This window comes from Battus philenor, unplaced genomic scaffold, assembly GCF_028537555.1.
Source record: "Battus philenor isolate CCGP_79_NKW_IND1 unplaced genomic scaffold, ilBatPhil1.0.hap1 SCAF_19, whole genome shotgun sequence".
NCBI lineage: Eukaryota > Metazoa > Arthropoda > Insecta > Lepidoptera > Papilionidae > Battus > Battus philenor.
The window spans coordinates 4607533-4679621 of NW_027181681.1; the positions used below are offsets into that span (position 1 = coordinate 4607533).

Below are 72089 nucleotides of genomic sequence, written 5' to 3' on the forward strand. Positions count from 1 at the left end.
TGCTCACACGGCCATAGGTTCGATTTGCTTCGGGAAGCTCTCCTGGTCAGTCGCTCTGGGGATATCCCGTGGCCACCGAGGTCATCTGACTTAACTTCGATGATTTTAAAGGGCTACTTGAAAAACAAAGTTTATTATAACAATCCCCAAATTCTAGTGTATTTAAACTTTTTGTTGCTATGTTTACTACAGCGTGTTGCGCAGAACAATGTTTAAAATTTTACATTTTTTATTAAGTTTGAAAATTTAAATCTGCTAGCAGACAATTGTTACATTGGATATATATTTGTTAAAATAAAACAAAGAAAATGTCATATTTTCGTTTAATCGTAATTTTCAACATGGTTAATTTATATTTTGTACCTTAGAAGAAAATCATATTCCGCGGGTCGCACTTCATGTTTTTATTTACATAATTTACAATTCTCTTTCTTAAAGTTATTAAATCTATGCATGTACCATGCTCGAGACGAAACTGTCTAGCTACGAATACGCCGAATGTACACTTCAAGTTTCGAAATTGTACTAACAACTTCAATTCTACGTTAAATTATTAAAAGTTATTGCGTTCTCTTTCGTCTATGTACAAAGTCGTATAGTTTTGAAAAAGTTTTCTATATGTAACTTAATAAATATTTCCTGTGGTTTAAAGTGTGAATTAAATTGAACTGGTGTTTAAGTGATTTTAATGTTACATGCCAAATGTGAAGTTTCACAATAAATATGACAAAAAAATTAAATTGCGTATCGATACATCAGTTTCGAAAGTGTTTGTTTGGTCGAGCTTACAACAATATTGGTCCTTATAAAGATAGAACTACCATCTACGAAGCAACAACTCTCAATCAAATACAGTATTTGTAAACATCATCAGTTGACTCGTTTATCTGTAAACCGTTTTAATATGTACAAATATTTGGGCAGACAAGACATACAATCTTGTCTCAAAGTGAAAAGTGAAACATGATGCTGCTGATATTATTTTTAATTTTTAAATCGTATAACTTGGTGAACATCTTTTCGGCTAATCACTTCGTGCTTTCAGCTATTTTAATTCAATTACAATACTCACAGAGTGTGTTAGGCTGTTTTGTATACCATAAAGTGATAAGATGAAAGATGTGGTCAGATGATCATTATGTTTAATGCTAAAGTTTTCACTCACCACCTAGAGACTAGACTTGATGATGTCAATAATTTTTTTTTGTAAACGTGTTAATCGAATCTAAAGAGATAATTTTAACTTACGACTGTTTGTAATCTAGCTTCCTACCGTAAATTAGCCCGCACTAACAACCTTACTAACTCCTCATTACGTAATAAATATAAATTTACGAAAAACTTTGTTATAATAGATGGTAGCTCGGTTGTTACAAAGAAATTAATCTATTCATTTATTACATTTAACATCATCAAATAAATTATAATATTTCTCTGATTAATATTTTGTAACTAATAATTTAATAAAACAAGTATATGTAAGTAACAACATAAAACTAGATTCGTGCTTTTTAAGCGTGTAATTTTGTTAGGTAAAAGCAAATCGAAGGATTTTATAGTAAAGCAGAGCATGAAAGGTGTAAAGAATGTTCATCTTTTTAAATATTTTTTTAAACTTTAATAGATTAAATATTATAATAACGCCTTTTTAATTTTTGAATTATTTTAGCTTGTATTATTAATTTCATAAAAACGAGAACATCTTATTCCTTTATTTCTTTTGTTTTTGTTATATTAATTTAATTATTGTAATATACTTTAATAGAGGATTTTAGTTTAAAATAAGGTACCGAATTTCAAAGTTTTTTTTAAATTAACGATCATTATTTTGACACAAAGTTTTGAACTTGTTTGATTTCATGCATGCTAGAAGATATGGGATAATTTTTGTCTGTTCAACTTTCGTTACGGTTGGGTTACAATACAATATTCTTGGAATATTGTCACAGTTTTTGCCTGAACACTATAAATATTAATGTTTATTACTTTATTTAGTAATATTACTATGTTATTTATTCTCTAAACCTATCTTGGCTCGTCAATGTCGGCTTGCAGATTCAAATACTCGCCGTTTTATATAAACTAAATCTTTGATAAGATTACTTAATGTTTTAAGTATGACTTGATTCAAAACTGTTTTCGATTAAAAATATTAACATTTACCAAATTTAACTTTAGAATATGTCGGTTTAAAACCATAACCGCCAATTTTAACAGTAATTAGAAAACTGAATATCTTATTGTTTCAGGTTTTATACGAAAATTTTGGTACTCATTCATGTTTTCTATTCATTCATCTTTTGAATGTAGAATAAAAACTTTTTAATCAAATAACAATAATTACGTATTTATTTATTGAATGAATCCTGGTTCTGTGATAATTAAGAGTAATTAAATCAAGATAAGTATAATTTTTACATTATTAGCATTTAAATTTATATTGACATGGTAGTAAAGGTTGATTTAATAACATACAATTATAAACTACAAACTAAGTTATAAATTATAACTTTTGATACTCTTAACTGAGGACTCTTGTTTCCTAAGCTAGCTCTTAAACATAGTTTATTATTAGATAAGAAATTCATGTATTCGGAGCGGGAACCTTATTATTCTTCGTAATTATCTACCAACCTATTTCCCGAATTAAAAGTAAGCTCCTTGGCAATTAAAAATAAAGGAACGTTGGCGATACTAAATTTATCTAGCGGAATACTAGCCCTATAATCGACATAATGAAAATGCTTCACAAAACCTATTAATTATATAACAATATTTACACGTCAAAGTAATTAACAAATATTATCATATACAGATAAAAACCTTTAATTATCGTATTTAAGTACAAGCTGATATTTTAAAACGAATAACAATCACTAATTAAGTTTTAAACTTGGAAAGAAATCTATCACGTTACTCAAAAGCGTGTCTCAATAATGGCATAGTATTAAGTTAAACATTATTTTTATTACATAGTTATTAAAATGCTTTTTTATTTCAATTAATATCAAACTCGATGAAAGGTTAAAAAAACATTAACGTGATAATTTAGAAGTTCTCAACAACTGTTAATTTCACATATATTTTCACTATACGCTTACGGGCTTACACAAATTCGCTATTTAACTTTATTATATCACGTACTCGAATATGTGTGAACACAATTATCGACTTTATAAACTTTTTCACTCACTATGTCTAAAGCTAATTATATTGAAGTGGTTTCGGGAGCCTCGTCATCAGGCCCGTCGGTCGTGGATCAGCTGGGCTGTTCGTCACTTTCGCGATGGACTAACACTCTGACTACAGTAGGGGGCGCTGCAGGTGGTGGGGCAGCGTCAGGGGAGGCTTCGGTCACCAGGATACTCACGGAGCTTGTGGCGTGTGGAGAAGGGGTTCGAGCGCGTACGGGTGTTGTCGCCCTTCTCGCAGAATTCCGCCGCGACATTAACCGAAGTGAACCTACGACATGTCATATGTTATCGATTTGACTTTCGAACACTTATTATAAGTAACACCAATAAGAGCAAATCAAAAATAATTATGTATCGTATAATAGTGATCAATATTATATTTATATAGATTACAAATATGTCTTTCAGAGTTATAAAAAGTATGAGCGATTTTAAAAAGTGAATATTAATTTAAAAGTCACTTCCAAGGTTGAACTCACTACGTTTTTAATACCTATTTTTACTTGTTTAAGTTAAAATTAATAGGGAAGACGTTTTTATAAAACGTCAACTAGATCAATTAGTATAGTAAAATTATTTAATTTAATTATTTACTTATTATTAAGTTAAACTTTGTAAAATACTGTTGACAATTATTCATATTATTAATTTCACTTAAAAAAAAACAATTCTTGAGTTTCTGGCCGACACTTCTCAGTAGATCAGCATTCTGTTGTAACTTCCTACTTATAATGTTAAATTAATTGACGATTCAAATGTGGTAAAAAAGCATATCTGTATAAAGATATTTTGAGTTGTATTTGTTGTATTTAAAGTTTGTTATTTGTGATTTAGTTGTATTTAAAAATAATGGAGAATATATTTTTAATTTAAAATTTTAAAATTACAGCAGTTTTTTTCACCGTGATAAATGCGGCATATAAATATCGACATTTGAGAGAAAAATCGCTAACATATTGTTATCCTAAAGATTTATTTCCAAGTCTCGTTTAATGTATGTGATGAGTCTGTGATCACTTTACCCACGTTGGCCATTTTACCAAATAATTATACAATAAACGATTATTTCTACCGCTATTTTATTTCGTGGATAATTTAACTTTAAATATATACATTTTCTCTCATCACCGAACACAAAACATTAAAATTAACGTATCATACAAGAATAACACTGCATTTACCATATTATTTTGCATTTACACACGTTGGTATTCTTATAAGAATCCAAAATTTATCTAGTATCTAGATTAGGCATAGAAAGTTCTAAAACAATTATTGGAAAAGAAAATTACTATTTTAAACATCAAAAATATTTTGCTTAGTTATTTAATTATTAAGTTTATTTCTGTTATCAATATAAACAATATGAATTTGTATTACAGACGCTTTAATAATTACATACATATATAAATAAATCTAATAATTGTAACGTTGAATAAGGAAGCTACACTATATAATTAAAGAAATAAACAGCTTATATAAGAAGCAATGAGAGAAGTAAAGATAGAGAAAAAAAACGAGGACCACTCACTAAGAAACAGAGCCGGCTGTTGGCGGTCCTCCTTTACTCTGCTCTCAATTTGCTTTTCTGGGATGTGGCAGATTAGATCACAGTCAGAAAAATCACTTACCAAAAAATATCTCAACGAAAAAGAAAAGATCTAAGAAATAATTCTAGAATTCAAATTCTTATTTTTTAACACAAATCATGCAGCACACACTCATTGATTACGGCTGTTTTTTTTTAAACTTTGACATGCCGGATTTCAGAACTAACAAATCATCAACATAGCACGTTTAAGACAGATAACAATCATGCAAAGCACTAAACACACAACCCTGGAAATTTCAGACATTAATATTAGAACGAGCCAACGGGACAGTCTCAATGTTACAAGATTTTAATATTATTTCCAGGAGCAAAATACTCCTGATAAGTTTATAAATTCATTTGAACAACATCCAAGTACAATGCAATTTATTTTCGTAGACGGATCAAATGAATTTATTCAAGAGAAGCTTTTCACTAAGTGGCCTGTAATGTACAAGATATACCTGAAGTTATTCATATTGTGATTAAAGAATAAGGCTTTATTTCGTCTGAATTTGTTTCTATTAAATTGTAATTTATTTCACATACGAAGATCTGTAAATACTTTTATTTTTGCTCGAGAGTTTACTCAAAAACATTAAAAATTTATACAATAAATCTGGCAAACTTAATACAGAATAGATAGGTTTTAATTATGATTATCAGGGAGATCGCTAAAAATCGGTATTAAGTTAGTAATATAAATTTTAATTACAAAAATTTTAATGCCAACTGGATAGGAGTAATTTACATTTATTGTAAGTGAAGCTTTTGCTTGGTTGATACATGTATCTTTCTCAAAAATGATTATCAGAATGAATATTTTATCGAGTAATAATTGGTTAAGAATAAGTTTTATCTAATAGCCAACAAGTCTGTGTTGGCATGCCAAAAATTACCAGTAATAAACGGTCGAGCGACGCTAATCTGGCAAGATACAGCTAGTTTTGCTGACATATCAATATAAATTTTAGACTTATCTGCTCAAGTTGATATTCAATTAAAATATGAATAATTTATATGATATTATTATGACAAAATACTGCAACTTAATGCAAAGCTTCAATTCGTACACAAACATATCTAACTACTATAGAAAAAGACACGAAAAGCAAAACATTACATATGAACCTGCTCGTTTAGGCCCGGCATCTTCATCAACTGCATCCTGATGACGGAGAAATAGGGGCAAACCATAAGCAGATCTTCGACGTGGAGGTGCTCCGTCTGAACCACTTGCCTGAAATCGATAAACGGTGTACTAAACCAATGTATGTTTTATAGTTTTTGTTTGTTACTTTAGCAAACCTGTTATAACTAAAGGCAAAGTAAAACATCTATGAACTATACGTCACAGACAAAAAAAATTTAACTATCTTATCTCTATCATCATCATTTCAGCCAGAAGACGTCTGTTGCGGTATCCCCCATAAATTTACAATAGGACTGGTTGTAAGCGGCCTGCATCTAGCATCTTCATTCGACTTTAACGAAGTCGTCTGTCCACTTTGTGAGTGGACATTCTGTGCTACGCTTCCTTGATCGAGGCTTTTCATCCCAGAACCTTAAGCCCCCATCGGTCAGTTACGTGCCATCAGCCATATCTCTAAATTTTGTACAATAATTGTAATATAAAGTTTACCTGTTCGCCAGGTGCCGCGCTTGGTAATAATAGAAGTGGCAAATTGAGCCAAGCTCCCCCTAATTCGCTTAAATCTGAAGCATCAGATGCTCTAGAAGACTTTCTGCTTGAAGCATGAGACCCACGGCGAACATGTAATAAGGCGCTCAATCGGCCACCCCAACCTCCCCCTGGAGACCACTTTGTGCTTTCCTCCTCATTCGAAGGACTGCGATTTTTACGTCTGCAAATAAATAAATTAATGAAATTTTGAATGAAAATAAAAAACAAGTCATTAGCAAAAATTTTTTTCTTGGTATAAAATTACGAATAGTAGAATTAAAATTAAAACAACTTACTTTACATATTCCCTCCACGTCCGTTGTATAGTTCTCGCTGCTTTGTCTTCTCTTTTCCATATCCTAGTGGAAGACACAATCTCTAACTCTTTTCTTGTTGGAAACTGCTTCTTAAACTTTATATCCATTTGCTCTTGAAGCTGTCTAAACGTTTCCGTTTCCTCGACATGACCTAACACGTGTTTAACCAAAGCATGAAGAATGTCTAGACAGTGTATTTTGTTACCTCTTGCAATAGGAAGATTAAAACTAACTAATGCCACCGTATTTGGCTTAGATATACCTAACGGCGGATCTAGAGATGCTATAAAATCTGACAATTGAGCAAAACTTATAAACTGTGTTGCATGAGGGTCGTATCTGAAATTAATATAAAAATGATATGTAATGAAAGTTTAAAATATTCATTAAAAAAAAGAAAACTATTTTTTATTAATAATTTTGGTAAATACTCACTTAGACCATCGAATATAAAACATTTCAAGATCGTCTTCAACAATACCAATCTCCTCTTCCTGATGTGCTTGATTGAAATTCTCAAGAATAATGGCAATGTACATGTTTATCACAATCATATAACTTATGATAATGAAAGATGTAAAATACGTTATTGCTAAAAGGGGGCTTCCGCAGTTACCATTGCTGTGGCCAATATCTCCCAATTCACAGTCAGGGGGCTGAATCATGAGCGATTCAAGGACATCATTCCAACCGGCTGACGTCATAAGACTAAAAAATTGGTGCTTATAAATATATACTGTTACAATTATGCAAAGCACAAGAATAGTATAAATCCTTACCGAAAAAGTAACTGCATACTTCTACCGAAAGTTTGAAAATTGACAATATCGTCTAGAGCACCCTGCTCTTTTACGTGGCCAAAAACTGACATACCGATGATAGCATATATGAATGTAATTAAAGCGAGCAAGGCACCTATGTTAAACAGAGCTGGGAGAGATACTACTAGAGCGAATAAAAGTTTCCTAATACCCTTAGCGGCCTGAAAATTTAAAAAAACATCGTTCACTATTTAAATTTGTCACATGTTGATTTGTGAATCATAGTTGTATTACATCCTCGTGAATATAACAGAGATAAAATATATAAATTAATTTGAAAGTAAAAATAAGCATAACTTACTTTAATCAGTCTTAAGATTCTCCCAATTCGAAACACGCGAACTACTCGCAATAATGTAGGAGATATGGGGAGATCAATCATAATGTCCTCCATAACAATGCCTAAGATAGAAGCTAAAACTAGAAGAAAATCGAAAACGTTCCACGGTACCGTGAAGTAATGGTAACGCAAACCGATGATTTTAACTATAGCTTCTGAAATAATTAAAAAGGTTACATTTGTAGAATAACAAAAAAAAATCTAAAATATTATCATTCAATTTCGTGGTAATGGTAATAAAACTTACCTAAACCAAAAACGGTTGTAAAAAATGCATTACTAACTTCTAAAACAAAAAACACAGAATGCGGTTGATCGTAATGCTCTATACCCATTGTAAGCATGTTAAGAAATATGAGCACAAATATTGCTATTTCGAAACGACGGGAGTTCGAAAGGTCGTAGAACATTGCCAGAAATTGGTTTCGTGGTCTCTTTATTACTTTTTGCGGTTTTTTCCTTCCTAATTTCTTCATAGCAGTGTAATAATGTTTTTGGCTTTCTGTTAGAAACATTTCTAATACACCCCCTTCATACTAAAAGAATAACAAAAAAAAATATATAAATTGGAATTGTCTGACGTCTCTTATCTGATGCAATTTGAAAAATAAATGCTTTTACCTTTTTTTTGAGCATGTTAAAATTGTCAATGATTACTCCTATGAATAAATTTAAAGTAAAAAAAGAACCACATACAATAAAAATTACAAAATAAATATAAGCATATATATTAGCTTCTCTTGCTGGCTGCAAGTCAACTCCCCGAGCGTCAACAGCGTCAGCCATTACTTCCATCCAACCTTCAAACGTTGCCACTTGAAACAGTGCTAAATAAGCTATGCCAACATGGTCGAAAGATATCTTGGAATTTATCCAAGAGAAGTTGTTATAATAACATTCCCATTTATCATTAACAACCTGGAAACAGTACATAATTCGTTAAATGAAATGAAATATTGACTAATTATTTATTGAACAATCATTACCTCTAAAGGCAGTAATTCTCCCTCGTCATCAACGCATTTAAAGAACTTTCCTCCAAAAAACTGCACACCCATTATAGAAAAAATTAACCAAAACACTAAACACACTAGTAACACATTGAAAATGCTTGGAATAGCGTACATTAAAGCATTTACTACTATTCGCATTCCTTGCCACCGAGAAATCGCTCGAAGGGGCCTAAGTGCCCGTAAAGTTCTTAATGATCTTAAAACTTTTAGGTTTTCATTTTCTTCTATCAATAAACTGAACACTGAAACCTAAAAAGAAAGTTAATTGTTTTATTCGTGAATTTATATTTAATACAGTAAGATAAGAGCATACTTACAAAAACTATTGTAAAATCCAATAAAGTCCAAAAACTTGTGAAATATCTAAAAAACCCCAGAGCTATCCATTTCAGAAACATTTCAATGACGAAAATCATGCAGAATCCTAAATTTGTCCAGTAAAGTATTTTCTTTAACGGTATATTTTTTTCTAAGTGAATGTCTTCAAAACACAATGTTATACTGGATGCAAAAATCAGTACTAGCACGAACCATTCAAATGCCGGAGTATCAACGTATCGCAAAATGAAAGTACGGATAAACATCCATCTTTGGCCCAAATTCGTTTGTATACACGCGTCCCAACAAGAACACCTAGTAGAAAAAATTTAGTAAATTACTTTCTTTGATACAAAATCATAAACAATTATTACAGAGAATAGAAATAAAGGATATGTTTGTAAAAGTTACACTATCCATACATACGCGGTGTAGCAATGTCGCGGAAAACAATCTTGGGGAACTTTTGGTTCTTTCCTTTTTCCGAATCCTGGAAATTTTCCCATTGCATCAATATATTGTCCTTTGGAGTTTTTTCTTCCACCGATTGTTAGTTCATCTACATATGACACTAGTGTTTGCCAAGGATGTTTCATATCTTCTTCATCGGGTCTCTTGATTGTTTCCTTACTTAAAATATTTGGCAAATCTCTCCCTTGTCGTTTAGACTTTTCTGGTGTAGTTCGACTTGAAAATTGAGCCATTTCATACTGTTCATTTTCATCTATAACCAAACAGTTTTATAGAATAAAGAAGTTACTTAAACATATGATTTATAATTCTAGTCATTTTGTTATATACCTTTTGAATCTGAAGGTTGGGTATGATAACCTGACGAAGATTGATTAAGCAAACGTTGGGCCACAACTTGTTCTTTTAATGAAGTAGTTTCATCTAAATTTTCTTTTGAATCCTCTCTTATACTTGTAATTTTATGTTCCGCTGCTAAATCACGAACATCTTTTAAAGTTTCTTGACTGCCATGATTCAAATTATTTCCCGCCTGATACAAATGTGGATATGCAAAATCCGATCCTACTGAAATTGGCCTGTGAAAACAAATCTAATTATGTTGTGATATTTCTTTGACGAAATATTTAGTATTTTACATAACCAATAAATACCTATTTAAAGCTTCTTGATAACTATGACTATATATGTTATCATGAGGAAAAAGAATGGTTTCTTGCATTGAGGATGAATACCTTTGTTCGCTGGGAATAGAGGCTTTTTTTTCTTTCATAGCGCGTTGTTGCAACATAAATTCATTAACCAGCTCTTCCAATTTAGTTTTCTTTTCTGTCTCTTTACTTCTCGATACGAGGAAACCTTTTTTTCGCACAATAGAACGTATTCTATCAAAACTTTTAGCTAGCTTGGAATCCTCGCCAACTTCCTGTTTAGGTAAAATTTATTTAATTTTTTTATAGCTAACTCGCTAAGGACTCTCCTTTGGAGATTCGTATAAAAGTCCAAAGATACCAAATCGATACTAACAACTTACCTCTTTTCTGTTTTTCAGTTCCTCGCTATTAAAGCTATTGAGAAGTAAGGCAAGAAAGAGATTGAGCACCATAAAGTTTCCCATGACAAGGGCGGGTAGAAAAATGAAAAAACAACTTTCTGCACCACTTGCTTTTTCAGCGCGCATGCAATCCCATAATGGTTCAATCCATTCACCACACAGAATCCGAAATATCATCATGAAGGAATGAAAGAAATCATTGAAGTTCCACCTTGAGTAAAAAGATATTAAAGAGAAGATTTATTTTTATATTTCAAAAGCTAATTCAAATCAATCAAAAACAAAAATCCAAAAATAATTAGTTGTAACACAGTACTTTATTTAAATAATTTATGTTTATTTACATTAATTTAAATTTAATTGTTCAAATTACACTTAAACTTAAAAAAATATTTAAATTAAAACTAAAAACAGGTGAGAATTTTATTTGTTACATACCTAGGCACGGGGTCTGGATCAAATTTTTCAGGTGTGTACGACTTTGAAAATAACTGCATACCAATTACAGCGAAAATGTATATAACAATAACCAAAACGAATGTTAAGTTACCAAGAGCACCTATTGTGGATATAATAATACTCAACAAGACTTTCATGGTAGTCCAAGACTGAGCTAATTTTAACACACGTAACTGAAAACAAGAGACGATTTTGTTTAAGAAACGACAAAAACCATCAAAAAACTAAAATAGAGTAATCGTCTCACCAAACGAAGGCCTCTTAATACAGATAATCCATCAACGAGTTCAAATATGAGATCAAGAAGACTGGCAGAGACAATAATCAAGTCGAAAATATTCCATCCGCAAGAGAAGAAATCTTTACTCATTGCCATAACTTTCATTATACATTCCAGGGTGAAAATTGAAGTGAAAACCTAAAAAAACTCAATTCACTGTTATCGGATCTTTACCAACATTTTTACAATATATTTATTTCTATTTTTATACCTTGTTTCCAATATCTAGAGCTTGTCGAACATTTTCACTCATTCCATGGTGTTCAAGCGCAAGAAAAAGTGTGTTTAGTACAATACATGTTGTTATAAATAATTCAAACAATGGATCTTTTACGATTCCATATAAGCAGTTCTGGAATTGTAGCCAAGTTTCGTAGTCTATGCAACAAGTAACACAGCACTCGCAGTTTCTATCCAAAAGCTCATCTGTGAGAAAATATTTATTATAACTAACAATATGTAAAAGTTTTTATTAAACCACAATGACAACACGTAGAAGTGTAAAACGAAGTCAATAATAAAATAAAAAATGGCGTAAGCGTCATGAAGCATACTTGTATGTATAGTTCATTATATAAATTCGTTCAATAGCAAGCTTTATTATATTGCAACCAATCTATTGTAAAAGATTATAATAACAGTTAAAATCTGACATGCATACGTAAGCAGACATTAGGAGCTAAAAGGAAAGACGCAGGACTTTGTCCACAAATTAATAGTTCGATCGATTTAGAGCATTTTTAACTTTATAGTGTAATTATTTAGGTGATAATTATTGTATTAAACGAAAAGAATAAAAATATCTTTCCGTGCGTCGTTTAAGTTGCATTCTCTTTCAACATCTGTGTAATTTATATGCACCTAAATTAAAAAAAAAGGTTGTTAGATTTGATAGCAAACATCAATCGTTTGCAGTTTTACCCTGCAGTCTTCCCAAAAGGAACAGGGGTGGACTGGGGGGCGGAAGCTTTGGCATCTGTTGTGTTTTACTAACCTGTGAAGTAAGTGCAATTTTGCTCGTAATTGCCCATATGAGATTTGTGCGTGGCTGCCAATAAACTGAGCTCATTAATTTTCGTCGTTTCCGCTTGGGGGAGGTCGGGCGCGTGCTTGTATGGCCAGTCCGCCCCTGACGATATTAATGAGGGTAGAAGCGAAATTGCAATAGTGTTATTTAAAAGTGATCTATGGTTTATTCCATAGAGTTGTGAAACTAGTTGTGTTCACAGCCACTATAACTTATTTATATTGTTTAACAATAGGGTGAATCAACTAGTAAATTAAAAACGTAGGTATCTGATATACTTAGATCGATACTAAAATGAATTTTTCGTACTGTAATGACTTCATTTTTATAGGCAGAATATTTTACGAAAGTATGATTTTCCAACTTTTCAAATACCTTTTTTAACCGCGTTTTAAATGTAATGTGTAAAATATTCCACCTTTAATGTGTAGTTTATTAAAAACATGTTTTATAAGTTCATATATATAAAATATTATATAAAGGCAAATAAATTTATTATATCTGAATTTCAATTAATTATGTATGATAATGTTCAAAAAGGAGAGAGTAAAAGAGTCGATGATTTTTTTTAATTTAAAAATGTATCGATAATATTAGAAAAATGCAAATTGAAATAGATCAGAAAATGTGACCTGTAAGCACTGTATTTGAACTACATATAAGTACGTATACAAGAAAAGACTGAAGAATAATTGAAATTTATGTATGGTTCATAATAGTCGCCAATGTGCAAAATATATAAGCACTGTCGATAAAAACAGAAGGAAATAATTAGAATTGTTTTAAAGTTGAATCTCTGAGGAAGTACGAAAGAGTAAATCATGCAAATTTATAATGTAGTACTTTTGTTTGTATAAGATTCTATTTCTACATTTGATACTCGGTGTTAAGGGGTTGTTGTGAATTTATAAAGAGCTCCGTGTTCGAAAAGCATTCATTAATTTAACTGTGGTACCTTTACAGTGCTTACTTATTCTAAAGCGTGCTAGACGTTAGATAGCAATGCAATCAAATATTCTTAGGATATTTTTAAAAGTTAAATATTATTAGTAAATTTGATGGCATTACGAATACGATATAATAGTGTGCATAAAATAAATGATCATTTATTTTACCTAGCACAACGATTTGATTAAGATAATCAGGATTTAATGGATATTTTTCCTGAACGCTGCCTTTTTCGTCCTTCTTTTTAGTTTTTTCAGATCGCTTCTCAGTTTTGGATGTGTTTTTTTTAGTTGTTTCTTGTATTTGACTTTCCTGTTGATTTATTAAATATTTATTTTTGCAGTTTATTTTAAACATAATTTAGTTCAGTTTTATTCGACAAACTTACTTGTTGGATTAGAGGTATTTGTGTAGGTGGTGGTATTGGTGTAGGCGGTTGCGGTAGAGGTGGTGGAAGAGGCAGCGTAAGCGCTCGTCTTGCATGTGGATGTGGAGCTTGGTCGTCCGAAGTATGTTCACCGTCGTCATGATCATCTACCACTCCAGAGTCATCAAGCGAGGATTCACGATTGTTGCTGTGATCACTTAATTGTCGACCTGCTACGCTTAAAGCACCTCGACCTATTAAATTAATTTAGAACTCATTACTACAAGTTCTATCGTTCACCCCACCTGTTTTAAACATTTTTTCATTAAATTTAAAATGGCATTATGAAGTTTTAAGTTACATTAATGGTTATCCATTCATAACAAATGTAAATACGTAATGAAATTTTCTAAAGAATTAGTTACTGTAATAGTAAAATTCATTATCATCAGTATCGTTTTAGTCTTAGGACGTCCACTGCTCGACATAGATCTATCCCGTAGATTTGCAAACAGACGGTCTGCATCTAACGTCGTCACAGGGCCTTAACTAAACTAGGTTTTCAGTCCTCCTTATGGGTGTACTTCACGCGCTGCCCTTATCGGTCTGTGGTCTTTACTCCAGAACGTTAAGGACCTATTTAAAATTACATCATTTAAACGATTTAATAAAAAATAACCTAATTTTAATGAGTTTAATAATTATTATTATATTTCATTTAAATAAGATTAGTAGGCGCTGCATAAACATTATTGCAATACGCAAAACTTTTTTCGTGTGAACTATAACTATTGCTAATGCTTCCAAAGAAAAGAAACACATATGTACATAGTTGTATCAGACATGCATAAAGGACTAACGCTTAAACCTTCTCTCTAAAACGTTTCTCCTGTTATCGGAAAGAAGTATTGCAAGAGGTTCTTCTACCACTTTCTTATACTAGGATTTTGTTCTATTGTGGCGACAGTCGAAGTATGACAGATGACTTTGAAAAGGTCGTCGGTAAATGCTGGACGCAGCTCATTTTTAACAGGTCTTACAGGAAATCTATAGGTGAAGTCATGTCCGGCTGTGGACGTCATACGGTTGAAATGATGATGAAATATATCTCAGTATATAGTAAGTACTAATTGCTAATCATGTTAAATACGTAGTGAAAAGTCAAGTAAATTATAATTTGAATTCGAATCTCGGTCAAAGTAAATGAAATTTTATTTTACCTAATGCGTTATCGGGATGCAAGGTATGTGGCGGCGGCGGAGGTGGTGGTTGTGGTGGCGGCGGTGGTGGGGAACCACTGGGAGTCACCGATCGTGATCGGGATCTCGATCTGTACAATAAGAACATTTTATTTTTAAAAAGAAACATATAGAACACTTATAGCGTAGTAAGTGTAAACAAAATATCTAAAAACCGTTAAGTTTTATGAGGAAAATTATATACATAAATAACTATACTTATATGTACAAGGCATACGTCAGTCACGACCCACATAATCTTTCTGAGACAATTAACATATTAACGATAAAAGCGTTGCAAGTTTCTTCTGAAACCTTTGTCGGCGCTAGCACTTTCCGAAGTGGTAATTAATGCTAGCTTAAGAATTTTTCCTGATTATATGATAATAGCAACCGGTCGAATTCAGATTAGACCAGTGAAAACCCAAGTCGAGGATTTTAACGCTCAGTCATTTTGTGGAGGGACCACCACAGTATTCCAATATTTATTAAAAGTAATGTAAAGTTCGGGACCGAGACTCCTGAGGGAGCAGTAGAGCATTGTTAGTGTAAAGAGGTTTAAACTAAGCGCTCTTAGGGCTTACCACCTAAAATCAGGTAAAATAAATGCTCTATAAGATGAGCCGTATGTACTAAATGTGAGAATTATTACAAAATATATTGATTGTACGACATCAGCAACAAAATAAACAATAACCATAATAATTAGATTAAACTTCTGAAAAAAGTTTGAGGTTCATTTATTTTTTATAAATGCTGTATATGTTATATTTTAGTAGTTTTGCGCTGGCCATTTTTGGAGTATAGAAATAACACTCCTTTTATGAGTTTATGCTATATCGCCCATAGATACCTATGGGGAAGGCCTATGACTTACAGTGGGCGTCTATGGGCTGAATCGAAGCCGCCGACTATTTATAATAAATGCCTGATAATATATTGATCAAAAAAATAACTTAAATGCATTGAAATATATCAATAATATTACAATTTTAACTAATAAATAAAATATGTAAAACCAGAAATAAAATGCCGTATCAACTATCATCAATTTCATACTTGAATTAAACAGAAGATTATAAAATCTCTTTATATAATATTGTCTTATTAGTTTTATTCGGTTGAAAAATCTATATATTTTTCTTTCATTGTATTATATTATATTTATTTAAAATAGAGACAAGAAGTGTATACTGCCATAAATCATAACTAATATACCGTGTAAAAAATACGGTGCGAGTTCTCTACTGAATAATATCGACTTTTCAATAAATAGCACGTAAGTATGCAGTAGACTCTATATTTATTTCCAGGTAGCCCACTTCATAACGTTGAGCATGTATAATGCGGTGTTCATAACCTTTCCACGGTTAAATGTTTCCATTGTAAACACCATTAATATGCAAATTTCTCTCCGCTCTGACGCGGGCTCATTTAAGAACGATACAGGTGAAGGTAAGTACTTTGCCTTTGAGCCATTTTCTTTTTACATCATTTTTTTAATTAATCCACTTTATAGGTTAACTTTTTAATACCGAGAATCTCAGAAAAATTATAATTAATGAGTTTTTACCTGATTATAGATTCTTTCGTAATTAAATTAAAAAGTTCCAGGTGGAGACGCTTTTTGGTACATTCAAATATATTTAAGTGTAAATTATTTAATGTTCAATGTTAAAAATACTTTAATAAGTAAACATTTTGAAATGAGTATTTCACAGAGATATTTTAGGATTACAATAATTTTTGCCTGGAACATTATTATTAATTATTGTGTTGCAAATCAAATCAGCATATCTTAACACAAAACATTTTCATCTTAACAGTTGTATTAAATCATTTCGAATAGGATCTATAACATTAGAAATGTAAAAGGGTGAATGTTTACTGTATGCTCAGTAGTCAGCAAAAAGCTTTAAAGCTTTTACATCTGTTTCAAATCACCCTGATTAAAGTGGTCACTCTGAAATATGTTACATTGTTCTTTTTAGTTGATAGATGCACACTGGTAGGAAAATCAATATTATAAAAAAAAATTACGTCTTCGGTCTACCTAATGGGCGCCTACCCACACCTCGTGTTCGGTCATCCGTTACACAAGCGATTTGCCTCGCCAACTGCCACTTCTTATTCACTTTTACTATCACAATCGGTGACGTTGGTACTTCTGCAGATATCCTCATTTTTGATTCGGTCTCACAGCGAAACTCCGAATATAGCTCTATGTATATATATTTTATATTATAAAAGCTTTATGTACTATGTATACATAATGTACTCCTAAATTGTAATAAATATGCAGTACTAGTAGCGCCAGCGAGTACTTGAGTATGGATATGGACATTAGACGTCAACTTTGTCCAATATGAAAAATATTACATTAATTTATTTATTCTATTGGAACAACAGGAAAATGATTTCTGGCAGTACAAAGTCTGCCGGGACAGATAATAAATGATTTAATTTCATATGTAGCAATCCAAATTTTGATAACGCTGTTTCTTGTAATGTTATAATTACGTTTTTTATTGTTTCTGCAACCATTGATCCTTATATATGGAGTATCACACATTACTTAATAGCAAATGAATTACTTCTATAAAACTTTTACATCTATAACCTTGTATAGAATATCAGGATAGAAACAGAACAATGTTTCACCTACTGGAAAGCAACTAAAACCTGCTCATTACAGTTGTGTTATAGCTAAGATGATCTCTTGTTCCCGGTATTTGATTCGAGATCATGTATTAATTCTTTTAACTAGTTTATGTTTACTTACTTCAATTTATTATCACATAACTTCGTATATAAACCAGATAATATATTTCTTGCGTTTATTGCTTTATTAAACATACTTTTAATTGCTTTACTTATCAACTAGATATGAAATAACTTGAAATTTCGCCGGAACCTCTTTCAAAGGCTATTAAAATCTTTATCAATAATTAAACTATAAAAATTACGAAAATAAACATAGCATGATTGACAATACATTAGTGTGAAAAATAGTGTACTGAGAGATAAAGGTCTCGTGTCACCTGTCCGCAACTGCCGCAACTGCAGCGACGTGATGTATTGCACTTTTCCCTCTCTTGCGTCTTCTAGTTCTTTTTCTGGAGTATGAAGCTAAAAGAAGACCTTTGCGAGCGTCAATGCGCTTCTTAGAATCCTTTGCTAAAGTCCGCACCGATAACGATGTGGGGTCAAAGCTGAACGTTGAATCGTCTCGGTGCTCATTTAGATCCTTTTTGCGTTCCTTAATAAGAAAACACAAATAAATTAATATTTATCAATATCATTATAAATTATCAATAAGATACCTAAATAAAACAGAAACTGTAAAATAACCAAAGTCATATAAATTAAAAAAAAAGATAAATCTAGAATCACATCTTAGATCTCCACGATCTCCACAAAACTTGAGATAAAAGAAATGCAGACTGTGGACTTTGTGAAGGTTCACATATAAGTAAGTACCTCTTGTGTAATTTGCGATTCTTCTTCGTAGCTCAGTGCCACGACAGCAAGCATCAAGTTGATAAGGTAGAACGAGCCGAAGAAGACGACTACAGTAAAGAATGATACCGACATTGGGCCACACGACGACAGTACCTGAACAGAAAGTTTCAACTTTTAATATAATATGTATTTGCTACTAGATAACCCACAGACTTCGTATTCTATCTGAAGCATCCGGCCTTCCGCATACCAATAGGAAAATAAATAAGAAAACTAAATAATAAATAATAGATTGGCAAGTTCTATATAGGTGAATGGTTTTATGTGTAAAAGTTCGAAAGAAGCGAATATATAGAAAAAATTGTCAGCAAAAAGCTTTACACCTATTTCCAATCATCTTGTATAAAAGGATAGATTATTTTTTTTCCTTTTGGAATACGAAAAGCCAATAACTTCTGGCAGCAAAAGGACTGCAGAGACCGATAGTAAAAGAATTTTAATTTTAATATGTAGTATTTTGTCTCACGAAATTCTAAAATATTATATTTTACTGTATTATTATTAGTTATTTATTATTTTGAAAACCACTTCTTTTAAACTCATGTCACAGTTTAATAACAAAGAATGTTTCTTTACAAAAATAGCCTTATGAGATATTTTTTGAATTTATTGGTTGGCATGTAATATTTTAAGACTAGGTACAGTTGTTTTAATTAACTCTGGAGTTTGTACGTGAAAAAAAAATGTTGTTTCTTTTACCCTTGTAAATATATATTTTTTTCTCCATATGAATACTAGTGACTTAACAAAAATATAAAAAAGCCGAAGTGGTCGAGCCGCTCCCGGAGATTACGTTTTTAAAACACGTTTGTATTTATTGAAATTAACTTTATATAGATATTTTACAATTGCGCTCTGAATTCAATCGGTAATAATAATTTAAAGACAAACATTCCAGAAATTTCCATGAACATCTGTCATAAGAAAATTTTGTGCGACCACTGCAATTGACAATCTAGTAAATACGATGTGACGATTTTAATACCGAGTAAAACAGACTTTCATGGGCCTGTTTATGGCACCGAGGTTAATATTTAACAAGGGCTTTTAAGTGAAACGCGGGTAAATTATTCGCTAACCAACACGTGTATAGTTTCACGGGACGTGCTCCGAGCCTACACGTTAACAATTAACTTTTATTAACGTAATTCTATTAAGGTCCTGCCAGGCGTGCGGTTTTTCTGACGCCTAACGTTAAGATTCTTTTCTGGTATCCTTCTTGCTCTATCTTGTAATTAATTAAATTCCAGCTGATAGTACGTTATATAAATGATCTTATGTTTTGCCTTCTTAACGTCAATTTAGAATAAGTGGAAAGATCGTTAATTTATTCAGAGTGTTTTTGTACAAATCATTTTTATGTTTTCAAATCAATCTTACATTGGATCATTGTACACAGGGTGATTGGTAAAGTTGTAAAAGCCTTAAATGGATGAATGTATAGTTTATTTGCTGTGAATTAATGTATGGTACACTCCATCCAATAGTCAATGGTTTTACAAATAATAAATAAGGTAATGATAATATAGCAACAAAAAAACGCTTGCAAAATTTGATTTACTATATATTAACATTAATTATTGTTTACTACTGTCTCTAAAAACCTTGTAGTAGATGAAGATAGCACCTATCGCATGACAATTATTTTTTTTAATTAAACATATATCAGAGTGGTTACTATGTTCAGTACAGGTTTGGAAATAAATGTTAAACATTTAAAGTTTTTAGCTGACCAATGAGCTGTATCTAAATATAACTCATTTATAACTATGACTAATCACTCTGTATATACATACTAAAGGTTAAAAGAACGGAAATAGAACAATGTTTCACCACATGAAAAACAAACATGGAGTCTTTGTATTGATCAAGATTTTGTTGTTTGATGTGTAAAAGATTCTACTTGGGCTTAAAACGATTCGACACAAAATCGTTTTAAATACGCTTATTTGTAAATGTCAATGATAGGTATTATTAGAATTTATTCTGAAGATTTTTTATATGTCAAATATTAAATGTTACATTTAAAACTAACAACGCGTTGTGTTCAGAATTGCATACATATAACATGAATTGTTTCCAGGAGAATCATTAGAATATGTTATATCTTGTCTAAAATCTATGCATATTTGAATTAACGCAAGAACAAATAAAGGATAGGACAGCTGTACCTATTTACTTTAGTAAGGTAACAAGAGGGGGCCTAAGTAAATATCGTGCTAATGTTTCGCGTATATAACCGTAATTGAGTTTCGTATTTCAAAGCGAATGTTTACATTTGTTACAATGACAGATAAATGACTAATTCAAGACTAGATATTTTATCTGAATAACTTAAAAGAATTATCTGAAGTCAATGTCACTGTTAAGACTCGATAAAGATTATTAATGGATATTTTTTTAATAAGAAAAAATGTGAACTTAAATAACTTTATGTTTTTCTCTAACAATGGCCTTATAATTAGATTCTGTCACGCCGTCCATTACTAAAGCTGAACAATAAATATTAGCGCGCAAGCCTGTTATAATTTAAATATTAATACAACTTATCAACATATCTCAGATAAGGTAGCACTTAAAATTTTTAAATACAAAATATTTTGCAACTTCGTATTGTCATGGGCAGAAAGAGTAACTACACATTTGCTCTAATAAAAACAAAAACTATCGGGCACTGTGCTCTTTGCAGATCAGGACGCGTTAAGACCCCTAATTATAAGTTGAAAGATGTCATCAGTTTCATCCTAGCTTCAATCGACTTCGACTGTTCTTGGCACAAGATTCTAAAAGGAAGAGTTCATGATAATATATGGTGTTATTTAATTAATTTGATTCATTCTGAAGCCCCTTACAGCTAACAATTCTTATATAAAAGAATATAAACATTAATAAATGCACTACGTTAATTACGAACACATTATTATATATTAATTACCAACTAAAATTAAATTACGGCAGTAGACTTGAAATAAAAACAATATAATTATAGTACAGTTACACTATAATATAATTATAATTTTTTTTTGAAAGCATTTTGTGCAATTTCTCATTACAATCTGCCTAAAACATTTTTTACACCTATTCATATATGGTAAAAGAGGATGTCAATGGGTTAGAAAGTGTATAGGACAAAACTTACCATATTGTAAACATTCTCCCAATAGTCCAAAGTGATGAGCTGGAAAGTGGTGAGCATAGACCAGAGGAAGTTGTCAAAGTTAGTGTACCCGTGGTTAGGATTGGGGCCAACGCACAAGCAGGTGTATTGCGGAGGACAGTGACGCGCGCCGGTAAGGTTGCCGCAGATTATTGGTATTTCCTCTTCATTCATCATCCAATGGGTTGGATCTCTAATCCACCTGTAAAATATATATTTTTAAGTGATATAAATTATTAGATGTATTTCTGTTGTTTTAAATAAACATCACGATTGAATTTCCGTTAAGGTAAAATTTTCGTTGGACAAAAATATTTGTCAAAATGTATTTTTTATTCTTTTGATATATTATAGAGATCAATTGTGCATGTCGTGAAAAGAATGCCATAACTATCCAATCGCGCCTTGAAGTCTTTAACGTGATGACATAAAAAAATTATATTAATACTTTAGTTAAAGCATATTCTCTTACTGTATTGTCCCTTGAAAATTCTTTTGCCTTTGTTTGAGAAAAAATTTTAATTAATCGCTTAGTGATTGAAACTCATTACATGGGAGTTTTTTTTTATAAAATCGTACACAGTTGTCTACAAACTACTTGCTAATCATAATTTACTGTAGTAGAAACGTGTTCTCCCCGAACGTATTTACCCCTTATTTTACTTTCAATGAACTCACTTATTATTTTTGTGAAACAACAATTGGTTAACAGAAACTGGCGTCAAAGTATATCTTATTGCTGAAGATGAATGGCCGAACATTGCTCGGACCTTCACCCCAACATTTGTTATTATACTATTCTATTGGATATGTGATGGCAAAACCTATGTCTAGCAGTGGACGTCTTAGGATGATGATAATTGAAATGATGATAGTACTTACTGTAACCACAACTCATCAGAAAAATTCTCCCCGGGCTTATAAACCAGGTTCATTACACATTTATTCCTCAGCTCTCCCATGTAAACTTGCAGCGCAAACAACGCGAACACCATCAGGCAGAAGATCGTCAAGGTCATGACTTCCGCCAGCTGTTTGAACGAGTGTAGCAGTGCGTTGATGATAGTTTTTAAGCCTAAAAAGTTGAAAGAGAGATCGTTTTTTATAGTGTGACAGAATTTAAATTTTTATAGCTATATTATCCAAGATCATTTATCTATTCGTTCCATTTACTTTTTATAAAATACAATACGAAAATACAAAAGTATAAACACTGCATAGGATGTTAGCCTTGTATTTATTAAATTGTACTGTGTAGTTAAATTTCATAAATGTTAAATAAATTAATCCAATTTTTTTCAATTAGTAATTCAAAAAGCATAATATTTTCTTATTTCATGTGCAACCATTTAGATAAAATAGATTATGTTCATTGAATGGGTTTTTTAAAAGGCTTAATTAATTATTACATAACTAATAATTTAAAGACAAGGAAAAACGAATAATCAGAATTTCTACTTAATTTTTATGAAATTTTAATCAAGAAATACTTTACCGGGCATTATAGAAACTGTCTTCAACGCTCTTAGTACCCTGAAAGTCCTCAATCCGGCCAAGTTTCCAACTTCCATTCCTATGGTTGCGTATCCTGATGTGATAACCACAAAGTCCAACCAATTCCAAGGATTTCGCAGATACGTATATTTATTGAGAATGAAACCCTTTGCTATGCACTTGATTATCATCTCCGCCGTGTATATCGCCAGAAAAATGTACCTGCAAAAGGTATTAAAGAAATTTTCATAAACGACCAATAAATAGATAAATAATTTGAATATGATTACTTTTAGTATGCCAGCCTTCATTCTAAGAATTCTGGATACCACGTCTGTATAATACATTGGTAACAGCTTAAGTTATTGCATACTAAATTATAGACTAAAATATGAAAATGTCAACATAAATAATTTATCATCATTGTCATCATTTCAGCCATAGGATGTCTATTGCTGGAAATAGGCCTCCACCACAGATTATCAATAGGATCAATTGGAAGCGGCTTGCTTCCTTGTTCCATATAAAATCTTTCACGTTCGACACTGGGCTTGCAAGACCATGGAATCCACTCCAGGATAAAGCCCCAGCGGTCATCTGTTCTAGGCGCTATGTGGCCTCTCTAACTTGCCAATACGCTATGATACGTCAGTTACTTTATTCTTTTACGGATCTCCTCAAACGGGGTTAAACAGAAACTAGTAAAACACTCCTTCTACAGTGTATATGATTTTTCATCCACATACACCTTGAGAATGAATTATTCTAACAACAGTATTAAGGTTTGTAAAAGTGATATTAATATTTTCGTCTTCTTTTTTTCGTTTGTCTACGGATTGATTTTAAATTCGATCACGCAGAGAAATCCCGAGCATAGCTCTTTTCATGTTTCGTTATAATAACAACAATTACAATTTTTAATAATAATTGCCTTCCCGTAATAAATACCAAGAATCATATTGTATTCATTTCTTATATGCGTAATAAGAATAGTAAAGAATCACTTTTACAGTTTGAAACATGATCAACAATTTAATTATATGTATTATCAAATAGTCGTATATAAAAATTTCAATTTACATTTTCTATAATAATTTTCTTTATTTTTAATAATCAAGAAACCCTCAACAAATCCTCTTAATCAGGTCACCGAGCACGAGTGTAGTCGATGAGTGTTGAGACATCAGCATAACGACGTTCTTTCTGATCAAAGCTTATTGAGTACACTTCGATATAATTAGTTAAAATACGTGCACTTAGAGGTTAATATTTTGTATATAAATGTTTATGTTGTACAATGGAAAGGAGCAATGCTCCGATCGCTGGTAATGGAAAACAATACCTATATATATACATACATACACACACACATAAATATATATATATATACACACATATATATATATATATATATATATATATATATGTATATATATATATATATATATATACATATATATATATATATATAAATGTGAATCTGTTTCTATGTAATCTATTTCCTATATCTATTTCCAATCAACCTGCATAGAGTGACCCCTGTGATATAAGTTACAAAAAGTTTTTTTTTTTTATATTCAATATATATATACACATAAATATTGCTATTATTCTTCCCCTTTTTATATCTTATCTATTTTACTTACATACTTTTCCATTTTTATTATTTTCCAATAGTCATCCTGTATGTTTAGTGGCGCTATTATTCTAAAGTTTATAATATAAAGTACGGGTATACGTGTATGTGTTGAATGAACAATTTCTGGAGATGCAGACGGTACTCGATTTATTTGCACCCGACGTTGCACTGACAAGACGAATGGACGCAGATTAAACTGTTGAGCAACATGACAAACCACTCCAGGAGTGCTGTCAGGTTCAATTTGCTTAATTAAAAAAATGTTTATTATATTTGTATGTAATACTATTTGTTTTAATACTGTGGAGAAAGCGAAATATTTAATATCTGTAGTAAATATTGTGGATAAAGTGATCTTAGACATTTTCTGAAGAGAACTTCTACTCTTGAGAATACAGGTTGATTGGTAACAGGTATAAAAACTTTATAGGGGTACCGCTCAGTAGTGGGCAAAAAGCTTTAACTGCTCATTTACTGTCTATTAATGCATGGGACACCTTGTTTAAAAATCTATGGTTTCATATTTTTATCGTATATATGGCCGCCCTCAAAGTTATCTAAAGGAGGATATATCATAATTGTCACGCTCTGTAGGCGGGTCAGCGATCGCAGAGCGGTTTTATAGCACGCAGAGGGCACTGATGTCCGCTCTCTGGAAACTTGTTCATGAGCAGTGGCAATCTTATACAATTAATGCACAAACTATTAATTATATATGGTTGAATCCTGGTAATCGAACTCGTGACCTAAGATCGCAAGTCTCACTCCTCTACCACTGGGCTACCGCCACTTTATATATTTACAGAGTACGTTTATATAATAAAGCTCCATTACATATTTTAAACCTTCATTATCTTAATTTTAAATCTAAAATTAAAAGCAATTTATTAAATGAATCTTAATTAAGAGTTTATGAGTTTTTAGTTGATTAAAGTGAGTGGAACTTGGTTGGTTGACTAAAAAAAATTATAAATTTCATTAAAAATAAAAACTCCCGCCGAGTTCTGAAAGGCTCTTCTCAACAGATCAGAATATCGAACCGATGGCAGATTACTAATTATAATTTTAATATAATCAACGATTCAAAAGTGCATGCAAAAATATATCTTAAAATTGGAAATTCAAAGCTTTTACATCTATAACTAATCATCCTGTCTAAAGAGAAACTGTTAAATATTTGCAGGAAATATATTAGATATAGTAATATACACATAGACAATTGCTTGTAAATATGTACACCGATTTCTTTAAAACTTAATAAAATAAAATATAATAGTCTTTATATACTAATTATATCCATTTTTCAAAGCGGAAGGATGTTCCAGAAATTACCCTGCTTTTATGTCATACACGTTACCATGTGAATTTATCCATTATTTAGAATAAGAAAATCCTTCACAAAACCGCTTTGCGCTCGTCATTGTTAAAATATAATCTCATAATTTCATACGTTAAGCTTCCATTTTCCGCGCAGTGATGGATTTATGAACGTTGCTAAAACAATCAACGTTACGTGTTCTAAGAAAGATAAATTGATAAAATAAGAAGTAAACTCGTTTGTTTAGAGGGAATTTCGGAATCTAATCAAATATTTCTTAACGCTCCAATGTTAGTTATTTACGTCTGAAGTTTTTTCATAGATCAAGATTTCATAGCAATTTTTATCGTGCGATGAGAAGCTGATTGTAGAACATAGGCCTCCCAAAAGATTGCTAAAACGACCATTCTTGCGCTGTTCGCAAGCAGAAACTTTCCGACTACGAACAATTATTGCAAATTAAATATTAAAAACGCTTTAATATTGAATCAATAATTTATATTCTTTCTATTGTCAATGAATAAACAGTTCTATCACTTCGTTTATTATTTATTTATTTAAATTTTTCTTCAATAAGATTTACGTTAGTTATTCTATTATTTTTATTACGTAAAGGTCGCCACAAATTCACTCTCACTTATATGTATACTTTTTAAGTTTGTTTCATTTTTTAATGGATTGTGGAGATCTAGATTAAAGTCTGGTAGAAATTCAACATTAAGCTGTCTACTAATTGCCATTAGGCTAACCCAGATCCTCTTGGCACTGCAGTGGCAGACATGTACCGACTACACCTGGTGGATCTAATTATGAAATATAATATATTGTACTATTATAATATAACCTCGAAATTTTATTGCTTCTTTTTAGTTGTTTTACGTAAAGTAATATTGTTAAAATTGTAAAACTGTTAAAACCTAATGGTTGACAATTATTTATTTTGTTGCCGATATTACGACTAGTAACAAAAATAACTCTCTGTTAAAACGAGGAATTTGATATCGGCAAAAATCATTTTGTTAATTAATAGGAGAAATTTGAACTTCGTCATCAAATTGAGATTTTTATTCCTATTACCAAAATAGTTACATGTCAATTAAATAATCCAGAAAATAAACGTTCATTATACTAGAATCAAAATTAAGTTATAAAAGAAGATTTCAATTATATGTTCATGATTTGATGGCTTTGGGCACAACTAATAAAGATTTATAATTGTTATCGTGGTAGGATTTTAATTTTCATATTAATGTTATATCTTTTTAATTGTTTTGCATGCTAGCGGCCTTTTTAAATATATAAACATTATAAGTCGTATTTTGATGAAGGAAAAGAGTCAGAGAGCCTTTTTTAATTAAAATATTTAAATCGTTAAGATCAGGATTATAATAATTGTAGTGATCTCACTACCACTAGTCACTTTATTTAAATTGTTATTTGTCAAAATTTTTATTTACATTTATTTTAATAAAAAAGATTTTATTTACATAAACCTAAACACCTAAATTAATTTCAATTGTATCTACTTATAATTGTATATAGGTATTCAATAAATAAATATTCTAGGGTCAAACTGACATTGTACGCAACGTTTATTTTAGCAGTCTAGCTGCGACATATGCTTGCCGGCCGGCTATGTAGGTCACGGCCCGCCGCGCCCGCGCAACCCCCGCTCGCGCAGTGCAGCGGCTGCGCCGGCGCGGAATCCAGTCCCGGTACGATTTTGACGCGGAGCGCACGTCAGTTTGCCCCTCAACTTTCTCGCACAAATACGTTGGTTTTAATATAAGTTTTCCCATTCTGCCCTCGCACCTTCTATTATTCAAAAAAAGCTTGCTACGTACCCACTTAATAATTAGTACTGCTTTATAATTATACACTTTGGTCATGTGTCTGTCGGCTAAATCTCCATAAGTAAATAAAATTATCGTACGTTCTATTAACATAATATTTCTTAAACTGAATATCAATAAAAGACATGCACCGTTCATAATAGAGCGGTATCAAAATATTTTGTCTGAAGCCACATCTGCGCTCAGCTACTTGGCACATGATAGCACGTCTTATTGCGCCAACAACTTTACTGCTACAACATCGTCAAACTGAAAACCAGTAATATTTATGCTTTACTGTTTAGAGGCCATCGTGAAACGTGCGCCTACGCATAAAAAATATTCATTTATTCGTAGAAACTGGAGTCAGATTGAGCGCTTTTATAATGGCACGCTTCAACTGAGAGAGTACAAAAAAAATTGTTATATCATGATTACATTTTAATATCATTAACGCATTAGTAGAGTAATTTGAATATTCAATTATTTTCTTCTCTTTATTATAAATTAAAAAATCATTAACACAGTATAGAATATTTTTTGTTATTTTTATTAAACAAATTTTTAAATTTCATTTGTCATAATTCAGGGAAAATACAAATGAGCGAATTGTTAAATCGAACACAGTTATTTACTAGTTTTTGACAAAAAAAAATTGTTATCACAAAAAATCATCCCTATGGACATAACTAGTAACATGATGTATCTGCTATTTCCTGTCATCATTTTTTTTCACGGAACATTCTCTAAGACAGTCTTTAGCTTTCATGATTACACCAATGGCAATTATATGCAGCACAAAGATTTAATCGATGTTACCTCTTGTGGAATGTTCTAGACCTTAAAAATAATTTTTAAACTTAATTGACACTTACTCAGCCTCTTCGATCGTTTCCGACATGGCGAGGAAGACACAATTGAGCAGGATAGTGGCCATGACGAAATAATCAAAGTACTGATTTGTGGAGAGGTAGACACAGGCTCTTCGCACCGGGGACCACGGCGACCACCAGAACAGAGACCTCGTCGCTGTAAACCGGTGAATGTAGTTCTTGCGAAATCTCTTCGACACCACACAAAACGTCTACAACAAGAAAACAACATAGAATTATTCATCCTTAAATGAACTTTGTTATAACATATTAGTAATTTGATAATATTATAAACTTGAAAGGTCAAATACATTAGTCTATTGATGATTAAAATTATAACTCAGGTCATCATCGTCATCATCATATCAGTCAATAGACATCCACTGCAAGGCATAGGGCTGCTTCCAAAGATCGCCTTGATGACCGATCTTTTACTTTACGTATCCAGTGACTTCCCGTGACCTTGACTATGTAGTCGGTCCACCTAATAGAGGTCTTTCCACGCTATTCGAGAACCTTTCGACCTATCGGCCGTCGGTTCCATGAGCGAAGTACCCCACAGCCATACACGAGCTACGTCGGTAACCTTCCTCTGCTTATTTCCTCATTTCACATTTGATCTCACAACAAAGCTCTGAGTATAACCTTCTCCATTGCTCTCTGGGCTATCTTGAGCCCTCTTATAAGGGCCTCTGAAAGCTACCGGGTATAGCAATATAGAAAAATAAATTCCTAACACATTTTTTTAGCCATGTATTAACAAAATAATGAATATATACGAGTATATAGTATAGACACTTCCGGCAAAATCGTATACATAGGGTATATTGTTGACATTTTTGCATGTTAATATATTTAAAAAAAGATCCCATTTGATAAATGATTATTGAAAACACACAGATATAACACTGTACTGCGACGACAAGAAAGCTCTTTGCAAGCAAACAAAGGGAAATCTGAATAAATACACCCCATCAGAAACTTGTCAGTAACGGAATCGCAGGAGATTACCAAGCTCTTAGGTAATTTAGAGAGGTGCTCCCGGCAATTTATTACACTATTAAAAATTGTTTCTAAGTAAAAAAAAAATAATTAAACACATTGATATAAAGGGCAACTATAATAAAATTCGGTGTTGTTTTTAAAGTTATTCAAGAAGCGACCTAGCAGAATAGTCATTTGTCATATATTTAATGCCAGCATGAAGGTTCTACGAGAACTGTTACCAGGAAAAGTCATATCGAAGAGGAGTAATATTGAGTTTTTTCCTCATTGTCTACTGCAAGGCCTGTGTCTCCTTTAAAGATAGCTTTGGGCGGATATAACACAATCGCCACGCCTAGTAGGTGGTTTGGCGATCGCAATATGGTATTATGGTATGTAGAGGACGCTGCTGTTCATCCACTGGAAAATTTATTTTCTGAGCAGTGGCGATCCTATATAATTATTGTATAAAGTGTGAATTATTTAAGATTCGATTTCAAGAGGGATAGAACCCGTGAACTACGATCAAAAATCTCAGTCCTTTACCGTTGAGCTACCACATTAAGTGGCCATCACTAAGTTTACATTTTACTCCCTGTCATTTTTTGAGGGATATCTCAAGAATAGTCTTCTGTAACACTCGCTCATTAAAGGTTATGGCTTTTAAAGCTTCCAGGAATATTTTACACTCACAAATTTGTTTGAGAAATTCTATAGCGTCGTTTGAAAGTATATTTCCAAAGATCAGAGGAATATTTTGACGAAGTAATTAAAAAAATCACATTCTATCCTTTATTCAATTAAAAATATATGTTCGACAAAGCAATTACTTTTTTAAATAATTTTCAAAGTGAATTTTATTAAGGTTTATCCTTCGTTTTAATAACTTAGCTGTGTTGTAGCATTGATGATATAAAAAATATTCTGTTTTGGATTAAAAGTTCGTATATTGTTAATTTCCTCCTAAAACCTCTTTTTCATCATAAAGGCGTGAATAAACTATATGGTTATCGACAAGAGGTATAAAGGCAAAAAGTAGGTAGTCATAAGTACATTTATTAGAATACCACGCCGGACCTTTTTGTGGAATGTTTAATCAAACCGTATTTAATTGTGGTTATATGCGGGCATCCACAGTCAGGTTTTGCATCGCTGAACGCCGACCTACTATACGGGGTTTATTTAATAACTTTACGGATTTTTTTTGGTAATATTTAATAATGAGATGATCTCCGTGTGTAATATATAAAATATGTCGTTTATTTTCGCTATTAGTTTTTAATATTTACTGTTAACATTATACATAAATAACGAAATTAAATTACTAAAACAAAATGTGATTTATTTTATATTTTGGTTAGTGAAACTTGTTATAGCTTTTATTTTATTCATATTATTCATTTTATTACAGCTTCTATTTGTTTAAAGTAATTTATTAACAAATAGCAAATATAGTTTAAAAATATACACGTTAAATATAATAGACTTTTAAATTATAAAGAGCGTATTTATAGATTAGATTGTTAATGTAAAATTTAATTAGGCAGGAGGCAAGGAGGCCTCCGTAAACGTGCTCTACACGATACGTCAACACCGAGCACCGTACCAAGCCCTATCCTTATAAAATTGCGGTCCCGGCACCCGCACGGTTAATCCACGGAATGCTGATAAGTTACGTCTTAAAGGATCGTGCCCGGGATTAGAGTGGTTGAAATAAATCTTTACAGAAGAATTCAGGGTAATGATTTTGATATACCATTATTAGCGTAATAAACAACAATTTATTGTAACTATCTAAAAATTAATTATTTAATATTAATATCCATAAGAAGGCTCAAGATCAGAGATCAATTGAGACGGCTATGCTTGAAGTTTCTCTCGGAGGAGATCCTTAGAAGAACCTAGATCACTGCTAAAACTCGAAAAGGTTCTTGTTTTTTAGCCAGTTTGGAGTCGCAGTGGGCGGGTCACATTGCACGTGCAGCCGATGGCCGTTGTGGTCATAAGGTTTTCGAGTGGTGACTACGAGCAGGTAGACATGTTGCGGGTAGGCTTCCTATATAGACTAGATAAACCGAAGACATAGTTAAGATCCTGGGAAGTGGCTGAATGCGAGCAGCGAAAGACCAGTTATCGTGACTATCTTTGTAGAAGGCTTTCCTTGCAGCGGTCGTCAATCGGCTGAAAACCAGTTGAAAGTTCATTATTTAATAATTTTTCGGACTACATTGGTCCATACAAATTTATATTTAATTTGTTTTATCTCTAAATTACTTATAGAAGTATTTATTTGTTTTATAAATAATTTAAAAATATTATAAGTAGATATTCAAATATAAAACAAAATTTTGTTAACGTGTACATTTTCATTGCATCTCATATGACAGATAGGCACAACGTTTGTAATATATCATGACAATATGCGATACAAATATAAAAACAAATCTAAAACCAGACAGTAAAAATTGAAAATTTGAAATGTCTAAAAATATAGGTTCCGGGTATTTATAGAGTACCAAATAATTATTCGCCATTATCATCATTTCAATTATAGGACGTACTCGAATACTGCTGGACATAGGCCTACCTTTAATGATTTACGAACTTAATAAGATCGTCTGTCTACCTTGTGAGTGAACCTTCTACGCTACCTTTGCCTGTTCGTGCTTTACACTCCAGAAGTTAAAAGTTTCAGCGGCTATCTCAACTTCAACTACCTACTTCAACTTGCCTACCCTTAGGGATTCGATCATAAATATTATATTTATATATAAATATATAAATTAGAGACCATGAAGTAAGTACGAAAACTTGAGTTTGATTTATTTTGACGCTATCATGAGTTTTTTTTATTATAACATTACCTTTATAATGTATAAAAAATTATAATGGTTAATACAAATGGCAGATTTGTTATTGAGTATTATAAAATATGTATGAAGAAAGAAAAAGATAAAAGCGATTCTCCATAGAAAGTAAAGCGTATTATTATAATTGCATGTGTTCCTCCGCCCGCCCTCGAGCGTCCGACGTGGCGTGACGTCACGCTCCGTGTCGCATTGCCGCGTCAGCACCCGACCATGTGTAGACGCGGCAAATAGGAAAATTGAGTACGCTGTTAACAAGGGTCTATTTATAACCTGCATTCATAAACAGCAGAACTGGTATTATGATCATGAAGTTCAAGACATGTGTGAAAACTTCTTTAACTCTTCTCTATACAGGCTTGATTTGTTTTCGTGCTTGTTGACCAAGTTCACATAGGCCACTTATATTTTACTTATGAATAAATAAATTGTAGTACAAAGTTAATTACCAGTATTTAATACAACAAATTATCTTTTTCTTCTGTATTACCTGGTAATAGTAATGAGTTGAATAAATAATTAATCCATGGATACTTTTCCGTTAGCCGGGCGCAAATGAAAAATCGCCTATTAACGGTTTTGTTAACAATTCATTTATGTTCAACAAACAAGCTATCCTTCTGCTAAACTACTAACTAATCTTCGCTTGTTATACTGATTATTAATCGAACTATTACTTTAGTAATTATTAATATAATATATAATTATTTTAGCAACATCAATATTTTAATATATAACATTGATTTATAATCGTAGATTGACAAATTAAAATGATGATGATAATGATTTTTGGCCGCAGAAAGAAATGCAAACATCCGCACTCAAGAAACTCTCAAATATCAAAAAAACTTTTTAACTGAACTGCGAAGAAATCACTGTTCTTTATAATATGATATATTTATCAGAAATAGAAAAGGCTTGAAACAATAAGTTGTTTATGAATATAATGACAGGCATGTTCAGCGGAAAACAAATTAAAATAATGTTAATGTTCGTGGTGCGATTTTGAATTATTACATCAAAAATACTTCATGACATTAAGAAGTAATTGACTAAAATTTCTTTTGCAAACTTAACGGCGCTTATAAAGAACACTACAGCGGGATATTTCAGCGGCCACGGCTTAAAGTGCAACTAAATTAAATTAATGCCCGCTATTTTTGGTCGTTTTGTGGCTATTCCGTTGCGTTTTAATTTTCTCTGCATATTTAAAATTTATAGTTAATGGCGAATTGTGTTTTTTATTAAGTTGCGCTAATTAGTTTGTCTGCAAGAAAAGTAATTGTAAAACTCTAATTAGTAAGGTTTTTTCCTTATCCAATTTCATCCAATTGTTCTCCGGAAGAAATCGCCATTTGCGATAAGGTCACCTTTGTACTTTGCCTATTTCACCTGATTTCTTTTTATGTCCTATTGTTGTTGACGGAAAGAAGTGATCATTCCGAGATTAAATTAGAAATAACGAAGCCCGTAAAATCACAAAAGTCGAAAGTAAAGCTGGCGTAGCTTGAAGAACTACTTTTCTGAAGTGACAGCGGGCAGGGAACATCGCTCGTGCAAGTGACAGCCGTTGGGGCCGAAAGGTTTTTGAGTGGCGATCGTAAGCTGGCAGAGGGGACATGCGTAAGCCTCCGACTAGGTGGACCGAAAATATACTCAAGTTAGGGGGAAGTCGCTGAAAACGGGCACCACAAGCGCGGTAATCTGACATGATGTTGATGATGTTATAAAGTAAATAATTGAATTTCTCTCTTTTCGTATATCTTGCAAAACTTAAAAACTAGTTATCTTGAACGTGGTGCGTGGGCATAAGAATAGAGTCCTTTGTTATCCAGGAAGGTCCTCCAAACCGGTAGAGAAACACGAATTGTTTCTATAGCAGATCTCAGAGCCTTTTCGAAGTACAAGATACGATCTAGGTAGTTTTAGGGAACTCTTGTGTTACCTTCATAATTGCAGAATGTTTTTTAAACACCACAATATTTTATACCAAAACAAAATTAAAGCTTACCAAAGATCATATACTTATACACTTTATTAATGTAAATAAAAATAAATCATTGAATGTATTGTTAAGCGCCAAACTCTCGAGAGGCTCCGCAAATCTGCTAATCTTTTATTCATATTTTGGTTAATATTCGATAAAGATCTATACATGAAGAAAGACTAAGAAAAATAACTTAATTTTCTGTATTTTTGTAGAGAATAAAGTGAAGTAAATCAAAAGAATATTTTTCTTTTTCAATACAAACCATGGATTTACTTGAATGACAGGGCCAGTTGTAAAATACAGTAAACAGCTTAAAATGAATAAAATTAAATAGTCATTAAAAACTTAAAGGTGTGTTAATTTTTTTGCTAAACATATACTATTACTTATATCTTGGAGTGTACGAAATAAAAAATCTATATATGTAAACATACATATTATTATTGTTTATATTTAATATATTAAACAAATAAATCAAGTGATCATCTTAAATGCGTTTTATTTATATCTTCTATTGAATTGCTACAAGCATATAAACTTTGATCGCACGAAGTATGGCAGTAGAGAATATATTGAAATAGTTTCATTGGTTGAGACAGAGCTCTACCATCCTTTCTCCTATGTTGCTTATAAACTATGGAGTGTCCGCCAATGCGATCTAAGAATTCGACGGTCTCCTAACTCGGTAATATAATAGTATGCAGCAGCTCGAGCCGATCCTCTTCCAGGAACCCTCGAACTTTGCTCCTTTAAAAGAGATCTTAGGTTAGACGCCCTCTGCTATTTGCCTCTAGGACAGTAGTGAAAGTTTGGTGTAAAATATGCAGTGATTTGGTCATTTTACAGTAATAGCCCACTATTTTTTACTGCGAAATAAATTGAAAAACGAATAACCATTAATATACAACGAGAAATAAATTTCCTTTGGCTATGTATATAAGTCAAGAAACTTATAAACATCCAAGCACTGGAGCTAAGTTTCTAATAATTTTATTTTACTTGCAGTTTTAAAGAGATCGGCAACACAGTGTTTATAACTAACGGGGTCAAAAGAGTTCACGTCTTTTGAAAGTGGTCCAAAATAAGAAAAGAGAGAGATAATAGGCCACCCGTAAACCCTCAGTGGATAGACATCAAGTGGGTCAAGATGCTTCCTTTAGGCTAGGCCATTTCGAATTTAAAACGGACAAGGTTATACCCGCTACTGAATATTTGAGTACCTGCTGTAGGCATAACATGATCTAGTTTTTAAGCATATTTTAGTATCAAAAGTACCTGTAATATCAACATTACTTGACACGTTTTATATTTAAACAATATTAAGAGTAACGAAAATAATCTTCATTGCTACTTCCTATTAAGTGTAGAAAAACATAAGAGTAGCTGTTTGTACAGTGTGTTAATTTTATTTTATAAGCAATGTTATTTACAGTATAAAGATAAAAAGAAAGAAATTACACTACCACGCCCAATGTAGAAACATAGAATTAAAAAAGCCGACCTCTAGAGAAATGAAAGAGAAGGGGAAGAAAAATTGGAAGAAAATCTCTACTTAGCTTACTCTAAGCGCATTTGTATCACACCATATTGAACAAGTTATATTAATATATGTTATTTGTTATTATACAGCCATCATGCCTATTTCATCGTATAGTACTAGTGGAACTTACTCTTTCCTAGGAATTAAATATACCACACAACTAGGTTAAACACCTAGACCTGCTTAATGAAATAAGTAGAAATAAATTCATAGTGAATTTGTATTCGGCAAATGTAGTAGCAACAAGTATAATAGGGAAGTCTCTCTATAATTTGATGAAAGATTCAGGCTTGTAGAGAGCAAATATCAGCTGATTTCTGGAACGGGCTTTTGAAAGTGCATTCAGCCCATAAACGTTCACTGTAAGGCAAAGATCTCAAAGATATCTGGGAGGGATATACCATAATCGCCATTCTTGGCGAGGGGGGAAAGGGATGGCTGTGTGGTATTATAGCACGCAGAACCGCTGACCTTTGGGAACGTGAAAAATGGCATTTCTGCTGACTATATTTAAAGCACAAAGTGAGAATTACTTAAGATTATATCCCACGAAGTGAACACGCGAACTGCGATCGCAAGCGTCTGTCCTCTACCGCTGGGCTAATAGTGCTCTAAAACTACATTAGTGGGATAATTTGATGGAATAGGTTGAAAGGTCTGGTTGGTGTAGATGCACACCATAGCATTGTAAGGAAGCCTCGAGCACCGTAACTGGTTGCTCTCCCTCAATGAATCCACAGAACGCTGAGAAGTTACGTTTCAACAATGATCTTTATCTAGGGGCCGTTTATTTGTGCTGTAGTATTAACTGTAATATAATTATATTATAATTGTGTTACTGTAGTAATAATAATTAATGAGGACACAACACACCTCACGTGTGTCATCTAATGTCACCAGGTCCCCGACGCCTATGCAGTGCTACGACCTTCCTTGGTAGTACCGAATTGCCAAGACATAAATATTTGCTTTCCTTTATATATAAATAAGAGCAGTATTTTAAACTTTATCAGGGGCCAACGAACTCATGTTATGTTTAAATTAAGTCTAAAAGGTTGGTATAAATTCTGACCAGATAAGTGACAATATCTGTTATTATTAATTATGTGATGAGGGATTACAACGAGCGGAGCGAAAAAGGAATAACTCTGTTCACAAACAGCACAAATGCGTCAAACAAAACAATAAGCGATGTAACAGTGTGACAGCACAAGCTTGGAGAAACGGAGTTCCGTGCCGCGTCAGAGAAATGATAAGTTGGAATAACTTGAGGAAAGCAAAAACATTAAAATGTCTTTGACGATGGAGTTCGTAATACGGAATTTTGAATGCGTTATAGACAACATATTTGAGAGGCACCTAATAGGTTATAGTTCGATCATTGATGTATCAATTTCTTTCAATTTACGCTTTGGATTAATCGTATATCAGATATATAGGTATATACCTATACCATGTACCAGAAGAGCTCATTTTTACAGAACCTATCATCATATTGAGCTCTTCTGTAATTTATCATTACCATTATATCATGTAACCAAATTAAAATTCAAAATATCTTTATTCAAGCAGGCATTTACGTGCGCTTTTGAATCGTCGATTATTTTAACGCTGTAAGTTACCGCCGGCTCGAAATGTTGATCTGTTAAGAAGAGCCGGCCCGTAACTCGGCAGTAAATATATTTTTTTCATGTGTACATTATATATGTGTATATATGTATATATATTTAAATAAGTTTCTATGTATACATGTATCTGAGTATAGTAATGTATGTATTTGTATGTATGTATATCATAAACTGCTCTCTCCTCCATGGCTCTCTTCTCCATCCAAAGGTTGTCTGGTAGAGATCGCCTCGAATGATAAGTCTGCCTCTTGTCCCTCTTTATAAATATTTCTTTTTTTTTTTTTTACTATCTACGGTGTACAGTAGAGTGTATATAAATAAAATATATCATCAATCATGTAAATGAGTCCCTGGGTGGACTAACAATATAGTTAAGATCGCGGTAAGTAGCTAGATGCGGGCAGGGTAAGGCTGGATTTCGTGGCGATCTTTGGCGGAGGCCTATGTCTTGTAGTGAGCGTCCATCGCGTGAAAAGAAAAATAAGAAGAAGAAAAGAGTCAACAGATCAATTTCCACACATTTCAAACAACTAAAAACTTTATATATACATATATCCATACCCACGAAGGAGCTGTTAACTTTTTGAAAACGAAATTTAGGCGTTACTAGTTATATTTATTACTTGTATTTATACTGACCGGCACTATTTTTCACGTAAGATTTTAAAATATATTATTTTTAATTATGTAATCACTTAAAATAACGTTACCAGAGTTGTACGCGCGTCCAGATCTGAGGTTTGACCATTTGTTATTACTTTTTCAAGCATCCTTAATATAAACGATAAAGCATTCCCAAATTTTATTAACATTTGCAAATCTTGTACCGTAGAATTATTTACTATAACAAACTATATCGATAGAACTTTGAAAATTATTGTATGATTATTCCGAATCCTTATGACGAATATTGAACTCAAAAGCTGGCTTGGCTTGTTCAAAGAAAATTATTTTAATACATATTTTTAATCCCAAAATTGAAAACGCCTTTTATTATTATATTATCATAACGTTTTTTTTTTTTTTAATAGGGTGTACCATACATTAAATAACAACAAATGAACTATACATTCGACCATATAAAGGAAAAAGAAAGCCATTATATCTAAAACTAATCACTCTGTATGATAAAATCTCGAAAGGTATGAAAGGTAAAACAAAAGACTAAATATTCATAGACAAAAGATATCTTGTCGCCAATAGTCAGGGATTCATGGTCACGTATATTCAAAAACAGTGGCCAGTCATGTTAGTGACATTTATATGAGGCAAGCTCGCTAGATGAAAGCGCTGTAGCCGCTGCAGCGACAAACGTTTAATTAATCCGCATTGAATTGTGGTTTCATTTGCGAAAGCTGCGCTGACGTTACGGGACAATTAACTCGGCGTATTTCGAGCGCGTTTTTATTTTAAATTCGTCCGATCTTTTCGGGATGATATGAATGACACGCCGTTAATGAATACGCTAGTCATAGTGATTAAAAAATAAAAACAGAAACCTCTTTTTATAACTCAATATTTTGCATTTTTGACTCTTATTTTGCGTATAGTATTAAATTTGATCATAAAAACTAATATGATGTCGGTCGTAAATAAATTAAGGGATAATTTCGGCTTCAAATATTTCTTATAATACACATTTAACTTACTAAATATATCAAATTTACACTAGGTTTAAAAACAAATTAATAAAACTTATTCAAAAATACTCATTTTATTTATTTAGTTTATTAATAATAAAAATAAGTATACATAAAACATTTTTTTTTAATTCGTAGAATGCAAGACTTTGATTTTTTTATTTTAAATTTTAATTTATTAATATTAATAAAGTTGTAATATTTTCGTTGTTGTTTTCATAATTTTCGTGTTTATATCTCAAAACGTCTTTTTTGGTTTTTAATCGTTGACAAATATCGACGGTATTGTAATTTATTTTAGGGTGTAAATTACAGAACCAAATTTATTATTTAAAAATTTTCTTAAAATAGTTTTTATTTTGAATCTTCGTATGAAACTTTCCCATGCCTTAACGAAAATTTGACATAAAATGTGTTGTTTTGAATTGATATAGTCGTTCTTGAGTTATGCGGAGAGTAACACAATTTGCATTTCATTTTTATTTTTATAAATATGATACGCCTATAAAAAACGGTTGTAATTTTGAAATTTTAACGTGTTGCTCTAAAACCCTTGCCAAGAACGTAGCAAATGCAACAATACAATGCTAGTCTATTTTGTAGAGGCGGATAAGCGCATACTTACTCCTCCGGAGCTCGAGGCGACGTGAGTGCAACGCAATGTTGCGACCGCACTTGAGTACTTACAATAGCTACTCGCTTGATGACATTATACGAACTTTAATGAACTTTTTTGTACTTGACGAAAATTCTTTATTTTATTATCCAACTATCTCACTGTACAGCATTTGATTTGTTGAAATGATATATAGTTATAATATGTAGTATATTATACAGTTATAATATATATAGTTCTTAATTATTATTTTTTTTAAATCATTGGTTAAGACGTGCCTTAAATGTCAACATTGGACGCTTTTTATATATCATTTACTTTCATTACCTTACCTTGTAAGGGTACCAAGCGGTAGCACTGGTTGCAGACTATACATCTTTTATTTTAAAATTTAAAGTTCCTGAATTATAACAGATGGCGTAAAGCTGCAATTCAATGCAAGAGAGTGCTCTCTCAAAAACGGTGTATTGATTTAATTGTAGTAATTTATGTCTGAATCACTAAAGTTAATATTGCCTCATATAAAAAGTGCAAAGCCAATGTACGAGTTATAATGTACAAGGAGGTATAGGTTTAGTCGACTCTACGGTTATTCTTGGACAACCAAATACAAAATTATAATATTCAAATTGTCGGAAAAAGCTTATTATTCAATAAACAAATATTAAAATAAGAATACTTGGCAGTGATGTTACTTGATTATTTTGATTTCATGGAGGCCATATCTGCTAAAGTGCATATGTATAAATTTGTATTTTTAAACTTTGTTAAAAGATGTATTGTTGTAAGGTATCTTACTGTTTCTATTCAACAACTATAACTCCTTGCAAAGCAGAGAAGAGTCAAAAAATAAAATACATTAAAAATAATTAATAAATAATAGGTTGACGACGTATAAAAGTTTTGATGAAAATGTTCAATGTTGAAGAAATAAAGTTTTCCTTATCTCTACAAATGTCTGGCCCTTTCTCCCTTTTAGAACGTTTACTTCTCAACTCCAAAAAAGATGTGTTTCTCCCGAATGCGTCAATCAGCTTTCTCTAATTGTATCTTTAGCTCCTGTTATATTTAGTCTAATCACCGGTTACGATTTTAGTTTCTCGGTCTTTTTCTTTTATTTTTCCAGTGATCTTCTGGCGTTATTTATTACTGCCATGCCTGTGAGCAATGCTAGCAAAATCTCGTTATAGGCTGCAGGCCGGTTGTAGACGAATGCCGAGTGTTCTCCATTTTCATTTCAATCAGCATCTTTATATTTTCATTCATCTTTTATATTATCATTATTCTATCGAAGATATCTTCAACCGGGGCAACATCATTTCAAAGGCTTAGATTTTATATTTATACTTCAGCTTTTACTGTTCACATAAAGAGGTCAATATACTACATAAATGTGCATAAATTGTAAGGTTTAATATAATAAGTGAAATTAAGGTTTTAATGATACGGTACTTTGTACCTCAAGGTCAATAGCGCAAACGTGACGTTTCATATTTTATCGCTACCGAAACAAGATAACGATTTTTTTAATAATAAGTTTTTTAATAAAACTTTATGACATAATAAAAAAACATTAAACTATAATTATTTGTGCTGTGTCAGCACGGTCATAATATTTTTTAAGACTTATTTTGATGTAGTGTAACATGTTTGAAAAGAGCATATTACTCTTTTTGTTTAGTGGTGGAATACAACAAGCAGACATCTTAATCGATATACCATATAAAAGGTGGAATTGTAGACCTGTGAAGCTTGTGCACCGCAACGCAGAGCCGGTTAATTATTTTTAAATAGAACTCGTAAATGAAAACAATCTTGATATGACATCGAAAGACACTTAAAGTCGACTGATACATCACCGAAACGACTTTAATTGGGGCGGTTAACTAAATGATTTGGTTTTTTTACTGAAAATATTGAGAGTTAGGCTAATTAACTTATCAGTTGCTTTTATTTTTGAAAAAGTACGTTATCTACAAAATGTCTACTAAGTGACATTTAGTTCATGTGTTCGGCAAAATGTACAATGTAGGTACCATGATTACACTTGTAAAAATGTTATTTTTTTACATAGATCTTTTAATTCGTTTAATAATGCAGCGTTAAAAAGCGTTATAAGTTTATTAAATAACAAAATACTAAAAACTCCTTTTTAATATCGTATGTAATTATTTCATTTAATGTTAAAATTAATAAGAGATAACTTATAGTTAGCTAAACTTTGTTACTTTCATTAGGCTTTTTTATTACTACAATTGTGTTTACTTTAGTTTACACATTTAATTAGTATCTCGGTTCGTTTTGTTTAATTTTTAGGTTTAAGTTTTCCTAATTTAATTTTTAAAAATTGTTTGATGGCTTTATCAATCATTAACCATGAGTAAATGTGGAAATATTTATAATTTTTTTAAATCTACCTGCCAAGGTAGATTGAAAAGGGACCAATTTACCTTTTTATATTTTATATCCTCTGTAGGGAAGTTGCCTTTGAACCAAAACAAAAAAGGGCAGCCTTTTGTATTTTTTTTTCAATTTATGGAAAAAGAATATTGAAAGTAAAGCCGTAATTATTTTACGAAATGGACACACAAATTAAGGAAAAGTTCTATTGAATTTTATTCATGAACTGGCCAACTTAATTATGATGACTTTAATGGTAGCTGACAAAACTGGTAATTCAGTTATCGGACGCTATCGTTGCAACTAAATTAGTTACTCCAGTCCTGGTACTAATGTGATTAATTAATATACGAGTATTAATTGTAAGAGCTATGTAGAGAGCTATTCCCGATATTTCTCTATGAGATCGAATTGGGTATGAAAAGACACATAGACAAACGAAAGTAATCAACATAGAACAGCAGAATGGTATTATGAGTATGGCAGAGTAGATGGCAGTTGGGATCCAGATCGACCCTCACCATCATGTGTCACTACATCATAGTTCACCACCATGTTGTGGACAGACGGCCTTGTTAAATTCATCAGAGGATGCTGGTTATATGCCGCTTTCTACAGGGCCTATTGGAAACCTATGAAAACCACCTATGTCCGAAAATTGGCGTCCTTCAGTTGAGATGATGACTTTGCAAGTTCTAAATAAAACACCCCCTGTGAAGATTTTCTAATAATTTCATGATAATAACAATAAATCCAAATTTTGTTACCTTTGATAATATCAAATTCTGTATTAAGGACACCATCTTCTAATAGCAAAATCATGTTAGAGCAACTATCAATGTGACAACGTTTTTGGTCAAAGCTTTCTAAGTCCTAAATGATCATGTGAAACATTTTGAATTACACCCTCAATTATTATTCAATTAAAATACGAATATCCAAGCATGCTGGAATTTGCACGTAGGTCAATAAGTGTCTTTTCTAAGACTGTCATGTGTCATCAGCTTATACTCTATCATTTTAAGATATACAGAGAAACGTTTATAAAGTTATAGTAGTCATAGCCGGAGGATAAATATAAATCACAGCTTTCTGTTCGTAAGACCTATATTACATATATTCACTAATTAAAAAAATATTATTACATTTTTTACTTTAAAACAATTCGAAATGAGAACTACTCTACACTTAACACTTAAACAATTATAAATTATTTCTCTTAAGGAAATTGCGTCGTTATCTGTCCGGTACATAACTCCTGTAATAGCTTCGCTTTTAGGGCCTGTTCTCGGCACGTTGATATAATTTAAGGTTGTTAGTAGTTTTAGCTGCGCCGTATATTATACTATTCAGAAAGTTTAAGTGGTGTAACTTGCTTTAATGTTCATTGTTTTTGTGTAGCAATCGAACGTTTCAAAAAATTAATTTAATTTAAGCTGTGGTTTGTTTAGAGATTGAAATAGTTCGATAACATTTAGTTAACAATAATACTTAGTCTTCTATGTATCTATTTATAGAACCATAGGGTCTAGATATGACATTTAGCAGGAATATACTTTTGGTTGGAAAGAGGTCAGCTAAGGACAGATTTTACGAAACTGCGAGGGGATTTGATAGGGAGTTCATTAAGTTCGCGAACCGAGCGGGGCAAAGCTAATTCATATAAAATATTTCTTTTTATAGCTTCGATGTATAATAAAACATTTCTGTAATTGTTTCTTTGAATGTAAAAGAAACGTCTGCAAAGATTTTTAAAAAATCGTGAAACAAACCATAGATTGTTGAAGTTGACAGCTTTTTATTGTGAAGCGTTTCTCCCATTACGAGGTATAATCACTTTTAACAATTTTTTTTAAAAAAAGTTCCTGGTTGAGGGCCTTAAAAACGCTGAACTGAATAAATAAACAGAGGCTTTAATTGCCGGTTGTATACAGCGGTGGGAGCTTTCTGAAACGTTCCGCTACATTACGTAAAATTAGGTGGTCGGAACAAAAACTCCGATCCAGGTCGGGCATTGTTTACGCGTGGCATTGTGAGCGCTTGGTCATCCGTACCTCAAAATACAGATACGGACTCGAGTTATTAAGATAAAATTATTTATTTACTACTATCAATTTGTTTAACAAATAATTTACTGAATACATTAACGACTTATTTTACATAGTCTACGAAATAAAAGTTATCTTTGAATAAAAATAGTTTAAGCCAATTTTCTAATATCTTATTTATTAACCATTATTTATATAAAACTAAACTTTAATTTAATGAAGTGTGTGATAGAACATTCTTGACAATTTTATTGGTAATATTATTACTTGAATATTTAGTAAATACTAACATTTTGTTATTTTATACCAAGACGAACTATGCTCGTCGGTGACCGCTAGGTGGAAGCTCGAAGAATTGCTGTTCTGTGGTACATCGCTCGTGCAATCGACGATCGTTGGAGCGAAAAGGTTCTTAAGTGACAACTCCAAGCCGGTAGACGCACATTGCGAGCTCAGCGCTTGGAGCTTTCGGACGTGTTTCCCGCCTCCCGTATTGCTGACTTGCAATTTGGTTCGCTGCCTTGTAACTCGGTGCAAGGAATTCCTGCGCACTGCGTTTGGAAGTACCAAAGTGTCCTCGGACTTTCTCGCCTCCCTTTCAGCTGTTGCTGTCCGCTAAATCCTGTGCCCCTAAGTACGGATTGGCTACGCTCAGTGTTTGAAGTGACGGATGTGTCTTCGGACTTCCTAGCCTCCCATAGTAGCTGACGTAGCTTGACTGTTTCCAACTGTAGAGAACGTCAAAGGTCGTTTCTGAGAACCGGCAGTGATCGCACGTTCAGTTTGTGAACGGTCGCAGACTCCGCTGCTCCTGTCGCTTCGGTCCGGACGGCTCCTTAGTCGTGCCAAGTCCAGAAGCAAGCCGCGCCCGAGCCACGTGCTCTTTCAACATCCGCCGGCGTGCTCGCTTCCCGCGTATTCGGGCACCGACACCAGTCGTGCGTGGGTCCACGGTCCGCGTGTGACTAGGCACTGTTTCCCCCCAACGGCGCCCCCAAGTGGGTTGTTCTAGGGGGTTAGGATTTAGTCTTACTGTTTAGGGTTTAGTCTTTGTCGAGCTTAGACAGATTTGCTGACGCGTTGTGACGCTCAGTAACGCGGGTTTACCTCTCGCCGGACACCGCTGTCCGCCACATCGATTATAGTTCGATTTTTGGGAGTGGTTTATTCCATATTTATGAATATTTTTTTTTACCAGACTCATTGTGTCCGTCGAATATTAGTAAGTTAGTAAAATTTTTTACTTTAGGGCTGTATGTTAGTAACAAGTATTTTAACAATTTAAAATAATATGCTTTATAAATATTTTCGCGCAAAACCTGCTCCTTTGTCCATTTTATTCATTCTAAAATATATTTTATTCTAATATTAACCAAGGTTATTTGAGAATGAACTTAAATCTGCCACGCGTGTTTTCCATAATGCGTGGATCACGCGATGAAAACACCTCCGGTCAGAAATTATCGACTTTTGCCGTACACTTGTGCCTGTGTGGCTACTTAACTTTATATTTTCAATCTTTAGTTGAATAGTTGTTCAGTTATGAGCTCGTATTCAAGACACATTTCTATCATATTAATATACTGCTTATGGTTGATCTGAAAACATTTTTGGATACAAAAAATATTTTAGACATTTGACAATTAATAATTCTATATTGGATACAATATACACAGTCGATATATGACAATTTGGTCCATGTGCTAAACAATATCAATAAATAAATCGTAATTTGCAAGACATAAGCCTCCTTAAAAAGATATTTATCGGGGATATACTATACTCGACACGCTTGACAGCGGGTTAGCGATCGTATTATGGTACGCAGAGAACGCTGCTGCCCTTCTCCTTTAATCTTGTTAGTGCGCAGTGGTAATCCTATATAATTAATGATAAAGTGTGAATTATATAACATTGTGTCCTGGTAATCGAATCCGTGACCTACGATCGCAAGTCTCATTCCTCTATCGCTGCTCAATAAGAAATAAATACATACAGCCAAATTATTACACTCACAAAGGCATTGTGGTTAATGCGAGGAAAGGCGGGGACGGCTAGTAATGTTCTCAGTATAATTAAGCCGATTTAGCTGTGGTTCTGTCGTCTGGGGTATCCTCTCTCCCGAGATCTCCAGTCGATCAAGCCGAGATGCCTTCTCTGGGTCCTTTATTACGGCACCCGTTTTAGGGACCTCTTGTACTTTTCCTGTCTTGGGTACACAGGGATAATACAACAATAATAATTTCTTCACACAATTCTAGTTTTTTTTTTCTATTTTATTTACATCGTCATTTTCCTTCCATTTTATTAACAATTATTTTTTATTATTTTATTCCTCACATATTTTTTTATTTATTTTTAGTCTTTGTTCCATTCATACCTCATCTCGCTTTCGTGGCCTTTCCTCGCTGATTTCTACATGTATTAATATTTTGGAATCCTTTTTTTATTTTACTTTCCTATTCATTTATTTAAAAAATAACGTTTTTATTTATTCCTACATTTTATTTTCTTAATATTCTTAGAACTATATAACAGTTCTGTATAGATTATTTGTTCATCCCACCTAATTGCTTCTCTTTATATACTCTTCTATTACCTTCCTGCAATACTCTAGGAAGGTCCGGCGATTATCTTGACTGTTCACCAAGGAGGCGATGGTGTCTTCACTAATCCTTTCCTGCAAACAAGACCGATATTCTACCTTCTGCGCGCTCTCGGGGTCGTTGCGCTTAGTCACTCCATGTATCATTTAACGAACGTCCTATACTGAGGCCTCGAGGGAGCCCACAGGCTTAGTTACTAAGAGGCTTAACGCTCAAACTTGGTTAAGTTGTAAACGTCCACAGTTAAACATTGTTAATTGACATAATTATGTTATCAGAATATACAGATAATTTATCAGGTTCCTTTAGAGTAAAACTTTACATAATGTAATAAAACATTTCTCTTAAATAAATGATGTTACCGTATTTACTTTACAAATATACTAATATATTACAAATATACAGGATTAATGGTTATTGGTGTAAAAGCTTTTGGCGTGAATGTATAGCGTATTTTTAAGCATAAAGCTTGAAATCTTCACACCTATTTTCAATCATCTTGTAAAAAGGGATTACTCTGAAATACATTCATTTATATTTTCTTTTAAAATGAGACAGGCTAATTGATTGTGGCAACACATATATTGCAGAGACAGATAGTAAATAATAATTAAATTAATTTTGTAGCAGCCCGGATTTCGAAAAAGCCTTTTATATAACATTACGTACATACATAACAAACTTCTCCACAACCTTGCGAAGCAGAGTAGAGTCAAAGACAATGTAAAATTAAGAAAAATATTAGTTATAAGTAGACGATCAATGAAATCGTCTTAAAAGTTCTAATATTGACTAAATTAAATTATCTTTACCATTATGATTTTTGAAATCATTGCCTTACCGACAGGTAGGACCTGTATATTTATTGACAGCTTATGAGCTATATATTACCTCTTCAAAGCTTTTACACTTGTGGCTAATCGACTTGCATGTAAATTTACATCAGGCATAAAATAATTTAACAACTCTTTACATTATACTTTTATGGATATAACATTGCGTGTGTAATATTGTCACATCTCCCCTGTTATAAATCCATGTAACAAAGGCGGCAAAGCTGTTCGTAACAAAGTCGCCTTCGTTACAAAACCACGTATAATTGTGTCAATGACTTCACTCGAAAGTTAAAGAAATTTCCACTCGAAGTTTTTAAAGACATTAGTGAAATAAAACATTCTAGCTTTGTATAATGTTAAAATTCAGACTATGTTTTAGCAAACTCATCATCTGTACTGCAATTAAGAACGGAAAAGATTAAAGTGCAAAAAAGTACTCGTACAATGAGAGTTAAAATGTAAATTTTAAACGCACCGTAGTCTAGTAAATTATGCACAATATAGAACAAAACAGAAATGTTGCACATAAATGGTCAAATATCTTTAATGTTCATTTCTTGCTAACTACAAGTGGGTTCATTTACACTAATTCTAATTTAAATCATGAGAGTGCAGAGTTCAAATTTAGCTCCCTTTCTTAGGATATTCTTCACTTTAAAGTTGCGAGGGTTCCACACGAGCCGGGAAGAATCAGCAGCTAATTCAAACGGGTTTTGATTTTTTTTTATCACTTTTGTGATGTCTTTAATATAGTAGATAAGCAATTCATTTCCAAGCTATTGTGAAAACTGAGGAAAGTCCGTTCTATTATTACAGTACATTGGTGAAAATATATAATATAAGTATATATTAAATAATTTATATATACTTCGCTTCATTTCAGCCGATAGTTGCCCACTACAAGACATAGATCTCCCCATAGGTCACTACGATGTCTGATTTTGGTGCTCCCATTCAGCGACATGCCGCGATTTGAACTAGGTCTTCGGTCCACCTACGTTTATACACACTCTTATATATCTATATATTTACATATATACAGTTAGCACCGGAAAAAAAGTTTTGAAATTATAAATAAAAAAGGATACATGTAGTGCATACGCCCTTTATTTTTTAATTAATGAAACTGAGAAGTGGTAAAACGTACAAATATACTGAATAAAATCATAAAGAAAAGCCTTAACACAACATTCTTCATAACCAATTGTATTATAATTGTAATGATAAATGGTACAGATATTAATCCTAGATTATGAGAATCTTTTGTAAACGACTTGTTTTGTCGGTTCTAAGTTATTGCGATGCTTTTGGTAGTATAGAAATGTTCATAACAAACGCAGTTGCTTAATGAATAATAAAATTAATATTTTAGATCAAATTCTACCTTAACGAATTATGATAAATTATTTTATCACCAGATGGTAAGTTTTCCGTTTCGTCTATTACAATATACACAGCACTGTACACGTCTTATTTAAATATAAAAGAATTATAGCATATCCTTCCTTAGATATCTTGGGCAGAGGTCTTTGCTTTGTAGTGGGCATATATGGGATAAGAGGACGACGACGTCGACAAATATTTCAACAGAACTGCGACAGGTCAATATCTTTTAATTATACATTGCAAAAAAATATTCAATCAAATGAAAGGGCTATTATATTAAACAAATTCTTTGGTAACTTACAATGATGAAGAAGCTTAAAATTACACATTTACAATTGTTGAAAAAAACCTTTTTGGTATAAAAATAATATTTTCAAGATAGCCTTACAAAAAAGTTAGAATTCTAAAAAAATTTTATTTATTAAACTTTCAAATAATTACCTTTTTCATGTTGTAATAAGAATAAACTAGAAGTTGACACCGCAAATCAATAATGAGTGAAACCTATCAAAGGAAACAATAAACAATCGATAACAATTCACTCGCTTATCTGTTATGGCTGTCTATAAATTTTAAATTCATATAATCAATAGTCTGTATCGATCATTCAAGAATTCATTGTTAATTCATCAATTACGATACCTTTTGCACCGTAAGCCGATGAATGTGTACTTATTTTGCCTACTATGTTGCGAAAATGAGAAGCTCATAAGTCGTTCATCTTCGTTTAAAATACCTAGATTTAAAACTATTGTATTAGAACAAACACTGAAATGACTTGCAGACTTTGCAGTTATTAAGTAAAAACCATTTGATATTTTGAAAATTTTTGCTAGCGCAGTTTAGATATTTCTTTCTTTATTCTTTAGGTTTAAATGATACTTTCCAGAATTACAAGATCCAAGAATCTAATTAGTTGTATTTAGATTCATAGGAGGCTTACACAACTGTATCTTTGCTCATGTTTGTTGTTCCTGTAGGAGAAAAAGTAGAAACTTTATTTAAACTAGTTCCGAATAGACGAAGATAAATGATTTCCCTTATGTCTTATTCTCTTTTTCATCCTACGTATGCTTATTTAGGGATCGAATTGATTTATCGTTTTTTTATTAAAAATTAAGGCTATAATGAATTAATAATTTATGATTCCTATTGGTTATTTATGTTTAGTTCATATCGCTAATGTGACTTTCGTTAAAAAATAACACAAAATTCATATTTGATAGCTACTTCAACTAGTGAAGATATTAGAGTTACAGAATATACCTATAAAACGTAAAATATTTTTTCAAGATAAACATTTTGTTACGTACTTTATATAACTATAATTACTATTAATTTAGTATCCATTGCTGTACATCTCACATACAGTAATTTGTATATAAATAACAATAAAACTGATAATTTGATATGTATCGTATTAGTCGCTATATTTTAGTTTATATACATGTAAAAAGAAACTTACCAACCCCTACCTCCCGGTTTTGTCAGCGTTATGGAATTATCGATATAACTCAGTATTTATTATACTATCAAAAGTGCATCAAAAATAGTTTTGTTAGGATTAGACATAGAAATGTGCTTAACATACTGAGGTGAAGTTTTCGTTGTGGTAGAGGAATACCGCAGTCTATAGTATACATATATTTATATATTTATTATTATATGTATATGTTTGTGTATGTGTGTATTAATATCACCATTTAACCAATAATTCTGATTTGAATTCTCGACTCCAGTCTTTTATGCCAATGGTAGAGTTAACAGATACCTGTTAACTACAGATATTTCTAGTGATGCCACACAGTGTCAATATGACTTAAAAAAAATCAAAATCAAATTGTTTCATACAAGAAAGATCCTCTTATCCTGCATATGAATGCAATAATCAAGATTAATATATGAATTGCACTACTGGAGAAGAATAAAAGATTGAATAGGAAAGGAAAGATCAATACTAACAATGAAATTGTCGGAATTGAATAAGAGAAAAATCACAATTTCTTGTGGAGAATAGTGTTATTATGAAATAAAAGAAAAAAAGAAATTAGTGTAGCAGAAGAAAACTAACTCATTAAAAATTTGCTTAAGTAATATTCTATTGAATTTAACCATTTACTGATTAATGTCCATTTATCATTAACAACATAGTTGTAAAGTTTTATCACTACTTCCTTTGATAGTAAAAAGTTAATCCACGCATAATTTCGATAGCTTCTATTGTTTATCTCATATTTTGAGTATATATACTGTATGCAACTGCTAATTGATCATCTATCGCTCATCATCGCAAGGTAAGTTGCTTCTACCTAAGGCTTACTAAATTAAAGATTAAGATTGTATTATTCACTCTTGTATCGTAATGTATGTATTTGCATACGCGTACACCCTAAACTGACCTCTTATCTCCATCTTGGTTGTCTGGTAAAGGTTGCTTTAAGCGATATGACCGCTTCCTGTACCCCTATATGTATTATTTCTTTTTCTCTTTTTTAAATTATTGTCTATGATGTACAAAGGTGTAAATAAATGTCTACTGTTAATTGAAACAAACGTATTTTGCATAAATATCTTCAGTTTTGGGTCCTAATTAATCTTAATTAGTCTAAAAATCTTGTTTTAGCTGCATAACAATGAAAATTTTCATTGTGTTCGCTGCCCTGTCGGCTATAGCCGCAGGCCGCTCTAGTACCTGGACGGCGCAAGAGCTGACAGCGGCGATCCAGAACCCCAATACTAATCCCGAATACTTACCATACCTTCAATGGAAACTGAACCAGATATCGAAAGACGCGGACGTAAATTTTGTATGTATTTTTACCCAGTTAATATCAATATCTTTTGTAATTATATTTTCAAATAAAGGAAAAAAATACTCGGTATAAAACATGCAAAAATTCAAATTTTCATAACTTATTTTTGCCTTTCACGGCAAATGAAATGTCTTTTAACTTTGTTTATAAAATTACGTTTGTGTATGTATCTGTATGGTATACATATATTCCGAAAAAGGCAAACTTCCCGTCCATGTTTTTTTTGTTATCCCTCTACACAGATTAACACCGATTTTGCTGAAATAGTCACGGCCACTGTAATTTAATTGAATAACTGAATGCTATTAAAATATTATTGTTTGCAGGAAACAGACAAAGAGTCCGGACTTCCTGAATCTGAAGTTCCCGAGGCCGAGTTACCCGAATCAGAAGTACCGGAGGTTGAAGTACCAGAGTCAGAAGTGCCTGAGGCTGAAGTACCCGAGTCGGAAGTACCGGAGACTGAGGTACCCGAGTCCGAAGTACCAGAGTCCGAAGTACCTGAGTCCGAAGTACCTGAGTCCGAAGTACCCGAATCAGAAGTACCGGAGTCCGAAGTACCGGAGTCCGAAGTACCAGAGTCCGAAGTACCGGAGTCCGAAGTACCGGAGTCCGAAGTACCCGAAGCCGAAGTACCTGAATCTGAGGTACCCGAGCCTGAACTCCCAGAACCCGAAATCCCAGAAGCTGAGGTACCAGAGCCCGAAATCCCTGCGCCTGAGCCCGAAGTCCCAGAACCTGAGCCTGAAGTACCTGTGCCGGAACCGGAAGTCCCAGAACCCGAGCCTGAAGTTCCAGAACCTGAAGTCCCAGAAGCCGAGGTACCAGAGCCCGAACTCCCTGTGCCTGAGCCGGAAGTCCCAGAACCTGAGCCCGAAGTACCTGTGCCGGAACCTGAAGTCCCTGAACCTGAGCCTGAAGTGCCTGTACCTGAACCAGAACCCGAAATTCCTGCACCTGAGCCCGGTCTGCCTGATCCTGAGCCAGAAGTTCCTGAACAGGAGGAACCTGTTCCTACACCTGTAGCAACAAGCCCTCTCGTTCAGATCATCATCAATATTAACCAAAAGAACCAGGTAAGAATTGATATCTAATTCTATTTATAATTTAAAATTCGACAAATATTATCAAATGAGTGCAAGATAGTAACATTGATTTTCATGTATATTTAGAAAAAACAGAATTTTCCCAATGGCTCTTTTTTATATTAAGTCTTTGTAAACAAAATGAAAAAAAAAATGTTAACTTTTAATGAATAAATTGTTTTACGGCAGCACTTTCAATAATTTGGAGTATAAGAAATTAAACCAGTTGGATCCATTATATCTGAAGAAAGAATAATTTACAAATTTGGATGTAAATTGATTATAGTAAATAAAATACGAAGTTAATTCGAAAGAAAAATGTTATTCTTTCTAAGGTTTATTAAAGAATAAAATAAAATTTCTAATGATTTTAACTGTTCCAGGCCTTGCAGCCTCGTTAAGATCGTGGAACCTCGGGGACGTCTTCAATACTCTTGAAAATTATCACGATTTGTAATATGTTATATCAAAGGAAATGTAACGAAAATCTTTAAAAATAACAATAATAAAGTAAATTCAAGTTGCAATACTTTTGTTTTTCATTTACGAAAATTATGTTCGTCATAGAAGTTTAACTTATCATCATCGTTTCGTCTGTTAGACGTTTATAGACATTAGCCTCCCCCATAGATTTCCAATAACACCGGTTTCCATTCAGAGTTTTCAGATGATTACCTTAATATCTTACGTCTTAGCTGCGCTTGAAGATCTGTGATTCTTACACCAAAACTTTAATCGTATTATGAATAAGATATCCGTTTATCGTTCAAAATGCTGCAAAATGCTAGCTCTCATTATCAGAAGTAGTTAACGAGAACAAACATTTTCTAGATGTTTCTAAGATTTTACTGAATCGCTAACAGAACCTCGAAGCATTTACCATCTAACAAAATAGCGGTTACGTCACGGAGAGTATCTTTCTAGGCTATAGTTTCTAGATACTCAAAGTAATTAGAGAATATATATTAATGTGCTAAATTAAAACATTTACACTTCCGAATATGAACACGTATGTTCATAATTTAAATGAGATAACATGATGGTTTAAATGTTATGATAAAATATTGTAAAAAATTTAAATACAACATTTAAAAATATTTTCTATATTTGAAAAGGCGGGAGAGGTCATACAATTATTTAAAAGATGAATAATTATTATAGATTTAATCGCGACTTAAAGTATATTGACGGGATAATAATCGTAAAGAACTTTATATAGCATCGAGGATTAGTTTTAGACATGTATTCTGGAAGACAAGGTTTATGGAGAAGTAGAGCGCTTGATTTGTAAAAATCATAAAAATATTTACTCCTATTAAGTGTAATCAAGTAGTATGATTTTTGCTGTTGTATATTTTATTGGTTATTATTGTATTTACGCAAGAACTTGAAATGTATTATATCTACGGGCGAACGATATCGTGGTTACGAAATAACAGACCTAATGAGATATAGAATTATTACTTCAGACGTTTATGAAAACTCTAATGACACACTCATGGATAGACATTACTATCAATTAGGTGTCTCATTTTGGATGATGGCAAAACAATAGTAGGAATCCATTGTCACAGTAAATGTGTTAGTGTTGAAGATGTCAACTATTTAATGTAATCAGAACCGGCCATCCAAAAATAGTACGACCAAATAAATTTTCTTCTTCTTACAAAATACTGCATGTAATATATAAACTAAAGCCGTACCTTCCGTGCAGTATGTAGAGTTACAGTAAGGTATTTACAAAACCTACATTTTAAATGAACCCTGCTAGAAAATGGCCGTCTTTTTAACTCAACAAGCGCTTTTTACGGAAAGAGATTTTGAATGCTGTACAAAAAGGTTTCAACTACCTACAAAGCCGCATGGTTGCTTTAATTCAGAGAGCTACAAAAAAATCTGGGGAAGAGCTGAGATAAATCAAATCATACTATCTTACAGAGTAACTGTTTTTCAAATGCTTGATTAAATGAAGTCAAGATTTTAAAAACTTATTTTTTACACAATGAGTTCAACTTTTGGTAAATTTAGGCATAAATATTTAATTATTTATTGCTCTATGTTGTGTAAAGCTCGTTCATATACTTCGACTGTCCGTGTGGTGACAGAAGGTACAGTTCGAGTACTAAATAAGTAAAACTGAATGTTTTTGTAAAATTAATGTGACTTTAATTTTTCTGCATCACTTTTGGAATAATCTTACAAATATTAAAAATACGTTTGTGTCACGCTATACTCAGTACAACCATAGTATCGCACTAAAGGGATGTGGTCAAATTTTGCACGGAAGATGATTCTCTCGTATTTGTACACAATGTCGCATATTGGCAAGCACACGCACACATCTATACTGTTAAGAACTTTGCGAATATATAAATACATAATCAGAAATAACAGCAGCTGCATCATTGACAGAGATGGCTGACATCGATGCCGGAGTGGTAGAAGACAAGTGACTGCTTTCTATATCATATATAAGGGATTGGATAAGGAGTTCCGGTGCAAGTTTATGGTTTAATTGACGGCAGATGTCATACGTCTTGCAATCCTAGGTAAAAGGGTGGTAAAATCTTGAAAAATTTCGAGCTTAGTGAGAAGGGATTGTTAGTTACGTATCAAGAGTTTTGGTCTGTAAAACGGTAAGCTTGTTCCGCCTCAAGAAGGATTTTCTCAAGTAATAAAGATAATAATATAGATATACCAAATCTTATTACCAACAAAATATAACCAATTATTTTTTAACAATTTTTTTTGCGGATAAATATATAGAGTTTGTAAAAATCAGTCGCAAAGGGAAATCCATACTGTGCGCAGAAGACATCCGATAGGGCTGTAAGTTTATGATGTAGAAACAAGGAAACGACAAGCGAAGCGATAGACGTTCACACACTAGGTGGTCACACGCTCGATGCAGGCTGCTACCAACAGGTCTTTTTGACTACGATATAATGATCATGATGATGATGTTATAGTCATAATTTGATTCAAGTTACTGTCATACCTAACATTTATTAATAGATCTATTCAAATTAATAATTAAAATAGTATCAAACTTAATGAAAACTAGTTTTAAAAAAATTAAATATGGATATTGTGCTGTAAGACGTTGATAAATTGATATATTAAAATCACGTTCCGGTTTAAATAATTTCAACTTTATTGCGAAAAAAGAAAAAGTATGTCTTTACGATAGCTACAATTTAGTGATTTTTGTACTTCAAAATTGCTTATTTAGCCGGTGTTCCTGCACTTTAGCTTTTCGCTTTGGAGCGTTAACTGCATCAAAAGGATGTAAATTTCATACCACTTATGCTTCTGCTTAAGTACTTTAATAATAACGATAGCTGTCGCAGTAGTAGCAGGAAAACATTAGTGCAACCGATTTATATTTAAATTAAATATATTCGTAACTGATACTGAACTACAAATCCATACAACTAAGTTTATCTACTAAGTAAGGTACAATTTCGAATTCACTAACTTTATATCATTTCTTGTTATCCCAATGCCTTTGTGTTTTGTTTATGAAAAGCCATAGAATAAAGTTTAAATTAAAAGAAAACTTTATACGGACAGTATACGAAGCTGGAGATAGCTTATGAATGATATGGCGTTACTGGTGGAATACGAAGTGAAGATTTAGTTGGGAATTGCTAAGGTGTTTTTTATATATTGGTAGTTATTTTTTATATATTAGTACAGGAACAAACGAACATGCAAAACTGCATCGCGACATACACTGTCAATATTAAAAACGGGTAAAAATAAAAAGTGGTTTTAAATGACCCATTCAGTCGCCAACATTATTCAAAAAGGTTAAAAAAGGAAACCATTCTTAACCTTTTTTAACCGAAACCTTTTTTAAATTTCTGTTTGTTCTCTTCTTCTCCATAGATACTATCACTAAATATAAATATTACGACAATATAAAAAATATAATGTCTTCACAAACATGGATGTAAAAAAATCGTATACTCGTGTGTATTTTCTTACAGCTGTCGACTTCTAGATGAAGTAACTTTAAGCAAAGTCATCGGAAATTAAAATTGTATGGGTTTCACTAATAATTTATCTTTGCGAATCTACGATTAGGAATAGGAAAGTGAAACTTCGATGTAATGTTTTTATCATATTATTTTTATTATCACTGTCCACGATCCAAACTTTATTTTGGTGTAAACATCTTCTAATCTTATTTTAACGTAAACAAAATCTCGGTGCCATGTTACATAAAATTTTATAAAATATTACTTTGGACTTCATTAGCTTCAGGTATAAGATGAAACGTCTCATTATAAAATGTTCTCTTTTTATATACTTAAAAAATAACTAATACTAATATATGTATGCATAAAATTGGATTAAATACGGGGATATAGTGCAAGTACAGGGATTGCCATTCCAGGTATTTCTACGCAAAATTACCATTGGAACTCGCTATGTAAAGACAAAGATTCTAAAAAATAGTGGCTTAGCAAAGTGGCACTATTGAACGCTGTCTTCAGGAATTTTAGGCGGTAAAAATTAAACTTTCCTAAAGTAGAATAGAAACTAGACTCAAGTAGGACTGTCTGAAGAAAATACATTACTTTGTAGTCTACTTAAATTTAGATTCCAAATAATGCCATTTCAATAACACTTATCGTGTCAAGTTGTTTGAACGTATTGTGAATATAATACCTTCGGAATGAATGAGCGACATTTCACAAGGCACATGTCTTATTGTATTCTGGAATCAAACAATAAAGGTTCCAAACAGGAAAGTTATCTATTCGAAATCAATAAATATCTTTTCCTAGCGAAGACAGATCACAGACATTAGACCATATCAAGTAATGATCTTTACAAAAGCTTTCAATCCAATATTCCTAGATCAACCATCACAATTAAACAACAATATATTCAAATTGCTAATACACAAAACATATATGGAGAGAGTATCATATCATACAAGATTCAGTCATACATACTAAAACTTTGGACTTAAACATATGCTACAGTAGCTCATTTGCGATCAAAAAAAAAACTTTTGTAATATTGCTGTTATTGTAATTTTAATGGTTATTTCAATTTTAAAAGTAATCTTTACCATCTCTGGCATAGATTTTAATTATTATTTTGATTATAATAATTAATATGTAAAATTTTTATCGTGGTTAATATTTGTAATGAATAATAGACTTACATTATATATTACTATAGTATATTAGTAAGAAGTCAATTAAATTAAGACGTTGATTAAAAAATAAATTGATCCATAAAGATCACAAGAATTTATTTGAGGATTATTTTAAATTCAATGTATATGTTAAAATCACAATTATATTGTAATATTAGACATACCGGACGTTCATAAATTTGTCTACTAAAATCACGTTCCGGTTTAAATCATTTCACCCTTACCGCAAAAAGCAGCGAACGTTTGTCGCTACGATTGCTTCAACTTAGTGACTCATAGAAATAGATGAGGTTTTTAAAAAAATCTCTCACATTTACACCCTTATTAACGAGACTTCGGTATCTGGGTCGTGCAACCAAGATGAATAGAAGTATCTGTTTAATATTCCGCAGCGTTCGCTCGGCGTCACGGAATGAATTAAAACTAGGGAACAAGATCCAGTAACCTTCCGGCATCGCTCCAACGCCCTTTTGTGCTTCAAAATTGCTTATTTAGCCGGTGTTTCTGCACTTTGGCTTTCGGCTTTAAAGCGTTAACTGCATCAAAAGGATGTAAATTTGATACCGCTCATGCTTCTGCTTAAGTAGGTTAATAATAATGATAGCCGTCGCGGTTTATTCCGTTGGCTTTATATTTATGTTTGACTGCAAACATATTTCAATGCTAAGTCATTATTTACATCATTACCACAGCTCTAGATCGTCCTCTGTTGGATATATACCACTGTCTAAAAACTTCTAATAGGAGCAGTTATAAAGTCTTTTCACGAACTTAACAAGGTCACTTTAGGAATGGATGTCCTGCGTTGTGCTTGCCGGTCGGTGGTGTCCATTCCAGAATCTTGAGGCTTTAAAAGATGGCCCATCTTTTCAGCGCGATATGTGACTATTCCACTTTCATTTCAACTTCCCAATCCATTTGGCTATGTCGCATTTTTTGTTATCTTTTTATGGAGTAAATGAAAAAGTTTTACTACATTAAAATGCAGTATCGTACAGCACAATCTCTTTAGGGCAACCGATTAACATTAATATATTTAAATTAAGGATATCCGTAACTGATCAAAAACTATAATTCCATACAACTAGGTTTATCCACTAAGTAAGGTACAACTTCGAATTCACTAACTTTATATTATTTCTTGTTATCCCAATGCCTTTGTGTTATGTTTATGAAAAGCCGGAGAATAAAGTTTAAATTAAAAGAAAACTTTACACAGACAGTGTATAAGAAGCTGGGGATGACTTGTGAATAATACTGCATTACTGGTAGAATACGAAGTGAAGATTTAGTTGGTATTTGAACCATTGAAATATAAACATTTGTATCTTGTACCCATTAAAACGATCTTTTCTCGTTGTACACTTTTCTTATAGTTTTTTTTTACAAAGCAAAGACTGAAATCAAGGTGTATTATGATTGTTGAATAATATTTTTATATTAACAATAATAGCTCTAAAACAGAAAAAGTACGGAGAAATAGAAGACAGCAATTCTTACTTGAAATAAAATAAATCGATTGATAAAGGCATTAGAAGAAGTATAATTATCATTTACTACGGCCGTGCATTTTTAAATCAAATTTATCAGAAATAGTCTGTTATTTGTATAAAACTTCTACCAAATATAAAGTTAACCAAGTGCAACGTTGTAATCTTTTGAAGAACATATATATTTTTATTATATTTTTTACTATCGATTTGAAAATTATATATTCAAAAAAATATTTGAAAATTTAGTATTTTTAAATTTTATACATTCGCTTATTATAGTACCATAATTAAAGGTTTCGGTTTGTTTCACTGTCTAATTGACGTTACATTAATAAAATTCCTATTGCTTACATTTTAAAATTATTTTTAATGATTTATAAACATAGCAGTGCAAACATTTTTTTGATGAGTGTTTTCTTACAGCTGTCGACTTATCTGACTGTAGAGTAAATGATGTAAGGACCAAAGGTCGCCCAGCATTGCGATGAACAGATCATGCGAGAGCCCTCACGGATACGCCCCTGAATCTAACCCTGCTATGTGCCTCCCACCCCCTAGGCTTATCTTAATGTACTTCGAACAAGTTTTTTTTTTAATCTAAAATGATCTGCATTTATTAATTAATAATAATTCGTATAAATTTAACGGCGCATGTAGTTTCTTAACAGGTCATGTACTTACACACAATAAGCAAGTAACAATAGTAGGTACAAAGGCAAGTTACCTTTTGCACGCGGAAAGGGAAAAGCGGGTGGATTTGTGCGAAAACATTGTAACAACACCGCGGCCCAATTACGGTATTGTTACGCGTTATTGCAATCTTTGTTCGTACCTCGGTTAATTTTCATTACGACAAAGGGCAAAAGAATAATGTTGGAAACAATTTTCTTTTAAAAATATCCGTTGAATCCTTGTGTAACAAATTGTTTTTAAATAATTGCTTATTATTGGCTTTGTGTACAATTTTATGTTTAATAATTCTATTTATATTGGAAAAGATTTGTCGTGTCATAAGTATAAATCAATATTGATATTTAAGTTTAATGTAGTGTTTTGTTTTACAAAAGGTCTTCCATTTCAGGACGTCGATCGATTATTTCATTATTGTTTTCTCCTAAGGAAGTTATTGAATCATGCAATATTATAGAAAATGATTGAACTATTTTATGGAATTTGAGTTATTTAACAATCATCAAAACACCATAGTAATCCCGATGCGTGCATTATTACAAAATAAAAACAACAATAACTGACCCTATTTCCATCCGATATGTCATTTGATACGTCATAGTTTTAATTCATTATATAATCATCTTCGTCGTTTCAACCTATAGACACCCACTGCAGAGCATAGATCTCTCCCTCCCCCAAAGATACCTATGGGCGGATATACCATAATCGCCAGGCTTTGCAGACTGGGTGGTGTTCGCAGTGTGGTACAATGGTAGGTAAAGGAGGCTGTCGTCCATTTTCTTGAAATTAGTGGAAATCCTATATAATTAATGCACAAAGCGAATCTTATATAATAAGATTATATCCCGGGAATTGAACCCGCGACATGCGATCGCAAGTCCTTGACCGCCGGACTACCACTGCTCGTACCGTACCGCTTCTCAATTTAATAATCACACACTGCTCCTATACATATGAAGAGTAATATATAGGTATACAAATCTACATTGTGAAGTTTGATTTAACAAATTTTTAAATTTGCCTTCTATATAGTTGGCAAGGCATCAGTGCTGTTTTTTCCTTAGTTTAGTTCAGGTTTGCGTCTGGTGCAGAAAATTCAGCAACTATAAATACTCCGTAAAAAAAAGCGCAGTAAAATTTGGTCTGTGAAAATTGGGTCAGTCATAACCGTGCAACTAATTGTGGGCGGGGCACATCGTTCGTGCAATGGAGCGTCGATAGGGCTGAAAGGTTTCTCGTGTGACCACCACAAGCCTGCAGACGCAATATTTGTAGTAGTTAAGGTCGAAGAAAGTCTCCACATGTGCGAAGTACTAGACAAATCGTCGTGGCGATCTTTGGGAAAAGCCTATGCCTTGCATGATGATGGTGCACCAAAACAATATCACGCACAGCAAAAAAATATCAGTCATTTACTAAAGACTTACTAGAGAAATATAGTATTAATCGGCGCTATGAATAATTACAAAAAAGACACAAATAAATTTTAGCCAAAATTTTGTACTTTCCTTGCAATAGCAACAACAAAAAAATCCACGAGATCTGAAAGAAAAGGTTAGACCCGCTAAAAAAGTTTATTAAAACCAATTGATAATAATTATGGTTTTAATCGGATAAGCCAAACAGAAATTAGTAAATATAATTTCCACTTATTATATTATTTTATATTAATGAGCTCCACAGCAGTGTTTCAAGGTTATGTTTAGTATTAAACCATGTTCAACGCGTTTTGTCGGATGTGCGGTCTCCGGTGGGCTCAAGTGAATTCCTGCAATTAGCGTTTCTCGATAGTTACACCGCAGTATATGTAGGTGGATGAGTAAATAAAGTTTACTACGTAAGGCATATAGACTAACCAAAGATTAAGGGTTTTAATTACCAAGGTGATATATATAGGAGGACCTCTAAGTTTGCAGGAGACTCAACGAGGATCGTTAAGAGGACGGGGGGACGTTGGCATAAAAATGAAGGTTTACAATATGAACAGTTATCTACGTTTGATAAAGAAGAGGTGGTCGATAACGATGGGTCGTATAAGAAGGTCTAAAATTACCCAGAGAGCAATGAAGAGGAGGTATGCTCGGAGTTTCGCTGCGAGATCGAACCAGAAATGAGAAGATCCGTAAAATCAAAGTCACGGACTTCGCTCGAAGAATTGCTCGGTTGAAGTGTAAGTAGGAGTGGACACATCGTTTGTGCAACCGGTGGCCGTTCAGGCTGGAAAAATCACTATTGGCAACTATGAGTTGGTAGACTCGGCGTGGGTAGGGGTGTAAAAAAGTTCCCCTACCAAGCTATTAATGCAATTCATTATTTTGACTCAATATTATTTTAGTCCCGCTCCTCTTTCATTATTCTCATTATTTTCCAGTCATTCTTCTTTTTTTCCATTTACAACATCTTACATTCCTTTTCTTATCTTTCTTTTTGTACAACACCTTCTCTGATCAAGATCCTACTTTTACATTTCATTTTTTTTATATTTGCTTTATACATTTATTTGCCTTAATTTAATGTTAATATTCCTGTGATTGGAACACACCCGTAACTTAAATTTCCATAGTTATATATAGATCTAACTATGCTAAATAGCTAGCTAATCTGCGCACTTTTTTCAAACTTTTGGGTTATATCAGATTTGGAATATCTTCAAATTTTAGCTACCCCAGCAATAAATTATTTTATCTTATACATAATACAATAAATTATGTCCAACGCTTACTAATCAATTCGCATTATTCATTTTTTTACTCTATATATATATATATATATATATATATATATAACTAAGACTTGATGGCGTTAGTAAACTATCTAAAAAATGTGTTCGCCTCGATGTAATCGTATTAACACAATGTTAATTGAAAAGTTAATTTTACACTCTCTTAAAACAATATTTAATCCCGCTAAGTTTGTTTTTTTTTTTTTTTTCTAAGGTCTAAGGCATTAATTATCCGAACACGTGGGGGATTCATCTTAACATCATTAAGAGATGTAATCCATTCTATGTTGTATAAATATTATTTAATTTGGAATTTTTGTATCCGAACGTCTATACATTAGTGAAGAAATCAATCGGAGAAGCAAAAGAAAAATTAATAAATAGCAGTGACTGATAATGTTCATTATTTTCAGAAGTATGAAGATAACATTGACTTTAAGAAACAAAGAAATCTTAATTTGTTTTTTCCTTGATGCGTTACTCGACGTATGCGGATGTACCGTTCTCAAATTAGTTCCAAATCTAAATTTACTTGAGTAGTTATATAAAAGTAACCTATTACAATAATCACAATTGGATTCGACTTTAAAAGCTTTATTGAACATATACTAATGATTGATAACAATCTCTACTATAAAGCAATTAAATAGACTGCGATGGTAAACCGATTTACGAAATTTTATTGTAATTAATAATCAAATAAAAGGATAGTGTTTTTAAACTAACAAAGCCATTTTCTAAGTACATCATCGTAATCATTTCAGCCGGCAAACGTCCACTGCAAACTGGTCCTGAAAGCTTACTTACGCCTAGTCATCATGCTCGCCACTAAGGACTCTTTTTTGCAATGAAATAATTAACAAACAACTGTACATGTATTTTAGAATAACAACCATTTATGTAAGATTTATTTTTTTTAAATAAAAAAGGTTTTTCTAAGCATCAAAATAAATTCAATCAAAATGCACATACGTCTGAAACGTGATTGAGCATATCTGACAAGGGTTATGTTCCTTCGTACTTTGAAATAAATAACATGCCGCGGTATCCTGTAAGAACACGGACACGAGACACGCTTTTCACTATATGTGCATGTAATTTTCTGTATTGCGCCCGGGAATCGAAACTTCTAAATTGCTTTTGAAATATCGCTTTTTTATTCGTTGCTCGAAGCTTAACTTAAATTCAAATGCATACGTTCAAAATATTTTTATTCTGAAACTAAATTTAAAACAAACCACTTTGAACTTTAAAACTTTTCGTAAAACATTTTGAATTTTATGGAATAATTGTCCGACTGAATTTTCCAAATTTGATTTCCAATTCTACTTAATAATATTGACGTAATCGTGGGTGTAGCAATATGCAAGTTTTTTTAAAAAAAAATCTTGTTATAAATATCATTAAACATTTCGACATCGTCGTCATTTCATCTCATAGACTACAATTGCAAGGCACAGGTCTCTCCCAAAGATATCTATAGGGGTCATATCCTAATCGCCACGGCTGACTGGCATGTTGTCGATCGCAGTGTGGCATAATGGTACTCAGAGGTCGCTGCTGCACGTTCTCTAGAAACTAATTTGTGAGCAGCAGTAATCCTATACAATTAATGCGCAAAGTGTGAATTATATATAAGGTTGTATTACGGGAATCGAATCGGCATACTACGATCGCAAGTCTCAATCCTGTACCTTTGGGTTACCACTGCTCACTTACAAGTTTCACTCTGTAATAATCCTTTAAACGATTCTCAAAAAAAGAAAAAAACTTAGGACAAATTCTTGTTAATTAAACATTTAAAATATTCTCTAATAAATACACACAATATTAAATTTTATTTTAAACTACTCTTGTAATTTACTGCTCTATGCGAGGCCTGTGCGACAGCGTCAAGCTTGGCTTGCCAGAAAGCATAATTCGCAAGCCTCTTGGCGCGGCTGTCAAGTGAGGTAGGTATATTTCGGCGCGTTGGCTTTAAAATAACTTATAGTGAACACTTTGACACGAAGCGAATGTTTATATCGAAGTCTTCTACAGCAAACTTATATCGAAATGTTTTTTTTTTAGTTACCTAATGTCAGAGTAATCTTTAAATATGTTAAGTTTTGTAAATAATTTTAGACGTAATATAAAAAAATCTTAATTTAAATAAAGATATCTACATTCGATTTGCATAAAACCATTGTTGTAAATAAGAATTTGTCCGCGTGTGTACTTTTATTTTAAAATATTTTATAAGATTTAAAACTTAAATATAAAATTTTAACTTATAAATATAGATGTCTCTGAAAGTAACATAAAATATTATACACTTAATTAAAGGTAAATACGCGTTCTTTCATTACAATATTTTATCCGGATATTTGGGACTTATCATCATTATCGTTTTAGCCGTAGCATGTTCGCTGATGGACCTTTAGACAAGATTTCAATAATAACTTATTTTCAGAGCATTGTTTTGTGACAGATGGATAACATCTTTAAGGTCATCGGAAGACGCGGGATCCATGTTGCTTTTAACCGGACCTTTTTTTTGTATATCCTTTTTGCATGACTTTCAAAATTGACGAACTTATTTTTAATACCGATACATACAATGCTTTGTTTTACAACCCGATTAGACGGTTTATCACTGTCTGGTGGTGATAAAATTTATTACGGTATATTTATAGAAAGATAATATATAGAAAAGAAAATAAATAAGATAGTTATAAAACGATTTTTAATTGTACTATCTTGGCATCGTTCCAAATCCGGTCTTATCGTTTCAATGAATAGTTTTCAAGGTTATAGTTAATATCAAGAATGGTATTCTCAGTTTCTGAGAAAATAAATCGTTATATAAAATTCCTGTTGTATTTTGTATTGCGAAATTAATCTTTCTGATTTAACCAAACACGTTGTTTACTAAGCTATATAATTGAAACTGTACATGGTTATCCATGGTTGCCTGGTATGGTATGGAGTATGGTAGTAGCATAGCCATGAACTAATAAGGCAAAAGTACAATTATAAATTTAATAAATATGTTTATACTATGTTCAGGTCGTTGGAAAACGCTAGTTGCAGAATAATTCGAACCGGTTTTAATGGAAGTGTTTAAGGTAGATCTTGGTGCATCAGTGGAAGCCCTATGGCGGAAATGATGATGATCACGATGTCGTATTTCTTTGAAATAATCATTACAGAAAGTTAATTTTACAACATTTTAAGATAAGTAATTAGCCAGGCATTAGCTATTCTTGCATTATGAGTTACGCATTTGTATTTTTTTCTTTATCTGATACCTATTCTTAATAATATTTGATAATTCCTGTTAATGGATAAATAAAGTCTAAAAAGGTTGACGCTCAGCTTCAGTCTCTGAGATGTTTTTGCTGTTAGCCTTACGACTTTAACAGCTTCATAGAAAATGAGTTCACGGGACGGAGGAGTCCGTGAACTATATAAAACTAAAGGATTCGGGTTTCCAAATCAGCATTAGGCACTCAGTTGGAGGACGAGGAAGTAACAGCGGGGCAGTGGGTGCGAGGCAGTAGCAGCGAGGCACACCCAGCTGGCCCCCCGAGGACCTCGCGCGACCCTGTCAGCCAGCAGAACACGCGGCGAGCGCGCTCAAATCAGGTCGAGTCGGTGTTGGTGATTGTGAATGAGGAGTTATGTGTGAAGGGCACCGTGGACTACACGGCAATCTAAGGAAGGATACTGATCCCACCTCGGATCGCCCACGCTGTTCGCGGGAGGCCGACGCCGTTTACATAACGGCCGGTTGGGATTGTTGTGCTTGATTTTTGAACATCGCACGCGATTTTTCGTGCGGTGAGCGGTCGCCAGTGGAGTGGTAGCTGTAGGTGGTGAGTTAGCGCTTGCAGAGTGGTGTGTGTCTGAAGCGTGTGGTGAGTGGTGAGTGGGTGGTGGGAACCCTGCGATAGGATCCGTGAGGAAGTCTTTAGGACGCCTGTCGAGGTTTCTACAAGAGGTGCCGGGGGAGTAGCGAGAGGAGTACGCTGCGAGGGGGTTGGGGCGGGAAGAGGCCTTCGCGAAGTATGCCTTTGAGCATGCCTGGAAGAACTCTTGGACGGTTTCGAGTTTAAGGTCACTTTGGAGATCGATGTTACGTTGGAACCACCTAGCGCCGTGGGCCGGGTGAAGCGGTTCTGTAACGTCTGCAGGGGTTGGAGTATGTGTGCCGGGGCGTGGGCGAAGACTACACTTGCGTAAGCGAATACGGGTCTTACACAGGTTTTATAGAGGAAGAGTTTGTGTCTGAGGGACAGCCGGTTCGTATTTTATTAAACCAGTCTTTATGTTATAGCTCAACTGGAACCACTATACCTCTCCTTTCTCTAACATCTTACTGGGTATAAATAGAGCTTTAACTTGTTGGTGATAAAAATTAAAGAGCTTGTATTAGCACAGAAACAAAAATACGAGTTTATAATCCCGAAAGTAATCCGTGACCGAGTTTTGTCTCATTTTCCATCAACACCCGTCGTCTCCATAACGCTTGAGCGCCTCTTTAAACTACTTCACGAAAGAATGAACTCAAACAATAATTAGCAGCGAAATGTTTCTCGACTCCACTTATCCAATGCTTTGTTTATAAAAACTTTGCTAGTTAAAAAGACTATCAAAGCTCATCAAATATTTTCGAATGTGTATCATCAGTGCTACATGTATTTTTTTACTGGCAGGGGAGTTACAAAGAAAAATAAAGCTTTGTTTATTTATGCACACATACTTACGACATCTGTATACAAGAACGTATGGATTCTTATTGTGTGAATGTGTGGACTCTTTACCTTTAGACAGATTGTCTGAACTAACAATGAATCTACTCTATAATAACGTACCTCAACACAAATAAGATAAAAGAGAAGAATCTATGAGAAATTCTGCTGAGTACAATAGTTAGAGCAATTAGTTTTCAAACTGTTTTATCACATAAATCCATTACATTGTAGTAAGATAATAGGTTTCTATTGCTGGACTTTTTAGATTTTCTGCACAATAATTCTAAGCCACAAGATAAATTATTGTAAAAGTGTACAGATTTCCTATGAAGGAGTTACTAATTTCATAGAAACTAGAGAAGAAAATGATATATTAAGCTTGTCTTTGTTTGTAATGATTACCATAATTTTTCTGTTTTCGTACACACAGACAAGATTCATATATCATAGATTGGTTTTTAGCTCGCGGATCTCCTGTTTCCGCGAGCTCAATGTCGATGAAGCTGCATAAAGTCTAAGCGGGCTAGCAGCATAAAATCGATCAAATAACATACATCATGAAATGCAATATCATTCTTTTGTTAAGCTCGTTGGAAGACGCTGGATGAGGACTGTTGACCATTGTCCAACAGTGGACGGTTTATAACTTTTAAATTTATATTATTTTACGTCACATCACATTCTCTCATCGAACAGTCGTCGTTTCATGGTACAGACGCTCACTGCAAGGCACAATCTTAGGCATAGGTATAGCCTTCACACAAAGATATCTATGGGAGGGTTTACCATAATCGCCATGCATGATAAGCAGCTTGGCGATCGCAGTTTGATATTATAGTATGCAGAGGATGCCGCTGCCCATCCTCTAGAAACTTGTATGTAAGTAGTGGAATTTCTATGTAATTAATATACTAAATATGAATTAAAAAGTTTTGACGGAATTGAACCTGAGACTAACGATCGCAAGTCATAGTCCCCAGCCATCTACCCCAGGGCTACGACTGCTCTTTCGAGCAGTCATCGTCACCTAAATACAAAAAAAAACTAAATTCGTTTAAAAATTTACCTACGTCCACAACGACTGCTCAATATAATTAGTGGTGTAATAAATATAAATAACAATCAAAAATCAGATGTCCGTGCAACCGTTTATACATTGAGCTGTATCGAGTTATTTATACGAGAGCTTGTATGAAACAGAAATACATAAAATATTGTAACTAATGCGTTTGTTTTCGGGAGATATGAATGTAGGTAGTAATATTAATATCTACGAACAACGCTTGTATCGTTTTAAAATAAGAATAACATCTTGAAAAGTTCGGCAAATCCAACGGCGATGTAAAAATATTTTCCGTGTTTGAGTTGTATTCGTACAAATCAATAGTACGTGCCACAATGATATCGTAAACCGTAGCCGTCGAGAATTCCGTTTCGGGTCGTTAAGCCGGCGAGCGCGTTGCTATATCAAATGTACTGAATTTACGAGATACTTATTTATCTAAAAATGTATACGGAATTTGACTTTCCGTCGAAGATATTTATTCAAAATACGAACACACTGCGATGATAAATCGATTTACGTGTGAAAAATTGTTTTAATTTTAATAGTTACGTATCTTTGTTTATTTTAGTGAAACATTCAATATCTATAAAAATGAATTTACAGGTTATAAATAACTATTGGCTACAGGTACATAGAAAGAGGCCGAATTTTGACATGTCCAATGTCAGGAATTCGATGCATCTTTAAACTAAGAATTAAAAAGACTGTACATCTACGACATTACATAATATGATTCGACGACAGCATTATCAATACATACTTTCTCCAGAAGAACAATGATAAACATGTGCAGGACATAACACTAGATTTTACGATCATAGTTGGTTGTGAACCATGATCACATCTGGAAAGTGATCACGGTTCACAGCCGTACACTATGCTACGCCATCTGTGCCGGTCTTCGGCGATGGGTAACTTGATGGGATCAAGGTATAGAGTTGCTATCTTGGTGTCGCCGCCAATTCACATTTCCGGTGAAAATGATGATTAATTGGATTTAGATATTATGTTGATATTAATAATTGGTTTAAGCGGGTACTATATAAAATAAATCAGTAAGAAAATCTCTCTTATATTCATTGAAATATCGCGTCGTAAAAATTTTTACGCACTCTCGTACTGCGGAGATAAAGTCGGCATGGCATTTATTGTTCAACGAAGCAAATAACGTGTTTACACTTTTATCCCTTCGATCTTACTTTGGTAATCCCATTGCGTATTTCAGCTGTCAATATATGACCAAATTATTAGGATTTAATTTGAAAAATAAAATTTACGAAAATGTCATTCGGCCTGCTTCATCATCATCATCATAATTTAAGCCGCAGGGTATATACTACTGACAACATCATAGATTTATAATAGGACGACCTTAACAATAACGCAAAGATACACAGTGCAATTCACAATAACACTTTTAGTTTAAATTATTACCTTGGTAATAAATAAAACCAAAAATATTGCTTCTGTAAATTTATCAACTGTCAACGAAACCTAACTATCAACTACAGGTGCGACAATGAAAGACCACGAATTTTGGAACGTTTCCAATGTTGATACATCAAGCCGCCCCGATAAATTCATTCAGCTAGTAGTTGTTGAAACCACTCAAATTCTCAGAGGCCTCTTGAATAGCAAGAGCGATCTTGAGGTCGCTTTCCAGTGCTCGACAGAAAGCCTGTATTAATCTATTAAAAACTATGAAAGTATAATTGTGTATCGCTAAAGATACCGAGACTATAAATAAAGACATGGAACTCAACTGCGAGGTGTTTTAACGAAATTGTACTGATACATTTTTATTGCTATAAACAGTACATTAAATAACCTCGTGCGTATATAAAAGCCATATTCGAACTAACAACCATACATTTATGAAAAAAGGCTCAAATAAAATCTTAACAAAGATATTCTTTTATCCTTGAATCAGTTCCTGGCTGGACACTAATGATGGCTATGTAAGAAAAACAATATTTGTAGAAACTGAGGATATGGCAATGACGTCATCTAGGTCGGACTTAGGAATTTTAAAGAACAATGAATCGTGTAGTATTAACAGAACTTACTGTACATAGAAAAGAATAAACCTAAACACCACACGACTATAGTTAATAATTATAATGACCTAGACAACGAAGTAGCTATGAATAAATCCATAGTGAATTTGTATGCAATGGAAGTAGGAGCGAGAAGTATAGCACCGTTCTTAATATTCTATTGGAGCGATTTAAGTTGGTCAAGTGTGAAGATCAGCTTTAATTCTTGAATGCTTTCGAAGCAGTGAAAGATTACACTAGTAGAATTTTTAATAATTTAGGTATCGATAGGAGTCTGGTCGGTAAAGATGAACGCCACGCGAGTTTCTACAACACAATGAACCCGACATCCGTACAATTAATTCATGGAATATTGTGAAGTTACGTCTCTGTAGGACAATTAGCCGTGTAAAGTTCTCATTGTTGTGATAAAAAGCTTTCCACGATAGGGCAAGAACTACAACAGGGGCGCCAGTGCGAATTGCAAATCATATCTCTTCTTTGTCGTATATTAATTTCCTCCAGATGTATGCTTTTATGAATAGTGTCGATGCTATATTAAGTTATTTAAAAATTTTTCGTGAATATTTCGATAAAAATTATATTTAATTTTTAATACGAAAGGATTTTTCCCCCATCCCAATATAATAATATTATAATTAACATAAGTATGGGGGTCCACACAGTATGACACATCAAATGTATGCTAAAGCTCCTAAAGGTTATTCGAATACGACAAGTGTTGCACAAAAATATCGTAATGTACTGCAAG

The 72089-nt window shown here is 32.8% G+C and overlaps 2 protein-coding genes across 2 annotated transcripts; one reads left to right on the forward strand and one right to left on the reverse strand.

Annotated features, from left to right (window-relative positions):
* Positions 1 to 2933: 2933 nt before the first annotated feature.
* On the reverse strand, positions 2934 to 29051 carry NaCP60E (Na channel protein 60E). The gene is made up of 28 exons (XM_068764576.1): positions 28960 to 29051; positions 23297 to 23517; positions 22684 to 22876; positions 21784 to 22003; positions 18603 to 18737; positions 18164 to 18381; positions 15105 to 15214; positions 13906 to 14138; positions 13685 to 13829; positions 12537 to 12671; positions 11754 to 11968; positions 11510 to 11680; positions 11242 to 11435; positions 10783 to 11014; positions 10403 to 10674; positions 10080 to 10327; positions 9705 to 10002; positions 9278 to 9593; positions 8934 to 9209; positions 8569 to 8865; positions 8195 to 8483; positions 7909 to 8102; positions 7566 to 7768; positions 7222 to 7494; positions 6766 to 7125; positions 6428 to 6650; positions 5917 to 6025; positions 2934 to 3462 (listed from the first exon to the last, which is right to left on the reverse strand). The coding sequence occupies exons 1-28, from the start codon at positions 29019 to 29021 to the stop codon at positions 3260 to 3262; spliced, it is 6045 nt and encodes a 2014-aa protein (XP_068620677.1). The 5' UTR covers positions 29022 to 29051; the 3' UTR covers positions 2934 to 3259.
* A 23079-nt stretch (positions 29052 to 52130) lies between these two features.
* Positions 52131 to 53796, forward strand: LOC137921651 (uncharacterized). The gene is made up of 3 exons (XM_068764455.1): positions 52131 to 52295; positions 52637 to 53386; positions 53779 to 53796. Exons 1-3 carry the CDS (start codon positions 52131 to 52133, stop codon positions 53794 to 53796), a joined length of 933 nt encoding a protein of 310 aa, XP_068620556.1.
* Positions 53797 to 72089: the final 18293 nt, after the last annotated feature.

Bases quoted from the DNA above. Each gene is read 5' to 3' on its own strand.
- LOC137921651 (XM_068764455.1), top strand. From the start codon at position 52,131: ATGAAAATTTTCATTGTGTTCGCTGCCCTGTCGGCTATAGCCGCAGGC. The intron at 52,296-52,636 runs GTAAATTTTGTA...TATTGTTTGCAG, and splicing joins AGATATCGAAAGACGCGGAC to GAAACAGACAAAGAGTCCGG.
- NaCP60E (XM_068764576.1), bottom strand. From the start codon at position 29,021: ATGGCCACTATCCTGCTCAATTGTGTCTTCCTCGCCATGTCGGAAACG. The intron at 11,681-11,753 runs GTATAAAAATAG...GAGTTTTTTTAG, and splicing joins CTCTAGATATTGGAAACAAG to GTTTTCACTTCAATTTTCAC. The intron at 6,026-6,427 runs GTAAACTTTATA...TATCGATTTCAG, and splicing joins GCGCGGCACCTGGCGAACAG to GCAAGTGGTTCAGACGGAGC.